The sequence below is a fragment of the Coregonus clupeaformis genome, chromosome 10 (assembly GCF_020615455.1).
Source record: "Coregonus clupeaformis isolate EN_2021a chromosome 10, ASM2061545v1, whole genome shotgun sequence".
In the NCBI taxonomy this organism is placed as follows: domain Eukaryota; kingdom Metazoa; phylum Chordata; class Actinopteri; order Salmoniformes; family Salmonidae; genus Coregonus; species Coregonus clupeaformis.
The window spans coordinates 47,860,644-47,932,732 of NC_059201.1; the positions used below are offsets into that span (position 1 = coordinate 47,860,644).

At 43.1% G+C, this 72,089-nt stretch overlaps 2 protein-coding genes and 2 pseudogenes across 3 annotated transcripts; 1 reads left to right on the forward strand and 3 right to left on the reverse strand.

The window, feature by feature from the left end:
* Positions 1–4,871: 4,871 nt before the first annotated feature.
* On the reverse strand, positions 4,872–16,617 carry LOC121575415 (retinoblastoma-binding protein 5). Of its 2 annotated transcripts, none has more exons than XM_041888511.2 (14): positions 16,274–16,617; positions 15,822–15,847; positions 15,370–15,542; positions 14,862–15,002; positions 14,356–14,518; positions 12,760–12,869; positions 12,451–12,570; positions 12,202–12,355; positions 11,919–11,990; positions 11,505–11,622; positions 11,257–11,326; positions 10,881–11,122; positions 10,571–10,792; positions 4,872–5,529 (listed from the first exon to the last, which is right to left on the reverse strand). In XM_041888511.2, exons 1-14 carry the CDS (start codon positions 16,290–16,292, stop codon positions 5,477–5,479), a joined length of 1,683 nt encoding a protein of 560 aa, XP_041744445.1. In that variant the 5' UTR covers positions 16,293–16,617; the 3' UTR covers positions 4,872–5,476. The 2 variants fall into 2 exon arrangements, with proteins under 2 accessions (XP_041744445.1, XP_041744446.1); XM_041888512.2 differs by having other exon boundaries at positions 10,715–10,792; positions 16,274–16,616.
* Positions 16,618–25,577: 8,960 nt separating this feature from the next.
* LOC121574638 lies at positions 25,578–41,507 on the forward strand (annotated as a pseudogene).
* Positions 40,827–44,709, reverse strand: LOC121575987 (transmembrane protein 263). The gene is made up of 3 exons (XM_041889288.2): positions 44,367–44,709; positions 43,463–43,547; positions 40,827–42,157 (listed from the first exon to the last, which is right to left on the reverse strand). The coding sequence occupies exons 1-3, from the start codon at positions 44,373–44,375 to the stop codon at positions 41,862–41,864; spliced, it is 390 nt and encodes a 129-aa protein (XP_041745222.1). The 5' UTR covers positions 44,376–44,709; the 3' UTR covers positions 40,827–41,861.
* A 2,887-nt stretch (positions 44,710–47,596) lies between these two features.
* On the reverse strand, positions 47,597–57,600 carry LOC121574639 (annotated as a pseudogene).
* Positions 57,601–72,089: the final 14,489 nt, after the last annotated feature.

The following is a 72,089-nucleotide window of genomic DNA, read 5'->3' on the forward strand; positions in this document are numbered from 1 at the left end:
GTGTGAGAGAGGAGCGGTATGTGTGTGTGTGTGTGTGTCTGCACCATGTCTGGCTACCTCATGCTCATGGGGTTTGCGAAACACAATGGAGAGAAATAGTAATGGCGTCTTTTTGTAGCCACTAACTCCACCATGGTTTGTATGACAAAACCTATGAGGTAAATTAATGGCGTTTTTGGAGGGGTTTTGGATAAACGCCGAAAATAATGTCTGTGGTAAACACAGGTTTAGGAGATTTTTATTTTGTATTTATTTAACCTTTATTTAACCAGGTAAGCCAGTTGAGAACAAGTTCTCATTTACAACTGCGACCTGGCCAAGATAAAGCAAAGCAGTGCGGTAAAAACAACAACAACAACACAGAGTTACATATGGAATAAACAAAACGTACAGTCAATAACACAATAGAACATCTATATACAGTGTGTGCAAATGTAGTAAGTTATGTAGGTAAGGCAATAAATAGGCCATAGTGCATAATAATTACAATTATAATTTAGTATAAACACTGGAGTGATAGATGTGCAGAAGATGATGTGCAAATAGAGATACTGGGGTGCAAATGAGCAAAATAAATAACAATATGCGGATGAGGTAGTTGGGTGGGCTAATTACAGATGGGCTGTGTACAGGTGCAGTGATCGGTAAGCTGCTCTGACAACTGATGCTTAAAGATAGTGAGGGAGATAAGTGTCTCCAGCTTCAGAGATTTTTGCAGTTCGTTCCAGTCATTTGCAGCAGAGAACTGGAAGGAATGGCGACCAAAGGAGGTGTTGGCTTTGGGGATGACCAGTGAGATATACCTGCTGGAACGCATACTACGGGTAGGTGTCGCTATGGTGACCAATGAGCTAAGATAAGGCGGGGATTTGCCTAGAAGAGATTTATAGATGACCTGGAGCCAGTGGGTTTGGCGACAAATATGTATGTATGGCCAGCCAACGAGAGCGTACAGGTCACAATGGTGGGTAGTATATGGGGCTTTGGTGACAAAACGGATGGCACTGTGATAGACTACATCCAATTTGCTGAGTAGAGTGTTGGAAGCTATTTTGTAAATGACATCGCCGAAGTCAAGGATCGGTAGGATAGTCAGTTTTACAAGATCTTATACATTTTGTTCTATGAGAATCTTCATCAGCTAACATCACTTTTTGTGAATTTTGAAGAATGTATGTAATAATAAAAGACACATAAATCACATAAAAGCATAATTCGTAAAGGTCATGTAACTGACTGCTATCATCTCATAGAACAAAATGTATAAGATCTCCTAAGCATGTGTTAACCTCAGACCTTATTTTCTGTGTTTATTCCAAAAACCTATTCTTTCTCCATTCATGTTTCCCATAGGGATGGCTGAACGAACCAGAGGTAACTAATTTCCTGGTTTTAAGACTACAGCTAGCGAGCTCTATACAGTTTCATGTAATTTTGTTGATGTTATCTTTGGGTATTTTTTTTATGTAAAAACGCTGACTGGTGACATTGATGAAACTCTTACGTTTGGACTTTTACGCCTCAACTAAAATCGTGACTGAGATTTCTAAAAGCAATACTGCACTGTAAGAGAATATGCCAGAACACAACTCACGGGACATGAGATAAGATGTCGTCCTACACCGATGCCACTACACAGCTAGTGTAGCACTGTGTTGATTGATAACCACCCCACTCAATCAACGTGTTTTTGACACAGAGATCCAGTTTACAGTCTAATAGGGGGATGGTGTTGCAGTGGGAGATGTTTGTACAGTACCTGATGTGATCGTGTTCAACCTACCTGGTACCCTTGATTGCGCAACAACCAACCCAACCCTCTCCACCCTATCATTGGCTTGACGTTTACATTGCCTGTTTCCAGTGATAGATACTGTAGAGTGGATAGATGGAGTTGGCTGATGCTGAGGCTGGCCAGAGGTTAATGGTAAATAGTTATGGTACTGGAGGTCTCTGCAAGTTAGGGGTCAGTTAAGCCCAGAAAAGAGGCTGCTGTTTTTACAGTTAACCCATATAACCTTGACTGTACAGCAAAGGGACTCTGGCCAGTGGAATGATTGTAAAATGATATATTGGTGTTGTTTTTTATCACAAAGCTGTTATGGAAGGTTACGAATAAAATAGTTTATTGTAGTGGTGTAGAGCCCTTCCAGATATAACACTCACAATCCATGTAAACAACAAAAAACTACTTGTTTTTATAATTTGTAAAGAGCTGTGTCTGGCTTTATTTATGGTTTGAAAGGAGTGGACCAGGATTCTGTATATTGTTCTTAGCTGGCTATGTATAGCCATGTTCCTTCTGTATTATTTTATTCTGTACATATTCATTATGGAACGTACGGTACAAGGCTAGGGTACAGGGTGGACAATGGGGTGTCAAGCTCTAGTTGCCGAGGGCCACGATGTCTGTGAAATTCTATTTCTCCCTTGATTGATCACTGAAGTCAGATAGATGGGGGTCAGATGTAAAAAAAAAAAAAAAAAAAAATTAAGAAAAAAAATTATATATATATATATAAAATAAAAAGGCTTATGTCAGGGCTATGCAGCCCTGTTAACGCAAGGTTCACTGTGGTAGGTACTACTCACACTGTCATTGATAACTTAATGAAAGGCGTGATAATAGGTGTGATTTGCATTGTGCATCATCAGCACTCGTCATTAGTGGCACATGGTGCAATGGGATCACACACCTTGAGTGTTTCTCACACACATACAGCAAGAAAGACTGAGAGAGGGAGAGGAAGAGAGAAATGGAAGACAGAGAGGGGGAGAGAGACAGAGGGAGAGGGAAATAAATACTGAGAGAGAGAGCGAGAGAATGGGAGGGAGGGAGGGAGGGAAGGAAGGAGGGAGGGAGAAAGAGAGCGTGATGGATTCCTTGCATGACTCAAACGCCCGGAATAATGGATGAAAAACGTCAGCATTTATTCCCTCCATTCCCCTCTTCCATTTCTCTCTATATATACTGTATGTGAGGATTATCAAGGCTGAAAATAGCCTTCCTTTCCTGTGAGAAGTGAAATCACACAGGAGAGACGCTTGGGGGGGGGGACTTGTGATTTAAAGCTCTGCACACTTCTGGTTCCTCTCCCTACTCCCACTATACTGTTTCCCCACAGACTGGGCGCCAAACATCTCCCACACCTTAGCGTCTGTGCAACTCTCTGGTTCTGCTCGTTTTCACTTTTCAGAAGACTCTTTTTGGATATGGTGATGATGTACATGTGGTTGTAATAAAGAGATTTTAATTAGCTACTAAAACCTGTCCAGTATTTGAATTTTGATTCTACAATGTGATCAGATAAGTACATTTAGCTCCACCTAGCCTTCCATAGAGCCTCCTTACCTATTCCATTCCTTCAGATTTTCCTCCAGCCAGTTTGTAAACCGGTTTTATGGAGTTTTTTTCTACATCCTTGAACATGTGGTCCTCCACTCTGAGCTGTCCTACCTGGACCTAACTGATCTGAAGAAACAAGATGGCTGAACACAACCTGGCCTCCCAGGAATTTGGTTCCACCTGTCAACTTCTTTCCCATCAGTGTGTGCATAACTAAAACGAGACAAGTAGAGGGACCCATTCCACCAAATCAATATGGTCAATGTTGATCCTCTGGGTCCTCTGTAACAGGCTAGCTAATAAACCCGTTTTGATTATTATAACTTGATGGTCAGTCCTCACTCACTATGATGATCTGATATCTGGAAGGATTTACAGTAAATACTTAACACCCTTGGAAATTTAAACAAACCTAAAATAACACTACATTTCACATATAAATGCACTACAGAATACTACAAACACTCTGCTCAAAACCAAAGTAGTACATTCTATGGGCCACCGTAGCATATGATGTCATTCGAGACTCAGACGTTGATCTGAATGTGACTTCCTGGTTTAAATACTTCTATCCTGTCCCTGGTCTGACTCCAAACTCATGTCGTCAGCAGCAGCACCCACCCATCACCACAACGACAACATGCGATACCACGTCTGGCCAATCGTCTAATGAGCTTGGTCTTATATAACCAGTGTGAATGATGAGCCAGTCAGCCATGCTGAGGAGACGCACCTTCTTCTGCCCATACTAATTCCTTTATTACCCTGACAGCCTATGAGGGTGAACAGCTGTCCACAGACACACATAGACAGACAGTCAGACCCATCTGTAATCTTTCCTATAGGCCTATGGTACATTTCCACCCTCAACACTCTGAACATTGGTCCACTCTACCAGATAAGCAGGGACTGGAAAGGTCTAACTGGCCAGTTGGCTGTTATGTGGTGTCTTTTCTCTGCTCTCAATCCATATTTCTCTCAACGTTTGTTTCTTAAAAATAAAAATAAAATAAAAAACACTGTACATTTGCAGGGGGTATAGGGGCATATATTAACTGACTGGATGACCGCAATCATCAGTTCCATACTCTGTATTATTTACCTGTGTGAATCCTCTTGTTCCTAATCGGTTCCTTTACAAAATAAAGGCAAAATGGAACCCAACTGTGCAGAAGCACAAAATGGAATCCAATGACAGGGAAAAGCTCTTCATTATCACAATCTAGCTCTGCCAGGCAGTGAGTGAGGCTGTATCTCACCAGGCACCGTCCTGCTGGGGGATTGGTGTTATAGCAGCGCCATCTTGTGCCACAAACCTGTCATAGCATTCTAACGGTTAGAAAATGGTGCATGACCTGCTTTAGATTGGTGGAGAGGATACTACCATATGTGTTGTAACTGTAGAGACAGGTTCATTGGGTTTGCCTGGGGTGGAATAAGCAGAGCGAGAGATTGTTCTTCCACAGACAATAAACGAATCAAACTAAATAAAAAGTCAGGAGGACTCAATAACACAGTGGTCGAGTCAACAAAAATCTAAATGGTTTAATAACATGTATTAATAAAAAAAAACACAAAAAGACAATATGTCCAGAAACGGAGTTAAAAGCAGACCAGTTGGGACACACTCCATGTAATAACTCCTGTATTGTATCTGTACATCAGTCATCCTACAGAGAAAAAGACAGACAGAGAAGGAGAGAAGAGAGGTGATCCTATACTATTGCAGACTGTTGCTTCCCTCTTCTCTTAGTTTGTTACTCATCCAAAACATGTGAAAATGAGAAAGTGTGAATCTGCCACATTGCAGGAGTTCCCAGTCAGAACTCTCACCTAAAACTTGTGACATCATCAGGTCACATACAGCAGTCTTTGATAGGAGGGAGATAATCCAGGTACCCATAGCAGCACAGAGAGAGGATAGAGAGAGACAGCCGGTTGGGAAAGTCAACAGCCTGAGCGATAGAAGGCTGTGATGTCATAATGAGTCTTTTGGGGTTGTGGTGGGGGGGTGATGTCATAATGACAGTCTTGAGTGATGTCACAAAAAGAGTCTTGATTTTAGGAGTGTAAAAACAGGCCTGTCCTTCCCCCTCCAGAACCACAGGGGGCGATGATGATGGTGCTGGCTCAGTCCAGTCCCCCGATATCATGCTGCTTGTAGGACTGTGAAACCAGGCTCCCTGTTGGAAAGACACCAAGAATATCACACAGAATAGAGAACTCCATGAATAGAATACTTACATGGTTGCCATGGCACCATAAGGAAGCCTAGGCAGAGAGCTCCTATATATCTCTAAATATGTTATTTCAAGAATGTTTTTATACCAACTTTTTGCTTTCCATTACTTCTTGAGTGTTTCTGAGCTATAATATTTGGTGTCAGTTTGGCAAGTCAGTTTGTTTGGCTTGGCTAGCCATTTGAATGATGCACCAGCACCAGCTTTTCCACCTGCCCTGGTTGCATGAACGATGTGGACAACAGTTTGAGGGGTTGAGAGAGGCCCACCTCATAGGGGACTGTTTGCTGACTACTGCCAAGGTGCGGTGGTCTTTCTGGCGCTTATAGCTGCCGAAGCATTACCCAGGTGGGTGCTACACTTTAGTAGCGGACTGTCCAGCCTACCTACAGAGGAGAAATGAACGAGGTACTTGATGAAGAGCTCCGGGCCTGTCTAAGTAACTGACTGACACTGCTCTCTCTGTGCCATCGATTCTCCCTCCGATTAAGCTACTGCCCAGCCTTTCTGAACTGCCTGGCTAAACAACACCTTATCATCTGAAGCTATGAAAGACCATTGCCCAAGACCTTCCAGATCTCTACATTTGTTTTGTTCATTTTTACAGAGTCTTTGAGATTGTCTTTGTAATGAAAAGCGCTATATACAACAAATCTATTATTATAACTCACAACATACCTCGTCTGAGAAACACTGAGATTATGTCCTTGAACACATTAAATGTTGCCCATCTTACCTTCTTCCCAGGTACATAAATCTTTGTGCATCAAGATGAATTTCAAACTTTCCCCAGAGCAGACAGTATTGTCGGTCAACATGAACTAAACACTGAATTCAATACAGAGGCATTTCAGGTATATCATGGCTCTTGGCATAATCATTTTTTAAATAATGCAACTTGAAAAGAGAGGTGGGCGGTGCATTGGAAAGTAAATTGTGATTAAAAATAAGAAATTCCCTTACTGTCCAACAGCATACAGTCAATTTCTCCTTTTAAATCACGATGCATAGCCTGGTGGGTCATTCCATGTCATTTCAGAAAACCATGACACCCACCATCTCAGATTGTTCTGAAAATCATTTCTGTAGCTCGAAACAGATAAGATTACCATTCCTGCAAACTTATTTTGTTGAAATATAATTTGATCTCTGAGAAATTAAGCTAATTGATTGCACCCAAATTAACAATTTTAATTCATAGCATTCACATAATATTCAATAAATATAGTACCTTACATGCGATATGGACCAAACTTTTTTCCAACAATAGCTTGGTTTCCATTGGCGACATATTTTCATGAGAATATTCTAAAATCCACAAAGAAAAAGTGGTGCGTTTCCACCAAACGGACTTGTTGCAGGTAAAAATAATCAGTGTGTGACAACGTAGGTAACACAAAATGTACTTTTATAAGTATAATACAAATCTAAAGTTCACTGTGTTTCCATCGCATTTCAACTGTACCAATAGTTTTGTCACAAAAACTGTTGGGTTAAATAGCAAATGTGCCAACTCTGGTCTCGGCACGTGCGCTCTAGCCAAAAGCTTGCAGGTAGGCTGTGCGTGTAGGCTAGTCTACATGATGAGATTATTACGGATACGAGCGAGAATATTTTTATTTGTCAAAGGCAGTCAAGCATCGATCATCATGTCACCAGAATAAGACCCTCAATATTTATTGGAAAGGAGCATCAAGATCTTCCATGCACTTTCACCATCCTGTGAGTTCATCATAACTTATTTAATCTGTAGTCTAATAAACTGCATGATTTCCCGAGTCGTAGTGGGAGGACCACACACCATAAAATCGCGTGACTCCAAGTTTACTTTGATATGACGGTTATTAAATCAATATTTGCGTATAAAGGCATTTCCACCGCCATTTCTCGCATAATGTCGATTTTTATTTATTTTTAATACGATATGACTTTGCTCGTAAAAACTGGATGGAAACGTGGTAAATGAGTAAAACACGAGGAATCCAAAGAAATAGTCAAATGCCACCCACGGACCCCCACACTAATCCCAATCCAACAACGAATATTCAGTATCAGTTCCCTATGTCTGACAAGTAGTATAGAGCTGCGGATCGGAGTATTGTTTCTTCATCCTATGTAATGTATTCTCAGTGAATTTAGTGGATGTTTTTTTTCTTCCACAGTTCAGAGAAATTAGTCATTGAAGTTGTTAGGTTTATGTCCCATCCTATGTCCTGATAATACCAGGTCTGACCACTAGATAGTGCTGTTTCTGCTATTAGGTTATTTTCTTTTTAAAGACCCCCCACCCCTCATTGTTAAAGGGATAGTTCACCCAATTTACCCTGCTACACTATAGCTATCAGCCATCTGGCATTGCTATCAGCCGTTGAGGAAATGCTTCATTGAAAGCTTCTTCACTGCCCGTGGTGCGCTCGCGTTGCGTCACGTCCAAGGCAGCGTCCAAGCTCAAGAATCGCCAACGTTCAATTCTTGATGGCTGACATGCGTGTTCATTCTATCTTTGAATTGAAATAATGAGAAATAAAGTTGATTTTGGTTGCATATGGCCTTGACTATACACCACTGGTTATTGTACTAAGATTTATGAAGTCAAGAAGCTACTACTACTGCTACTAGCTAGCTACATTGACAAGCTAGGTTCACAACGTAAAACAAAAGCAACTTGTGAAATTAGAGGATGGCACCAATTTAAATGAGTACTTGAGAAAAACTGGACAAAAGCTAATGTACTTAGGTATAATTGATGAATATGGTACAATATTAAGCAAAATAGAATAAAGAAGCTCCTCCCCCTCTGCTCTGTATAGCAGGAAAAACGTTACATTGACATGACACTGATGGTAAAGCAATGCGTATAGCGGAGCTGAAGAGTCAGCAGTCTATGGACAAGGTATGGCAGCAACCAAAGAACCCATGCTTTGGTTCTGTTTACCTGGCCACTGTTTCAAATGCTAATGTTTTAGCATTTGTGGCACAAATCCAATGTAGGTCAATGGTACCTATATTACCATTTTTGCGCTTCATATCCAAATCATCTATAAGTAACAGTATTGAGTTACACAATCCATTTTAGAGACTTCAGGATGATTTAAACATGAAGCGTAAAAATGCTAATATAGGTTCCATTGACTTGCATTAGATGCAAAAAAAAAATTATTTGAAAAAGTGGCCAACAAAACCAATGCATGGGTTGCTGTCATACCTTGTCAATAGACTGCTTACAGGCTAAGGAAGCCAATGTGATTGTGTAATTTGGATGAACTATTCCTTCAACATTGAGGGGGGAATGTTCAAACATGTTTCACCTAGTGGTCAGAATCTGATAATATCTAGATGTAGGATGGGACATAAACCTAACAACTTCAATGACTAATTTCTCTGAACAGGGGGAAAAGAACATCACCAAATTTACTGGGAATACATTACATAAGATGAAGAAACAATACTCAGAGCCGCAGCTCCATACTACTTGTCAGACACAGAGAACTAATACTATATACTCGTTGGTGGGGTGGGATTAGTGTGGGATGTGGGGGGTTCGTGGGTGGCTTTTGACCATTCCTTTGGATTCCTCATGTCTAACTCATTGTTAGCAAAATGTTCGGTCCAAATCGGATGTTATGTAATATAGTTATTGAATATTATATGAATCCTATAAATTAAAAATGGGCAATTTGGATGCAATCAATTAGCTTAATTTCTCAGATTTCAAATTATATTTCAACAAAATAATGCTGCAGGAATGCTAATCTTATCTATTTCTAACAGGGGAAACGATTTCAGAACAATCAGATGGTGGGTGTCGAATTCCTCTTTCTTGCGCTTTTTGAGGTGGAACAGCCCTGGTGTCAAGGTCATGATGGACAGCAATGCATTAGGTGTTTGATCAATCAAAAATGAGTAGATCAGGCCTCCCGAGTGGCGCAGCGGTCTAAGGCACTGCATCGCAGTGCTAGAGGCGCTCGTACAGACCCGGGTTCATTCCCGGGCTGTGCCACAACCGGCCGTGGCCGGGAGTCCCATAGGACGGCGCACAATTGGCCCAGCGTCTTCCGGGTTAGGGGAGGGTTTGGCCGGGGGAGGCTTTACTTGGCTCATCGCGCTCTAGCGACTCCTTGTGGCGGGCCAGGTGCCTGCAGGCTGACCCTGGTCGCCAGTTGAACAGTGTTTCCTCCGACACAGTGCGGCTGGCTTCCGGGTGAAGCTGGCGGGTGTTAAGGAGAGCGATTAGGCAGGTCATGTTTCGGAGGACGCATGAATCCACCTTAGTCTCTCCCAAGCCCGCTGGGAAGTTGCAGCGATGAGACAAGATCGAAATTGGGGAGAAAAAGGGGGTAAAATAAACATGAGTAGACCTTTGAGCACAGCCTATGGCGGCTCAGTTTTGCTCCTCTCTCAGTGTCTTGCATTGTGGTCCGGCTGGATGATTTGAAAGTTGTTAAAAACGAAGCACAGCAAACATCACTAATCTTTAAGCAGACAACTTGATTCCACAATTATACACAACATATACAAACACCCAAACACAGAGACACACACTCAAAGACACAAACCTACAGACACACAAGCCCAGGTGAGAGCGAGGCAGGAGCGGAGCGGAGCTGGAGGGTGAAAGGCTAAGCAGCAAGTAGACAAACCAGCCTCAGGTCAGGAGAGAGCCAGCTAGCCGGCCGGCGGTCATGTTGGAAACCAAACCAACCCAACAACCAGGAAGCTAGAATCAAAACTAACCCTCTCGCCTCACTGCGGGGAGAGTCTCTCTTGATGGGATTTTTTTGTTATTATTCTGGCCCAGAATCAGTTCCCAATCAGCAGTTAGAGGGGGGGTTGTGAGGCTGTGGTGGGCAGGGGTTGGGGGTCGGTTTTGGGGTCAATGTCTGTTTGTGGGGTGGGCCGGGGGAGCAGCGGGCTGGTGAAGCGTCGTAGCTAGCAGGATTAACATGGCTCCCCATGGTGGCGTCATATCATATTGCATGCTTACCTGCTGCAGTCAGGCCCCCCTCCGCTCTGCCCTTCATCCCTCCTCCTCCTCCTCCTCCTGCTCCTCCTCCCGCTACCGCTCCGTCAGGGTAGACCCTGTCCCCCCTGTAGGGTTTGGGCCTGAAGGGAAAGTCTTTCTCTTTACCTTTGGAGCCTTTTGGCCGCCCTGCCGTCTTCTTCTTGGACTTGCTGTCTCCCTTCACCCCAAGTAAGGGGTGCACCTCTTGGATAGGGGGAGAATACACAGGTCAGGGTACTATTTCATGATTAAAAAGTAAAGTGTTCATATTGTGTGTTACTCTGACTCTCACCATCACTAGGCACCCCCTGTAGTTCGATGGTGGTGGTACGAGCCTTCTTTTTGGGCGGAGCTCCCTCTGAGGACGGCTGGCGCTTCTTGTCCCCGCTCCCTGTGTGGGCTGAACCATCTTCTGCGGGGGTGGTCTGGCCGGCTGCATCCGGAGGGGGACCAAATGGATTCTCCTCAGGGTCCTCTACCTCTGGAGCGATGGGCAGGTAGAGCAGGGCCTTGAAGTCCTCCAGCTCCTCATCACTAACACAGGGGGGGAATCAGAGACCACAATCAATATTATCATTGTATTACTATTAGACTTCTATTCAATTGCAATGCCTATAAGGCTGTCCCCATCGAAACACCTGTCTACCTTCATCATCAAACACACTTACCTGCTACAGAATGCTACGATGGGGTCAACAGAGGTCACATCCACCTCCTCATCCTCCGCAGCATCAGCACCTGAGACGCACACACAAATCAGTCCCTGACTAGTCGCAATGCATGGATGTGCCTGTGTGTGTGCGTGGCTGTGTGTGTGTGTGTGTGTGCCTGTGTGTGTGCGTGTGTGTGTGCCTGTGCGTGCCTGTGTGTGTGTGTGTGCGTGCCTGTGTGTGTGTGTGTGTGCATGCACGTCTACCTGTCTGTTCAGGTTCACTTTTATCCTCATCCTCTATGTCAAACTCAGACTCTCTCTCCTCGTACTCCACGTTCTCATCCAGCTCCTTGAAGTCTGGGGCGAACGCACTCCAGTTTTCCTGAACATAGAAACACATAGCGTTGAGTTAATTAACTAACCCATTCCATCAGATTCACAACAATAACATCAATCCTCATCAGAACACATAGTTGTTGTTTATAATTCTGGTAATATGTGGAATCTTGTGGACTCGTGAATGATTCCGCATTCAACATTGCTTCATCGTTGTCTTGCAAAGGCAGTGGAATCACTCTCTGAAATCAAAACCTAGGTAGCCAAATCACAGAAGGTCCAGCACCAAGACCAGTTCCAGGGTGAAGAACTCAGGTAAAACCTGTATTGTGTGTCACTCACCACTTGGTTCTGAGCCCAGATGGACACCACTCCGCTGGAAATGGAGGCGATGATAGGCCGCACAGGGTGCCACTGCAGAGGTCAGGTTCATAGGTCAGGACAAGGTTAGTTCAAAGTTCATCAGCACAATGAGTTACTGTTAATTCTGTGAATCTCCAGTCCAGACAATTCAAAACAGAGGCACCACATCCTCCAGAAATGAGGCAAAAAATAGATAACTCCAGAGAATTAGCTAGTGAGAGGAAGAGGGCTAGAATAAGAAAGGTTTTGGGTGGTTCCTTACGGCCACATCCAGCAGGAGTTCTCCTCTGGTTCCATGGAGGATCTTCACCAGGTTACCGATGCTCTTCTCCCAGATGTACAGAGCATGCTGCCGGGCTGAACCAGCCACAATGTACTCCCCATCCCCAGAGAAACAACACCGCTTCCAGGGAGTCCTACAGAGAGAGGGGAAGGAGAGAAGGAGTGATGAGAGGGAAAGAGAAGAGGAGAGCGATGTATCAACGTGTGCATGTGTGTGGTGTGTGTTCACCTGTTGACCAGGTCCTGTAATTTCTGCATTGGCTCTGGCTCCCCGTCTCTCCCACATGTGAGAATCTCCCTCCCGTCATACACCCTGATGATTCTGTCTGCTGTGTTGATGAGGAAACAACTGGAGGGAGGAGGAGAAGAGAGGACAGAGTGGATCATGATCAGTCATTTGATGGAACTATTAACTATTCTCCATAAGAGGCACACAACAACCTTCTAAGCACCAGAATGATTTTCCACACAAACACAGTCCTATTGCCTTTCAGCCTTCACCAACACACGCTGATTGGTTCCCTCTAAGTCCTCTCACCTGCCCTTGCGTGCAAACTCTATGGACTTGATGGCTGTGGTGTTGCTGGTCCCTGTCGTCACCCGAAACGATGCCACCAGATCCTGTGTGTCCGTGTTCAGCACCAGAATCTGCAGGGTCACATCAGTGAGAACAATCATCACACACTTATATAATACATTTGGAAAGTATTCAGACCCCTTGACTTTTTCCACATTTTGTTACGTTACAGCCTTATTCAAAAATGAATTAAATCTTCTTTTTTTGTATCAATCCACACAAAATACCCCATAATGACAAAGCGAAAACAGGTTAAGAAATGTTTGCAAATGTATTGCAAAAAACAGAAATACCTTATTCACATAAGTATTCAGACCATTTGCTATGAGACTCGAAATTGAGTTCAGGTGCATCCTGTTTCCATTGATCATCCTTGAGATGCTTCTACAACTTGATTGGAGTCCACCTGTGGTCAATCCCATTAATTGGACATGATTTGGAAAGGCACACACCTGTCTATATAAGGTCCCACAGTTGACAGTGCATGTCAGAGCAAAAACGAAGACATGAGGTTGAAGGAATTGTCCATAGAGCTCCGAGACAGGATTGAGTCAAGGCACAGATCTGGGGAAGGGTACCAAAAAATGCTGCAGCATTGAAGGTCCCCAAGAACACAGTGGCCTCCATCATTCTTAAATGGAAGAAGTTTCAAACCACCAAGACTAGAGCTGGACGCCCGGCCAAACTGAGCAATCGGGGGAGCAGGGCCTTGGTCAGGGAGGTGATCAAGAACCTGATGGTCACACTGACAGAGCTCCAGAGTTCGTCTGTGGAGATGGGAGAACCTTCCAGAAGGACAACCATCTCTGCAGCACTCCACTAATCAGGCCTTTATGGTAGAGTGGCCAGACGGAAGTCACTCCTTAGTAAAAGGCACATGAGTTTGCCAAAAGGCCCCTAAAGGACGGCAGGGACTGGGAGACAAAGATGAACGGAGCAAAGTACAGAGATCCTTGATGACAACCTGCTCCAGAGTGCTCAGGACCTCAGACTGGGGTGAAGGTTCACCTTTCAACAGGACAACGACCCTAAGCACACAGCCAAGACAACGCGGGAGTGGCTTTGGGACAAATCTCTGATTGTCCTTGAGAGGCCCAGCCAGAGGCCGGACTTGAACCAGATCAAACATCTCTGGAGTGACCTGAAAATTGCTGTGCAGCGATGCTCCCCATCCAACCTGACAGAGCTTGAGAGGATCTGCAGAGAAGAATGGGAGAAACTCCCCAAATATAGGTGTGCCAAGCTTGTAGCGTCATACCCAAGAAGACTCGAGGCTGTAATCGCTGCCAAAGGTTTCTAAAAACCAGTTTTTGCTTTGTCATTATTGAGTATTGTGTGTAGCTTGATGAGGTGAGGTGAGGTGGGGGGTGGGGGGGGGGGGGGGACAATGTAATCCATTTTAGAATAAGGCTGTAACGTAACAAAATGGGGAAAAAGTCAAGGGGTCTGAATACTTTCGGAATGCACTGTACAACCTACAAAGTCCTAAATAGATAAAGAATATTGCAAATCGTCTGAGGCACAAATAAATAATCCCAGGCCCCAGTGACCTCTGACCTTTCCCTTGGCGTTGCCGGTGTAGATGTACTCCCCCCTTCGGTCGAATGCCGCCACCACGTTCAGGTCAGAGTCGTCATCCACGGGCAGAACCACGTGTTTAGAGTCGGACAGGGTCAGCAGCACCGGAGCTGACTTCATAGGACACACCAGGACCTTGTCACTGAAACACGGGATAGATTGGGATTTAAAGGGGGGGATTTCCATATTTTTCCACACAGATATTCCATTATTCCGTATCAGATACATAGTCATAGGTCTGTGAAGTGGTACCGCAGTTTAAGGGTTGAGGTTAGGAGTGACAATCAATTAGGAAACATAAGAGGCTGAGGTGTAGGCTGAGCTAAGGTCGAGGTATTTATTGAGCTGGGGTATAGATATCCTCCCAGGTGGGTGGGATCGGTGGTACTAACTGTAGTTCAATGGATGAGGTCAGGAGTTATAATGAGTTAGAAAGGATAAGACCAGGCTGCGGTATAGGATGAGTTGGATATAGATAAACTCACAGGTCTCTGGGGTGGTACTGCAGTTTGAGGATGGGCGAGGGGAAACGGAACCTCTGGTCACAGTCTCCCGTCAGGACGTCCCATAGCGACACTATGTTATCTGTAGACGCACTCACCAGCTTGTGACCGTCTCGACTCCAACTGCAGACACACAGGGAAAGGTTTAGGATAGTTAAGATTCAGAACCACACTCAAAACAATTCACCACAATCAACACCTTTTGACAAGGGCTCCAGGCCCAAATGATGGGTTTATGAGTAAATAAAAGAAAAACATTCGAGCATAGTTTGCTGATTCTGAACAGTGTGTGTGCTACAGTGTTGGGGTCAATTCCATTTCAATTGCAATCAATTCATGAGGTAAACCAAATTGCAATTCCAACTCTTCCTAATTGAAAAGCATTGAAGAGAATTGGAATTTCAATGTACTTCCTGAATTGATTGGAATTAACTCCAACCCTGGTGTGCTGGCGTTTTCCCTTTCTTGTGACCGTGGTTTGCTTTCTCACCATAGTGAGCAGACTGGATGAATGTGAGCGCTGATGATCTTGGCGATGCCCCGTGTCAGGAAGTCCCAAATGACGATGCGTCCGTCGTTGCAACCCACCGCCAGAAGTGTGCCCCAGCGGTTAAAGGTGCATGTGAGAGCCATACTGATACAGTCCAGAGTGCCATCTGCCTCCTGTCAATGAGATAGCAACTGTATGTGAAGACACTCACAGACACAGATGTATAAATCAATGTTCTATTCTAAGGACTTGAGTAAGCATTAAGGCATAGCCATCCACTGTCTGTGTGGGAGAGGGGTGTGTGAGAGAGACGTGTTGACAAGTATGAAAGTATGAAAAAAGTACGAAAATGTATGTACTCAATACTGGAAGTCGCTCTGGATAAGAGCGTCTGCTAAATGACTCAAATGTAAAAGACAAGTAACAGGTAGAACAAGATTGGAATGACTTACCTCTGGATAGTTCTGCCCGAACGACTCTATAGAAGAAGAAAAAAGAATGTGGTTAGCATGTGGTTAGGTCTCTAGTACATCTAGACTGATTTAGGTAATATAACAGCTGGAAGATCACACAATCCACAGGCTAGCTAACGTTACGGACTGTTTACATCCTCCGCGTCCAAACGACAGTTCCATACATACGAAGATCGTTCATTTGCTAATGGCTAACGTCTAATAGTAGTAGTTGCCTGCTATGTGCTGTGTGATTTCACCTTGTAGTTAAAACGTACGATTAACACAATATAAATACATATATTTTATTTATCACTACTTATACTCAGACTGCCTTTGTATAGCGTTTGGCGTTCGTTAATTAGCATGCTAGTGCTGCCTAGCTACGATATCCTAGTTTACGTGCGGTCCTGCACCCAATAAATGATTGAAGAATTATAAATGACCCTTACCGAGCAACTCTAAATTCATCGCTGAACAATTCTGATAACACGAATATCAAAATAAACAGTCTTCCAGACGATTTATCCAAAACACAGCCGTTTAGCTATGTAGCTCTGTTGATAACAAGAGCGTGACTGGCGCCTTGCTAACGAAGGACCCCAAACAAAGTGATGTTGAAACTGCCCAAATAAAAATCTATACGGATTTTATTCATTTTATCGTATGTTCAAAGTAAACAATTATATTTTTGATTTTTGTACGTATGATTTCAGATACTTATTCCAAATCTGAATATATAAACGTGTAAGTTAGTTAATTCATAACATCCTCCATCAAGGCCGACACAGTTTCGCTCGTGCCCATGTTTTAGCAGGCAACTGCACTACACATTGATCTCGAAAATCCTACCACCCGTGATCATCCGGGTCTCTCCAATGTAACCAATCACATAATACACGGAAAAACAGGGCGGGGTTTCAGGTTACAGATATTAAGTTATTTCATATAAAATAAAGATTTTCAACCTACAATGAAAAAATAAATGCAACGAAAACTACACAACAAATCATATCTTCTCCACCAAAAGCCTCTAAAAACTATAAAGTCAATAGTATCCAGCTGCAGCGCCTGTCAATAAAACTACCCTCACCGACAGAAGGGGAACCCCAGACATGTCACAGGGGCTATAACTCTGAAGCAGCCATTTACAACATTTCTCACCACCAAACGTACAGTCAATAACACAATAGAAAATCTATATACAGTGTGTGCAAATGTAGTAAATTATGGAGGTAAGGCAATAAATAGGCCATAGTGCAAAATTATTACAATTTAGTATTAACACTGGAGTGATAGATGTGCAGAAGATGATGTCCAAATAGAGATACTGGGGTGCAAATTAGCTAAATAAATAACAATATGGGGATGAGGTAGTTGGGTGGGCTAATTACAGATGGGCTGTGTACAGGTGCAGTGATCGGTAAGCTGCTCTGACAACTGATGCTTAAAGATAGTGAGGGAGATAAGTGTCTCCAGCTTCAGAGATTTTTGTAGTTTGTTCCAGTCATTTGCAGCAGAGAACTGGATGGAATGGCGGCCAAAGGAGGTGTTGGCTTTGGGGGTGACCAGTGAGATATAACTGCTGGAACGCATACTAGGGGTGGGTGTTGCTATGGTGACCAATGAGCTAAGATAAGGCGGGGATTTGCCTAGAAGAGATTTATAGATGACCTGGAGCCAGTGGGTTTGGCGACAAATATGTATGTATGGCCAGCCAACGAGAGCGTACAGGTCACAATGGTGGGTAGTATATGGGGCTTTGGTGACAAAACGGATGGCACTGTGATAGACTACATCCAATTTGCTGAGTAGAGTGTTGGAAGCTATTTTGTAAATGACATCGCCGAAGTCAAGGATCGGTAGGATAGTCAGTTTTACGAGGGCATGTTTAGCAGCATGAGTGAAGGAGGCTTTGTTGCGAAATAGGAAGCTGATTCTAGATTTAACTTTGGATTGGAGATGCTTAATGTGAGTCTGTAAGGAGAGTTTACGGTCTAACCAGACACCTAGGTATTTGTAGTTGTCCACATATTCTAAGTCAGACCTGCCGAGAGTAGTGATTCTAGTTGGGCGGGCGGATGCAAGCAGCGTTCGATTGAAGAGTATGCATTTACTTTTACTAGCATTTAAGAGTAGTTGGAGGCCACGGAAGGAGTTTTGTATGGCATTGAAGCTCGTTTGGAGGTTTGTTAACACAGTGTCCAATGAAGGGCCAGATGTATACAAAATGGTGTCGTCTGCGTAGAGGTGGATCTGAGAGTCACCAACAGCAAGAGCGACATCATTGATATACACAGAGAATAGAGTCGGCCCGAGAATTGAATCCTGTGGCAACCCCATAGAGACTGCCAGAGGTCCAGACAACAGGCCCTCCGATTTGACACATTGAACTCTATCTGAGAAGTAGTTGGTGAACCAGGCGAGGCAGTCATTTGAGAAACCAAGGCTATTTAGTCTGCCAATAAGAATGCGGTGATTGACATAGTCAAAGGCCTTGGCCAGGTGGATGAAGACGGCTGCACAGTACTGTCTTTTATTGATCACGGTTATTTTATCGTTTAGGACCTTGAACGTGGCTGAGGTGGACCCATGACCAGCTCGGAAACCAGATTGCATAGCGGAGAAGGTACGTGGGATTCGAAATGGTCGGTGATCTGTTTGTTAACTTGGCTTTCAAATACTTTCGAAAGGCAGGGCAGGATGGATATAGGTCTGTAACAGTTTGGATCTAGAGTGTCACCCCCTTTGAAGAGGGGATGACCGCGGCAGCTTTCCAATCTCTGGGGATCTCAGACGATACGAAAGAGAGGTTGAACAGGCTAGTAATAGGGGTTGCAACAATTTCTGCGGCTAATTTTAGAAAGAGGGTCCAGATTGTCTAGCCCAGCTGATTTGTAGGGGTCCAGATTTTGCAGCTCTTTCAGGACATCAGCTATCTGAATTTGGGTGAAGGAGAAGCGGGGGGCGGGCATGGGCAAGTTGCAGCGGAGGGTGCAGAGCTGGTGGCCGGGGTAGGGGTAGCCAGGTGGAAAGCATGGCCAGCCGTAGCAAAATGCTTATTGAAATTCTCGATTATCGTAGATTTATCGGTGGTGACAGTGTTTCCTAGCCTCAGTGCAGTGGGTAGCTGGGAGGAGGTGCTCTTATTCTCTATGGACTTTACAGTGTCCCAAAACATTTTGGAGTTAGTGCTACAGGATTCAAATTTCTGTTTGAAAAACCTAGCCTTTGCTTTCCTAACTGATTGTGTATATTGGTTAACGCAGTAGGCCTGTTAGCAAAGGAAATTAGAAAAGGACGAAATGAAAGGAGGCTAGGAGAGGAATCAGAAAAGGAAAGGGAGCGAGGAAAGAAAAGGAGTTCACATGTATGTGGTAGGGATTACCACAGCCAGTAGAGAGGAAAGGAAGCGAAGCTAGGAAATGAGGAACGGAAAATAGGAAAGAAGGAAAGGGAGCAAGGAAAGGAATCTAGGAAATAAAATAAAATCACATGTATGTGATAGAGATTAACCACGGCCAGTAGATAGTATTGGTTTTAGTGACAGGCTAGTTTTAATCACAGACTATTCTGCGAGGCTGCAGCTAGATGCATCTAAAAAAAAAGCACTCTCGATCGTTCCATGCCGCAAAAACGTGAGTACAGGCCTACTGCGTTAACCAATTGGATTTCTAGCTTTTTTGTTGCTTGTTGGGGCGTGTCGCTGGGAGCATAGACGTTTCGAACTAGACGGTAAAGGCATTGTGCTTTGAAACAGACATCATATCTATGAACTATATTTCTATATCATGTGTTGTTCACTGGAACATTGGCCATGCGCAGTAGCTAGAAGAGTTATAAACAGTCTTGTTCTAGCACTGGTAGAACTAATTGTACCCGACAAGAAAACCCAGACAGCTTGATTTACACTTTGAGAGACCACCCGTGGAATTAAACGACCCTGTCAACGGTAATGACATAAGAGACATCCTTGACAACACATTACAGGTAAGAGATGGAGATTGTTGCTTATCATAATGTAGGTCTCTCTTCTTCCATGTAAGGTAGGGGCACATATATTATACTTACATAAGGTAAATGTAACTGGCCTGATTCTGAGGCTGTGCATTGGCAAATCCTGACCTTAGAATTATACTGAGATAATTGGCTTTAAAATTCAGAACTCTCATTGGTTTGAATGGTGTGAGCAATTATATATATATTTTTTAATGAATTGGTGTATGTAAAGTAGGCTACTATGTACAGAACAAGGCTGCCAATAACTGAAATTGGCAAAGATGCAGATAGAACCTTATAATTCCAAGCTATCAAAATAACAAAGTTGTCTGACCATTGATACGGTATAACATTTGTATGTATGTGTGTCTGAGCTTTCTGAACAATTTTGTGCAGTTATGCAATGTATATCATGTTGATGATGCTTGTGGTCTAACAGTTTTGATGTTATGGTGACCAAATCGACCTACAGTTGAAGTCGGAAGTTTACATACATTTAGGTTGGAGTCATTAAAACTCGTTTTTCAACCACTACACAAATTTCTTGTTAACAAACTATAGTTTTGGCAAGTCGGTTAGGACATCTACTTTGTGCATGACACAAGTAATTTTTCCAACAATTGTTTACAGACAGATTATTTCACTTATAATTCACTGTATCACAATTCCAGTGGGTCAGAAGTTGACTGTGCCTTTAAACAGCTTGGAAATTCCAGAAAATGATGTCATGGCTTTAAAAGCTTCTGATAGGCTAATTGACATCATTTGAGTCAATTGGAGGTGTACCTGTGGATGTATTTCAAGGCCTACCTTCAAACTCAGTGCCCCTTTGCTTGACATCATGGGAAAATCCAAAGAAATCAGCCAAGACCTCAGAAACAAAATTGTAGACCTCCACAAGTCTGGTTCATCCTTGGGAGCAATTTCCAAATGCCTGAAGGTACCACGTTCATCTGTACAAACAATAGTACGCAAGTATAAACACCATGGGACCACGCAGCCGTCATACCGCTCAGGAAGGAGACGCGTTCTGTCTCCTAGAGATGAACTTACTTTTGTGCGAATCAATCCCAGAACAACAGCAAATGACCTTGTGAAGCTGCTGGAGGAAACAGGTACAAAAGTATATATATCTACAGTAAAACGAGTCCTATATCGACATAACCTGAAACCCGCTCAGCAAGGAAAAAGCCACTGCTCCAAAACCGCCATAAAAAAGCCAGCCTATGGTTTGCAACTGCACATGGGGACAAAGATCGTACTTTTTGGAGAAATGTCCTCTGGTCTGATAAAACAAAAATAGAACTGTTTGGCCATAATGACCATCGTTATGTTTGGAGTAAAAAGGGGGGAGCTTGCAAGCCGAAGAACACCATCCCAACCGTGAAGCACGGGGGTGGCAGCATCATGCTGTGGGGGTGCTTTGCGGCAGGAGGGACTGGTGCACTTCACAAAATATATGGCATCATGAGGAAGGAAAATAATGTGGATATATTGAAGCAACACCTCAAGACATCGGTCAGGAAGTTAAAGCTTGGTTGCAAATGTGTCTTCCAAATGGACAATGACCCCAAGCATACTTCCAAATTTGTGGAAAAATGGCTTAAGGACAACAAAGTCAAGGTAATGGAGTGGCCATCACAAAGCCCTGACCTCAATCCTATAGAAAATGTGTGGTCCAAACTGAAAAAGCGTCTGCGAGCAAGGAGGCCTTCAAACCTGACTCCGTTACATCAGCTCTGTCAGGAGGAATGGGCCAAAATTCACCCAACTTATTGTGGAAGCTTGTGGAAGGCTACCCGAAATGTTTGACCCAAGTTAAACAATTTTAAAGGCAATGCTACCAAATACTAATTGAGTGTATGTAAACTTCTGACCCACTGGGAATGTGATGAAAGAAATAAAAGCTGAAATAAATAATTCTGTCTACTATTATTCTGACATTTCACATTCTTAAAATAAAGTGGTGATCCTAACTGACCTAAAACAGGGAATTTAAATGTATTTGGCTAAGGTGTATGTAAACATCCGACTTCAACTGTACATTGTGTCATAAGTTTGCCTTCCACAAGCTGTACTGTCTGAGTATGATAGAACTTTATTCAAAAGTTGAGAAACTAAGTGTATTGACTATTTTTGGAAGTTGATAAAAAATATAATGGCGATATTTATTTATATTGCTTTCATGTATTATATTTTTCTGATTTGTCCGCAAATTGCTTTTGATGAGATCATAATTTTTTTGTTAGAAAAAGGCAAATAATTTGTTTTCATAAGTCAAACTAATTGTGAGACGAGAGATTTGAAGCAGTGCTTTGCTTGGTTTAGGCTAGTTGTACTGTGTCAATCCCATTTGACTATCAGCTCTATACAGAAATACGATAATCAATTTAGAAAATAATTAAAGGGAAATTGGCATTTTATAACTTGTTTCAAAGAATTCTAAAAAATTAATAACGGAAAAGTGGTGCGTGCATATGTATTCACCCCCTTTGCTATGATTCCCCTAAATAACATCTGGTGCAACCAATTACCTTCAGAAGTCACATAATTAGTTAGATTGCACACAGGTGGACTTTATTTACAGTGGGGGAAAAAAGTATTTAGTCAGCCACCAATTGTGCAAGTTCTCCCACTTAAAAAGATGAGAGAGGCCTGTAATTTTCATCATAGGTACACATCAACTATGACAGACAAAATTAGATTTTTTTTCTCCAGAAAATCACATTGTAGGATTTTTTATTAATTTATTTGCAAATTATGGTGGAAAATAAGTATTTGGTCAATAACAAAAGTTTCTCAATACTTTGTTATATACCCTTTGTTGGCAATGACACAGGTCAAACGTTTTCTGTAAGTCTTCACAAGGTTTTCACACACTGTTGCTGGTATTTTGGCCCATTCCTCCATGCAGATCTCCTCTAGAGCAGTGATGTTTTGGGGCTGTCGCTGGGCAACACAGACTTTCAACTCCCTCCAAAGATTTTCTATGGGGTTGAGATCTGGAGACTGGCTAGGCCACTCCAGGACCTTGAAATGCTTCTTACGAAGCCACTCCTTCGTTGCCCGGGCGGTGTGTTTGGGATCATTGTCATGCTGAAAGACCCAGCCACGTTTCATCTTCAATGCCCTTGCTGATCGAAGGAAGTTTTCACTCAAAATCTCACGATACATGGCCCCATTCATTATTTCCTTTACACAGATCAGTCGTCCTGGTCCCTTTGCAGAAAAACAGCCCCAAAGCATGATGTTTCCACCCCCATGCTTCACAGTAGGTATGGTGTTCTTTGGATGCAACTCAGCATTCTTTGTCCTCCAAACACGACAAGTTGAGTTTTTACCAAAAAGTTATATTTTGGTTTCATCTGACCATATGACATTCTCCCAATCCTCTTCTGGATCATCCAAATGCACTCTAGCAAACTTCAGACGGGCCTGGACATGTACTGGCTTAAGCAGGGGGACACGTCTGGCACTGCAGGATTTGAGTCCCTGGCGGCGTAGTGTGTTACTGATGGTAGGCTTTGTTACTTTGGTCCCAGCTCTCTGCAGGTCATTCACTAGGTCCCCCCGTGTGGTTCTGGGATTTTTGCTCACCGTTCTTGTGATCATTTTGACCCCACGGGATGAGATCTTGCGTGGAGCCCCAGATCGAGGGAGATTATCAGTGGTCTTGTATGTCTTCCATTTCCTAATAATTGCTCCCACAGTTGATTTCTTCAAACCAAGCTGCTTACCTATTGCAGATTCAGTCTTCCCAGCCTGGTGCAGGTCTACAATTTTGTTTCTGGTGTCCTTTGACAGCTCTTTGGTCTTGGCCATAGTGGAGTTTGGAGTGTGACTGTTTGAGGTTGTGGACAGGTGTCTTTTATACTGATAACAAGTTCAAACAGGTGCCATTAATACAGGTAACAGGTGGAGGACAGAGGAGCCTCTTAAAGAAGAAGTTACAGGTCTGTGAGAGCCATAAATCTTGCTTGTTTGTAGGTGACCAAATACTTATTTTCCACCATAATTTGCAAATAAATTCATTAAAAATCCTACAATGTGATTTTCTGGATTTTTTTCTTCTCAATTTGTCTGTCATAGTTGACGTGTACCTATGATGAAAATTACAGGCCTCTCTCATCTTTTTAAGTGGGAGAACTTGCACAATTGGTGGCTGACTAAATACTTTTTTCCCCCACTATAAGTATCACATGATCTCAGTATATATACACCTGTTCTGAAAGACCCCAGAGTCTGCAACACCACTAAGCAAGGGGCACCACCAAGCAAGCGGCAACATGAAGACAAAGGAGCTCTCCAAACAGGTCAGGGACAAAGTTGTGGAGAAGTACAGATCAGGGTTGGGTTCTAAAAAAATATCAAAAACTTTGAACATCCCACGGAGCACCATTAAATCCATTATAATTTTTTTAAAAGAATATGGCACCACAACAAACCTGCCAAGAGAGGGCCGCCCACCAAAACTCACGTACCAGGCAAGGAGGGCATTAATCAGAGAGTCAACAAAGAGACCAAAGATAACCCTGAAGGAGCTGCAACGCTCCACAGCGGAGATTGGAGTATCTCTCCATAGGACCACTTTAAGCCGTACACTCCACAGAGCTGGGCTTTATGGAAGAGTGGCCAGAAAAAAAAACATTGCTTAAAGAAAAAAATAAGCAAACACGTTTGGTGATTCCCCAAACATATGGAAGAAGGTACTCTGGTCAGATGATACTAAATTTGAGCTTTTTGGCCATCAAGGAAAACGCTATGTCTGGCGCAAACCCAACACCTCTCATCACCCCAAGAACACCATCCCCACAGTGAAGCATGGTGGTGGCAGCATCATGCTGTGGGGATGTTTTTCATCGGCAGGGACTGGGAAACTGGTCAGAATTGAAGGAATGATGGATGGCGCTAAATACAGGGAAATTCTTGAGGGAAACCTGTTTCAGTCTTCCAGAGATTTGAGACTGGGACGGAGGTTCACCTTCCAGCAGGACAATGACCCTAAGCATACTGCTAAAGCAACACTTGAGTCGTTTAAAGGGAAACATTTATATGTCTTGGAATGGCCTAGTCAAAGCCCAGACCTCAATCCAATTGAGAATCTGTGGTATGACTTAAAGATTGCTGTACACCAGCGGAACCCATCCAACTTGAAGGAGCTGGAGCAGTTTTGCCTTGAAGAATGGGCAAAAATCCCAGTGGCTAGATGTGCCAAGCTTATAGAGACATACCCCAAGAGACTTGCAGCTGTAATTGCTGCAAAAGGTGGCTCTACAAAGTATTGACTTTGGGGGGGTGAATAGTAATGCACGCTCAAGTTTTCTGTTTTTTTGTCTTATTTCTTGTTTATTTCACAAGAAAAAATATTTTGCATCTTCAAAGTGGTAGGCATGTTGTGTAAATCAAATGATACAAACCCCCCAAAAATCATTTTTATTTCCAGGTTGTAAGGCAACAAAATAGGAAAAATACCAAGGGGGGTGAATACTTTCGCAAGCCACTGTAATTTTCCAACTGAACATGTAAATGTACATTTGCATTCCAATAAGCATTACATTGTGAACAATGCATTTTTGAATTGTGTAATATGAATATTATGATTCTAACTTCCAGTGTATTTAATAATAATTCTCTGCTAAATCTCTTTAAAGTCTTTAACTCTTTAAATGTTTTAAATGTGACCCATTCTCTAAAGTACATACTGTGCTTCAAAACATTTAAAATTTCCTGTCTTTTTTCCAGGCTCTGTTTTCGAACATGGCCAAGAACTCCATCCACTGGTTCCGGAAGGGACTGCGTCTCCATGACAACCTGGCCCTGCTGGAGGCCCTGCGTGATTCAGACACGGTGCACTGTGTCTACTTCCTGGACCCCTTGTTCGCTGGCTCCTCCAACCTGGGGGTCAACAAGGTGGAGGTGAGGAACAACCGTATCTATTCATCCATCAACCAACCAGTCAATACGATTCTATTGTCCCTGTAGATTGAAATGCATTGTGCATGCTCGGAATGCTGATGTGTTATTAACATACATACAATTCTATGGTTATTACAGTGTTGTTATAGTGTTATTACAGAGTGGGTGTTGTAGGCTGGGTTGGACTCTGGTCCATTGGAATTCAAGAAGTAAATTGAAAGTCTAATTCAAGATTTGTAAAAATCTTTATTGAAAATCAATGACACTGAATTGGCCCAGACCCAGGTGTTCTAGTGGTTATGGTTTTGTGGTGGTTCTCAGAACAGCTCCCATCACACAGTTGCCACTATCTGACCTTGCTAAAGAGGATGGTAGTATGGATTGATCAGATGTGCCAGTGGAAAGCCTGGATCTTGACATCACCAGGTAGTAGTTTGGACCAGCAGAGTACGGATTGCAGCAGTAGGCCTATATTGTAATTATGTCTGCTTTCAAGATGAAATTAGTGACTTCTGTATGTAGCTAATGTATTATGGTAGGTTATGAAAGTTTGTGGATCCTATGTTTGAGTATTCTCTGGGTATCTACTAGGCTATTCTCTTTTAAACATCAGTTGTTGGCAAGCATGTGAAATAGTGTAGGGGTGCTTATTCCTTGGTCCTCTTAACTTAGAGGAGGAATACTAATGGGATGAATAGCAGGCAAAAGCAACAGCTTCTCTTTTCCAGTCACAGTTAAGAGAGTATTATTAGTGTAATAGACACAGAAAAGATTTCCCTCCCAAGTATTTACTATTGCTTCGGCCAGACAAATGTTATTTTCACTTTCTGTACAATTTAATTAATCCCCTCTGGGGCATTTTGTCTGGCATCTTTCAAAAACCAAAGAGTGTAGAGCCAAGGCCTGTAAAATGGTGTCGTTCAGGCAGGGAGCCGGTTTAGTGTGCCGAAAGAGAGTTCCGTTTCCTGAGTCAGTGGTTGCTATTGGGATGACCTACTTTACAGCAGGCTGTGCTGTGGCAGAGCGGCCTAGCTGGATCTCTAACTGCTCAAGCAGTAGGAGGCGGTAGTGGCCCTCAGATCTGCAACTGGATTAGCCATCTTTTCAACTGTAACACCTATGCTTTTTGCCCTTTTTTATTTGAATGTTATTTTTTAAGGAAAAGTGCTAGTGTGAAGCAACAGACGGATATAGCAGGCCTATCGGGTTATCTTGTCTCTCTCCACAGTGTGTTTATCATTGTCTTCAAAGGTGTTCAGGTGTTTACTCAAAACACTAGACAAACACACCATGTACCCCCTGCTGCTCTCCTCTCAGGGGGCTGTTCTTAAGTTTAGAAGAAGGATCACAGCATTTTCTGATGACTACATTCAGTCAGTCAGTCAGTCAGTCACCTGGGATACTATGCTGGGATGCTGCTAACTCAACCATGTAACCATGGCACAGTTTCATCCCAAATATTACATCTGCAACAATGAGGACTGAATCTGTGCCTCAATGACATTTCTTACTGCATAAATGCTAGAAAGGGGATGTAAATGCAAAAAGGCAAATGTGAGCTTCAGACAGTTTGTGTGAAATAATAGTTGTTGAAACCTGCATTATACATGCAGTGATGTAACAATTATAATATGATCATTACATCACCATCATAACATAACTTATGGACATATGATCAAAGGGCGTCGGTCTGCTTCTTGGAAAGTGATTCAGAGTTGATGTATTTATATCCTGATCCAACAAACATGTTCTTATTAATTTACTTATAATGTATTATTTAGTGGGACTTATTAGGGTTTTATCCAATCAAACATGGTGTCAGGTCTAAGTTGTAAACATGAGTCTCTTCACACTCTGAGAATGCCCATAAAGCAGTGTCCTCTCCAGCATGGCCATAAAGTTATAGTCGTCGTCCCTCCTGTGTTTCAGGTTCCTGCTGCAGTGTCTGGAAGATCTAGACGCAAGCCTTCGGAAGCTCAACTCTCGTCTGTTTGTGATCCAAGGCCAGCCAGCCAACATCTTCCCCTGACTCTTTAAGGTGAGACCCCATCACCCCTTTCCCCTCCACCTCACCCCTACCCTCTCCCCAGCCTCCCTCACCCCCTCACCCCCAGGGACAGCAAATATCCACCATACTAAATCAGTGTTTGCTGACCATTTTAAAGTCAATCAGTATATCTTGTATTAACCCCAGTGTGTGTCTGCTGTGTCCTGACCTGTCCTCTCAGGACTGGAACATCTCCCGGCTGACATTTGAGTGTGACTCTGAGCCGTTCAGTAAGGAGAGGGATGCAGCCATTAAGAAGCTGGCCACAGAGGCTGGAGTAGAGGTCGTCAGCAGGACCTCACACACTCTACGACCTGGACAAGTGAGTAGGACACCCGGATGACATCCTCCTCTTCTCTCTGTAGGATCATAGAGCTGAATGGGGGTCTTCCTCCTCTCACCTTCAAGCATTTCCAGACGTTGGTGGGCTCCATGCCGCCCCCCAATGCCCCAGTAGAGGCTCTGTCCCAGGCCAGCATGGGTCGATGTGTCACCCCCGTCTCAGACAACCACAGGGACAAGTACGGAGTACCCCTATTGGAGGAGCTGGGTAAGACACCGACTCTTACTTATTGCAGGGTACTATCACATAAGATTGCTCCTATTTTGCTCATGTTTACATTCTCCTCTCTCTTCTACCCTCAGGTGAAGACGAACGGCAGCCCCCCCATCTCTCTGCTGTGGCGTGAGTTCTTCTACACGGCCGCCACTAACAACCCCCGCTTCGACAAAATGGAGGGGAACCACATCTGTATCCGCATCCCCTGGGACCGTAACGCAGAGGCGCTGGCCAAATGGGACGAAGCCAAGACGGGCTTCCCCTGGATCGACGCCATCATGACTCAGCTGAGGCAGGAAGGCTGGATCCACCACTTGGCCAGACACGCTGTGACCAGAGGAGACCTGTGGATCAGCTGGGAGGATGGGAAGAATCAGCTGGGAAGAATCAGAAGAGATACATTGATAGATTAATTTGTATTTTAAAAATAATTACTAAAGGATTTCACCCCAAATACAGTATAAATGTGTGAACGGTGTTAGAGTTATAATGTAGTGTCAACCCACTAACAGAGGGGGTGAGTTAGAAACTGCTGAGACAAACATTCCAGGAGGAAGGAGACTTAGAAGTATTTAAACATTCTGTACTGTGGAAATATACAGACCGCCTAAAGGTGGGCGGAGCAAAGTGCCTTTGTGTGAAGTGGTATAAAAGCTGTATATGTGTTTGGGCGGCAGAGCTCTCCATGATTAAATAATACAGATCATTCTTGCTGGTTGTGGACCTTTGTTTAATTCATGATTAAAACCAGAGCCTTACACCCTCTGGGAATTATTCAGAGCATTAAGTTTAATTAGAGAGATAAATTCTCATGACATACATATTATGTGTGAATGACTGTTGTTGTTCTGTGTGTGTCTGTCAGGTGTTTGAGGAGCTGCTACTGGATGCAGACTGGAGTGTGAACGAAGGCAGCTGGTTGTGTCATTCCTGCAGTTCCTTCTTCCAGCAGTTCTTCCACTGCTACTGCCCTGTGGGCTTCGGACGAAAAATAGATCCCGAAGGAGACTTCATTAGGTTGGTATATCTACACGCACGCACACACACCCACACACACAAGACGCACATACACACACACACACACACACATACACACACACACACACAGTATCTTCTTTATCAAGTCATACATTAGCAAGGCTGTTCTGTCTGACTACTGTCTGTATGTTGTGCTGAACCAGCTCCTCTGGCAGTTGTGACGAGGCACTGAGTTTTAATTGCTCCCTCTGCTTGCAGACGCTACTTACCTGTCCTGAAAGACTTGCCAGACAAGTACATCTACGACCCTTGGAACGCCCCCATAGAGGTGCAGCGTGCGGCCAAGTGTGTGGTCGGGGTGGACTACCCCAAACCCATGGTGAACCATGCAGAGGCCAGCCGACTCAACATAGAGAGGCAAATCTACCAGCAGCTGTCCAGATACAGAGGACTCAGTAAGTATTTTTCTCCCTCCCTTGCTTTGTATTGAACTCTCTCTCACTCTCTCTCTCTCATTTCTTTTTCACTCTCTTCCTATCACCTGCCCACTCTCTCTCTTTCTCTCGCTCTCTTTCACTCTCTGAATCTCTCTTGCTTTCTGTCTGTCTCGCTATCGCTCTCTTTCTCACACCTGGTCATTCATTATAACTCGTGTCTCTCTCCTAATAGGCTTACTAGCAGCTGTGCCAACCAGTCCCATTGAGGATCTGAATGCGGTGGCATCGCCCTCTACTGGTAGAAAATACAGTGTGCTCAGCGGCCATCATGGTGAGCAAGGCTCATAGCAAGGCTCATTTGCCTAAACCTCCTTAGATACTATTCATACATTATCCCAAATATTATCACACCACGACTGCAAAGTGAGCACACTCCTCTACCTTCCTCTGAACCTCCCCTCTCCCTCTCTTCTCCTCTATCCAGGCCGTAGTAGAGAAAACAGAAGTGTAATAGTGAACGGTGAGAAGCTGCCGGGACTCAGTGGAGTGAGACCACTACCTGGACCAACATACACTCACAGTAAGTCTAGATACAGTATATAATATCTGACTGGACACAGACTGGTCACTTACAGTGTTATGTAGAGGAGGAAATTCTTATGGGCCTATTTCAGTTTGCCTCTTGGTCACTGCAGGCTGTGGAATGGCGCACAGAGAGCAGGCACGATCGTCCAATCAGCAACTCTGTCGGACAGGATGTGCCCATGAGTTTGCTGTGCCTCAGTATCCAGGTCGTCTGGCCCGGGACGGGGCTGGGAAGAGGGGGCGGGAGTCGGAACAGGAAGTGGGTAACGACTTTCCGGCCCCCGCCTTCAAGGTGCAGCGACACCACAACCACGTAAGTCAGGGGTCAATGTGTGTGTTTACGTTCTGTTTTCTAAAGTCTATGTTATGTACCTGGGGGGATGTCACAAAGAATGATCGATAAGTTACAAAATAGTCTGAAATATTCATATTTCTGAGTTCATAAAGATAGAACTTTAGGAGCATAGTAAAACAGACTCAATATTATCAGTTTATCAGTGATCCACCTTTGTGATACTATAAACCCCTCTGGGATTTACAGTTGAAGTCGGAAGTTTACATACACTTAGGTTGGAGTCATTAAAACTTGTTTTTCAACCACTCCACAAATTTCTTGTTAACAAACTATAGTTTTGGCAAGTCGGTTAGGACATCTACTTTGTGCATGACATAAGTAATTTTTCCAACAATTGTTTACAGACAGATTATTTCACTTATAATTCACTGTATCACAATTCCAGTGGGTCAGAAGTTTACATACACTAAGTTGACTGTGCCTTTAAACAGCTTTGAAAATTCCAGAAAATGATGTCATGGCTTTAGAAGCTTCTGATAGGCTAATTGACATAATTTGAGTCAATTGGAGGTGTACCTGTGGATGTATTTCAAGGCCTACCTTCAAACTCAGTGCCTCTTTGCTTGACATCATGGGAAAATCAAAAGAAATCAGCCAAGTCCTCAGAAAAAAGTCTGGTTCATCCTTGGGAGAAATGTCCAAATGCCTGAAGGTACCACGTTCATCTGTACAAACAATAGTATGCAAGTATAAACACCATGGGACCATGCAGCCGTCATACCGCTCAGGAAGTAGACGCGTTCTGTCTCCTAGAGATGAACTTACTTTGGTGCAAAAAGTGCAAATCAATCCCAGAACAACAGCAAAGGACCTTGTGAAGATGCTGGAGGAAACAGGTACAAAAGTATCTATACAGTGAGGGAAAAAAGTATTTGATCCCCTGCTGATTTTGTACGTTTGCCCACTGACAAAGAAATGATCAGTCTATAATTTTAATGGTAGGTTTATTTGAACAGTGAGAGACAGAATAACAACAAAAAAATCCAGAAAAACGCATGTCAAAAATGTTATTAATAGATTTACATTTTAATGAGGGAAATAAGTATTTGACCCCTCTGCAAAACATTACTTAGTACTTGGTGGCAAAACCCTTGTTGGTAATCACAGAGGTCAGACGTTTCTTGTAGTTGGCCACCTGGTTTGCACACATCTCAGGAGGGATTTTGTCCCACTCCTCTTTGCAGATCTTCTCCAAGTCATTAAGGTTTCGAGGCTGACGTTTGGCAACTCGAACCTTCAGCTCCCTCCACAGATTTTCTATGGGATTAAGGTCTGGAGACTGGCTAGGCCACTCCAGGACGTTAATGTGCTTCTTCTTGAGCCACTCCTTTGTTGCCTTGGCCGTGTGTTTTGGGTCATTGTCATGCTGGAATACCCATCCACGACCCATTTTCAATGCCCTGGCTGAGGGAAGGAGGTTCTCACCCAAGATTTGACGGTACATGACCCCGTCCATTGTCCCTTTGATGCGGTGAAGTTGTCCTGTCCCCTTAGCAGAAAAACACCCCCAAAGCATAATGTTTCCACTTCCATGTTTGATGGTGGGGATGGTGTTCTTGGGGTCATAGGCAGCATTCCTCCTCCTCTAAACACGGCGAGTTGAGTTGATGCCAAAGAGCTCCATTTTGGTCTCATCTGACCATAATATTTTCACCCAGTTCTCCTCTGAATCATTCAGATGTTCATTGGCAAACTTCAGACGGGCATGTATATGTGCTTTCTTGAGCAGGGGGACCTTGCGGGCGCTGCGGGATTTCAGTCTTTCACGGTGTAGTGTGTTACCAATTGTTTTCTTGGTGACTATGGTCCCAGCTGCCTTGAGATCATTGACAAGATCCTCCCGTGTAGTTCTCCGGCTGATTCCTCACCGTTCTCATGATCATTGCAACTCCACGAGGTGAGGTCTTGCATGGAGCCCCAGGCCGAGGGAGATTGACAGTTCTTTTGTGTTTCTTCCTCCTTCCCTCAGCCAGGGCATTGAAAATCGCACCAACTGTTGTCACCTTCTCACCAAGTTGCTTGGCGATGGTCTTGTAGCCCATTCCAGCCTTGTGTAGGTCTACAATCTTGTCCCTGACATCCTTGGAGAGCTCTTTGGTCTTGGCCATGGTGGAGAGTTTGGAATCTGATTGATTGATTGCTTCTGTGGACAGGTGTCTTTTATACAGGTAACAAGCTGAGATTAGGAGCACTCCCTTTAAGAGTGTGCTCCTAATCTCAGCTCGTTACCTGTATAAAAGACACCTGGGAGCCAGAAATCTTTCTGATTGAGAGGGGGTCTCTCACTGTTCAAATAAACCTACCATTAAAATTATAGACTGATCATTTCTTTGTCAGTGGGCAAACGTACAAAATCAGCAGGGGATCAAATACTTTTTTCCCTCACTGTATCCACAGTAAAACGAGTCCTATATCGACATAACCTGAAAGGCCGCTCAGCAAGGAAGAAGCCACTGCTCCAAAACCGCCATAAAAAAGCCAGCCTACGGTTTGCAACTGCACATGGGGACAAAGATCGTACTTTTTAGAGAAATGTCCTCTGGTCTGATGAAACAAAAATAGAACTGTTTGGCCGTAATGACCATCATTATGTTTGGAGGAAAAAGGGGGCGCTTGCAAGCCGAAGAACACCATCCCAATCGTGAAGCACGGGGGTGGCAGCATCATGCTGTGGGGGTGCTTTGCTGCAGGAGGGACTGGTGCACTTCACAAAATATATGGCATCATGAGGAAGGAAAATTATGTGGATATATTGAAGCAACAAATCTCAAGACATCAGTCAGGAAGTTAAAGCTTGGTCACAAATGGGTCTTCCAAATGGACAATGACCCCAAGCATACTTCCAAAGTTGTGGCAAAATGGCTTAAGGACAACAAAGTCAAGGTATTGGAGTGGCCATCACAAAGCCCTAACCTCAATCCTATAGAAATGTGTGGGCAGAACTGAAAAAGCGTGTGCGAGCAAGGAGGCCTACAAACCTGACTCAGTTACACCAGCTCTGTCAGGAGGAATGGGCCAAAATTCACCCAACTTATTGTGGGAAGCTTGTGGAAGGCTACCCGAAACGTTTGACCCAAGTTAAACAATTTAAAGGCAATGCTACCAAATACTAATTGAGTGTATGTAAACTTCTGACCCACTGGGAATGTGATGAAAGAAATAAAAGCTGAAATAAATCATTCTCTCTACTATTATTCTGACATTTCACATTTTTAAAATAAAGTGGTGATCCTAACTGACCTAAGACAGGGAATTTTTACTAGGATTAAATGTCAGGAATTGTGAAAGACTGAGTTTAAATGTATTTGGCTAAAGTCCCTGAGACGTCTTAGTTTTGAGATTTGCGATCTCAAAGATTTACTATTTCAATTAGACAAAATGGTCAAATCAGTTTGGGTTTATCGTAATATAATCTTGGGAGCATATTATGACCCTAAATTCCCCACCCTAAATTCCCCACCTGGGTTGAACATGAGATACAGTCTATAATATGTTATGATGTAAATTATGTACAGTGGGGAAAAAAGTATTTAGTCAGCCACCAATTGTGCAAGTTCTCCCACTTAAAAAGATGAGAGAGGCCTGTAATTTTCATCATAGGTACACGTCAACTATGACAGACAAAATGAGAAAAAAAATTCTAGAAAATCGCATTGTAGGATTTTTTATGAATTTATTTGCAAATTATGGTGGAAAATAAGTATTTGGTCAATAACAAAAGTTTCTCAATACTTTTATATACCCTTTGTTGGCAATGACACAGGTCAAACATTTTCTGTAAGTCTTCTCAAGGTTTTCACACACTGTTGCTGGTATTTTGGCCCATTCCTCCATGCAGATCTCCTCTAGAGCAGTGATGTTTTGGGGCTGTCGCTGGGCAACACGGACTTTCAACTCCCTCCAAAGATTTTCTATGGGGTTGAGATCTGGAGACTGGCTAGGCCACTCCAGGACCTTGAAATGCTTCTTACGAAGCCACTCCTTCGTTGCCCGGGCGGTGTGTTTGGGATCATTGTCATGCTGAAAGACCCAGCCACGTTTCATCTTCAATGCCCTTGCTGATGGAAGGAGGTTTTCACTCAAAATCTCACGATACATGGCCCCATTCATTCTTTCCTTTACACGGATCAGTCGTCCTGGTCCCTTTGCAGAAAAACAGCCCCAAAGCATGATGTTTCCACCCCCATGCTTCACAGTAGGTATGGTGTTCTTTGGATGCAACTCAGCATTCTTTGTCCTCCAAACACGACGAGTTGAGTTTTTACCAAAAAGTTATATTTTGGTTTCATCTGACCATATGACATTCTCCCAATCCTTTTCTGGATCATCCAAATGCACTTGGGCAAACTTCTTTTTTTGTTTGTTTCTGGTGTCCTTTGACAACTCTTTGGTCTTGGCCATAGTGGAGTTTGGAGTGTGACTGTTTGAGGTTGTGGACAGGTGTCTTTTATACTGATAACAAGTTCAAACAGGTGCCATTAATACAGGTAACGAGTGGAGGACAGAGGAGCCTCTTAAAGAAGAAGTTACAGGTCTGTGAGAGCCAGAAATCTTGCTTGTTTGTAGGTGACCAAATACTTATTTTCCACCATAATTTGCAAATAAATTCATAAAAAATCCTACAATGTGATTTTCTGGAGAAAAAAATATATAAATTTGTCTGTCATAGTTGACGTGTCCCTATGATGAAAATTACAGGCCTCTCTCATCTTTTTAAGTGGAAGAACTTGCACAATTGGTGGCTGACTAAATACTTTTTTCCCCCACTGTAAATATGTCAGTTAGACTGTGGACTGTACATATTATTTACTGTGCTGTACTGTATGTGTGTGACACATAGCCAGATAGCCTGAAGACAAACTCCATAAAACCATTTCACAGGAGACCTGATATTTAGGTCTGGACTACTCATGACCTTTACGGTTTACCTTTGACCTCTAACCCTGAGGATCACATCAAGCTGATTGGTCAAATCAAATCAGCTGCTCTCTGTATAGAAAGTGTGTGTATTGGCCTCAGCAGTTCATCATGTGGTTTTTCCATCATGTTTCTAAAATAGAGGGTGAAGAATGATATTCTGGGTGGAGGATGTGTACTGCCTGGACAAGAAATCAGTGTTACTGCTGGTGGTAAACAAGTGGCCTACTGTATTAGACATACAGTAGTAATGTTCCATCTATCATGGCCTCTGCTGGGGACACTGCCATTGGGAGTTCTTCCCAGATTCACTAGCTTCTGAAAGATGTAGTACCATTACATTGCTTTATACTGTCTTCCATGTTGTAATGAACCAACTGTAAGTCACTCTGGAGAAGAGCGTCTGCTAAATGAGTAAAATGTCAAATGTAAATGTAATGTCAACTTTCTCAAATGTAATATCATCAGTGACCGGCAAGCAGAAAGTCAATCTTCAGTTTCAAAAAGCTAGCAGGAAGTCAATCTTCGGTTTCAAAACGCTAGTGTGTTTCATGTTGACTGGTATCATGTAGGTTATATGTTTTCATAAATCTGCTTCTTTTTATACAGATAGTTTTTTGTTTCCCTCTGTGGCTGTACATTATTGCTTTTGTAATAATTTTTTTAAAGAATTGCCAAAAAATTGCCTTCGCTTTAAATTTCATATAGATATACAGTGGGGAAAAAAAGTATTTAGTCAGCCACCAATTGTGCAAGTTCTCCCACTTAAAAAGATGAGAGAGGCCTGTACTTTTCATCATAGGTACACGTCAACTATGACAGACAAATTGAGATAATTGAGATCCAGAAAATCACATTGTAGGATTTTTAATGAATTTATTTGCAAATTATGGTGGAAAATAAGTATTTGGTCACCTACAAACAAGCAAGATTTCTGGCTCTCACAGAACTGTAACTTCTTCTTTAAGAGGCTCCTCTGTCCTCCACTCGTTACCTGTATTAATGGCACCTGTTTGAACTTGTTATCAGTATAAAAGACACCTGTCCACAACCTCAAACAGTCACACTCCAAACTCCACTATGGCCAAGACCAAAGAGCTGTCAAAGGACACCAGAAACAAAATTGTAGACCTGCACCAGGCTGGGAAGACTGAATCTGCAATAGGTAAGCAGCTTGGTTTTAAGAAATTAACTGTGGGAACAATTATTAGGAAATGGAAGACATACAAGACCACTGATAATCTCCCTCGATCTGGGGCTCCACGCAATATCTCACCCCGTGGGGTCAAAATGATCACAAGAACGGTGAGCAGAAATCCCAGAACCACACGGGGGGACCTAGTGAATGACCTGCAGAGAGCTGGGACCAAAGTAACAAAGCCTACCATCAGTAACACACTACGCCGCCAGGGACTCAGTGCCAGACGTGTCCCCCTGCTTAAGCCAGTACATGTCCAGGCCCGTCTGAAGTTTGCTAGAGTGCATTTGGATGATCCAGAAGAGGATTGGGAGAATGTCATATGGTCAGATGAAACCAAAGTAGAACTTTTTGGTAAAAACTCAACTCGTCGTGTTTGGAGGACAAAGAATGCTGAGTTGCATCCAAAGAACACCATAGCTACTGTGAAGCATGGGGGTGGAAACATCATGCTTTGGGGCTGTTTTTCTGCAAAGGGACCAGGACGACTGATCCGTGTAAAGGAAAGAATGAATGGGGCCATGTATCGTGAGATTTTGAGTGAAAACCTCCTTCCATCAGCAAGGGCATTGAAGATGAAACGTGGCTGGGTCTTTCAGCATGACAATGATCCCAAACACACCGCCCGGGCAACAAAGGAGTGGCTTCGTAAGAAACATTTCAAGGTCCTGGAGTGGCCTAGCCAGTCTCCAGATCTCAACCCCATAGAAAATCTTTGGAGGGAGTTGAAAGTCCGTGTTGCCCATTGACAGCCCCAAAACATCACTGCTCTAGAGGAGATCTGCATGGAGGAATGGGCCAAAATACCAGCAACAGTGTGTGAAAACCTTGTGAAGACTTACAGAAAACGTTTGACCTGTGTCATTGCCAACAAAGGGTATATAACAAAGTATTGAGAAACTTTAGTTATTGACCAAATACTTATTTTGCACCATAATTTGCAAATAAATTCATAAAAAATCCTACAATGTGATTTTCTGGAGAAAAAAAATTCTCATTTTGTCTGTCATAGTTGACGTGTACCTATGATGAAAATTACAGGCCTCTCTCATCTTTTTAAGTGGGAGAACTTGCACAATTGGTGGCTGACTAAATACTTTTTTTCCCCACTGTACATAGATTTTTTAATAACTTAATAATTGATATACAGTGCCTTGCAAAAGTACATTTTTACATTTTAGTCATTTAGCAGACGCTCTTATCCAGAGCCACTTACAGTTAGTGAGTGCATACATTATTTTTTTCATACTGGCCCCCCGTGGGAAACGAACCCACAAACCCTGCTCTACCAACATCCCTGCCGGCCATTCCCTCCCCTACCCTGGACGACGCTGGGCCAATTGTGCGCCGCCCCATGGGTCTCCCGGTCACGGCCGGCTACGACAGAGCCTGGATACAAACCAGGATCTCTTGTGGCACAGCTAGCACTGCGATGCAGTGCCTTAGACCACTACGCCACTCGGGAGTACAAAGTATCCATCCCCCTTGGCGTCTTTCCTATTTTGTTGCATTACAACCTGTAATTTAAATTGATTTTTATTTGCATTTCATGTAATGGACACACACAAAATAGTCCAAATTGGTGAAGTGGAATGAAGAAAATTACTTGTTTCAAAAGATTCTAAATAATAAATAACGGAAAAGTGGTGCGTGCATATGTATTCACCCCCTTTGCTATGAAGCCCCTAAATAAGATCTGGTGCAAACAATTACCTTCAGAAGTCACATAATTAGTTAAATAAAGTCCACCTGTGTGCAATCTGTCACATGATTTCAGTATATATACACCTGTCCTGTAAGGCCCCAGAGTCTGCAACACTACTAAGCAAGGGGCACCACCAAGCAAGCAGCACCATGAAGACCAAGGAGCTCTCCAAACAGGTCAGGGACAAAGTTGTGGAGAAGTACAGATCAGGGTTTGGTTATAAAAAAATATCCAAAACTTTGAACATCCCACAGATACCATTAAATCCATTTTTAAAAAATGGAAAGAATATGGCACCACAACAAACCTGACAAGAGGGCCCCCCACCAAAACTCACGTACCAGGCAAGGAGGGCATTAATCAGAGAGTCAACAAAGAGACCAAAGATAACCCTGAAGGAGTTGCAAAGCTCCACAGTGGAGATTGGAGTATCTGTCCATAGGACCACTTTAAGCCGTACACTCCACAGAGCTAGGCTTTACGGAAGAGTGGCCAGAAAAAAGCCATTGCTTAAAGAAGAAAATAAGCAAACACGTTTGGTGTTCGCCAAAAGGCATGTGGGAGACTCCCCAAACATATGGAAGAAGGTACGCTGGTCAGATGAGACTAAAATTGAGCTTTTTGGCCATAAAGGAAAATGCTATGTCTGGCGCAAACCCAACACGTCTCATCACCCCAAGAACACCATCCCCACAGTGAAGCATGGTGGTGGCAGCATCATGCTGTGGGGATGTTTTTCATCGGCAGGGACTGGGAAACTGGTCAGAATTGAAGGAATGATGGATGGCGCTAAATACAGGGAAATTCTTGAGAGAAACCTGTTTTTCTTCCAGAGATTTGAGACTGGGACGGAGGTTCACCTTCCAGCAGGACAAAGACCCTAAGCATACTGCTTAAGCGACACTCAAGTGGTTTAAGGGGAAACATTTAAATGTCTTGGAATGGCCTAGTCAAAGCCCAGACCTCAATCCAATTGAGAATCTGTGGTATGACTTAAAGATTGCTGTACACCAGTGGAACCCATCCAACTTGAAGGAGCTGGAGCAGTTTTGCCTTGAAAGATGCCAGTGGCTAGATGTGCCAAGCTTATAGAGACATACCCTAAGAGACTTGCAGCTGTAATTGCTGCAAAAGGTGGCGCTACAAAGTATTGACTTTGGGGGGGTGAATAGTTATGCACACTCAAGTTCTGTTTTTTTGTCTTATTTGTTTCACAAGAAAAAATATTTTGCATCTCGGCTATGTAAACTATTCTATTTCAACTGAAATTAAATAGTTGAAACACACTGACATTTTAATGTGAGCGGGCAAGTGTCTATAAACATCCCTCCCTGAGACAGATAAGCTACAACATTTGACTTGTTTAAATACACTTAACACAAGTACTGTATTTCTCCTTTTGGTACATGGAGTGTTTCAAAGTAGGTCATTGGAGAGCAGAAAAAATAACAATGTCAAGAGAGAGGATTCAATAGCTTGTCTGGCTGGTTGCCAGTAAGGCCTAGATTCAATACGGATTGCAGAAGATCTGCGTTTTAGCACGATTGACATTCAAAAGGTAATTTCCGATTGATACGACATGCAGCTTTTAACGCGGAACCATTGCCTTTAAAAAGGTGCATAGCAGAAAACAGGTGATCGGATTGAATGTAGCCCTTAGTTTCAGCAGTAGACTAGTCAACCTGTTGTGTTGTCCATAGTGATATAATAATATAATATATAATATGCCATTTAGCAGACGCTTTTATCCAAAGCGACTTAGTCATGCGTGCATAATTGTTTTTTTTTTTTTTTGTGTATGGGTGGTCCCGGGGATCGAACCCACTACCTTGGCGTTACAAGCGCCGTGCTCTACCAGCTGAGCTACAGAGGACCACAGTTTGGCACGAAGGCTAATAATAGGACTCCATATTGATCCAAACACTCAGACCCTTGAGGATCAGCAACACTCAAGAGCCCTTCAACATGGTAAGAGACATAACACAAACACAGAAACAGAGTATGCTGCCATTGGAGAAATGCAGTCCCAATGGACTTCGAGTCTAGTAATGTGGTACTTTCTCCAACTATCCATTTGGCTTCACCACTTAATGCCTGGGTACACCCCAGGCCTCATTTAGACATAAGCAAACAGTTGCAGAACGTTTAGCAATGGAAAACATTCTGCAACGAAAACAAGTTTCTATTGGACAAATTCAGGTAGGTCCCTCCCCATTTCATTGCGTTTTCTTCCTAGTGAATACACCCCTGGTAGCACTGACTTGAGACTACAAGGTACATCCCAAATTGTGAACGAGACAGAGGCACAATAAAGTCAAACTTCCCACAATACTTTATTATGTTGGAAAGTACAAAAGTACAAGCATACGAGACATTCATATCAGCATTCTCTACCAACAACAGCAAAGTCATGGCAGAATACAGACAAACCCAAACTGTTGCATTGAAATGCTGAGTTTCCATAGAAATGTTATTAAACGGCCAAAACAGACAGACAGAAACTAGCCCTCATCAATAAATATATATTTTATTTTGTGTCAAATTTATGACGTCTCCATTTCATATGCATCTATTGAATTACCATGATTAAAGTGATCATATCGTTTTGTCACCACATCAACCTAACAAGGCTATTGTCTCTCAGAATCACACCACCTCCAACTCTTATTTAGTAAAATGCTATCAAACTTTTCAGAAGTCCCAAAAAGTTATATCTTCAACACATGTTCATACGGTTCATTGTCGCATTTTGAAACAAGCTATGTTCTGTGTTAGGAGAGCGGTCACAAAAGAAGCTCATACAAAAATTCCAGCACATCATTATAAACCACAAACCAGGCTTTAAATGGTGGAAGAGAAGAACCCAACCAAGCATGTCTGTCTGTCTCCCTCTCTATACAACTACTTTATGTTGTCTTAAGGCTTCAGGGGGCCATGTAGGTTTGGATGAAGACCCCCTGTACACACTGCACAGTGAATTTGTGTTTTGAGGGGGAATGGAGGACGGTAAGGGGGAGCAGAGAGCGGGACGTATGTGACCACTGGCCTGAATAAACAGTAATCTCCCTCCTCAACACTAACAAAAACATAGAAAAGAAACGGACCAAAAACAAAACCGGGAAAGAAGGGGGAGGCTACTGAAGGCACTACTGAACAAGTTTCCCAGGTACAACTTAGTGAATGTGATGTACAAACAAACAAATAAAAAACGAACGAAAAATATCCACTTTGAACTTTGAAGACATGGCGACTAGCTTCGTCTCAACTCTCATCACTTCCTCTTCTGGCTCAGTCAGGGGGGGAGGGGCGATGCATCATGTTGTGTGTCCATCATCATCTCCTCCTCACTCTGCCTTGTCCTTTGTCTTGGATTTGAACGGAACTTTGCCGGCTACCGTGGAACCCACTGATGACACACCCCCGGCAACCGATGACACGCCCCCGGCTACCCCTTTCACCAGGCTGACGCTCATTGAGGGGACGGAGGTAACTGCTGATTTTGTGTACTCCAGACTCTTCCCGCCGAGCCAGGCGACTCCTCCTACTGTGGCTCCCACCAAAGTTTTACTGGCGCTGAACAGGCCACCCCCGACCCGCCAGATCATGCCCGGCTGGGTCACAGGGTGCTCCTTCCCTTCACCTTTAGAAAGAACACATGCAAAACACCTCAGTACAGAAATATACATACATACCAGATAGAGACATAACAGATAGCAAAAGACTAGATAGCGAAAGACCAGAGAGTGAGGAACACGCGTCATGTTTGTGTGACAGACCACCAGCAGTGTGAGAGAGACCAGCTTGGATATAGACCTACACCTACACACAATGAATCATATGATTAAACAATAGTAATGCATGTCAATACCTTGAGGTATTCTACTTAGTAACCACATTTCCATCCACAGTTTTTATCTGCAATAAGTCAGTTTGGTGGAAACACCACTGGTGAGAAAATGCAAATATTGTAAAATATGCATAATGAAAATATGCACATTATGCATATTTTAGAATATTCGCATGTAAATCTGTGGCCAATTGGACTGAAACCAAGCGACTGAGAAACTCTCTCCACAAGACTGACAAAGTACAACCCTAGCCCTTGATCATGACTCGCAGTTCCATTACACATAAGAGTCATTGGACGAAGGAGTCTTCTGTACGAATAAGTTTTGTTAAGAGCCCCGACGCTCAGTCTGAACATTAATACGCTTTGCTTGCGGTACGGTTTCAAAAGCACAAGGACCTTATCTTTCATATCAGCAAGAAATACTTTTCTAAAAGCTAAAAGGTTAAATTGATACACACCCTGATAGGGTTAGTGTTCCCCACATGGTCATATCTTGTTTACGGAAGACAAGAGGCGACCACCTGAGCTATCTAGCATGCTCCGAACATCTGTGTGTGTACGTGTAACTCCGGAAGTGTAGTTTTGTCAGATTAATGTGAAAAACTGCTACAGTACATTTACATTTAAGTAATTTAGCAGACGCGCTTATCCAGAGCGACTTACAAATTGGTGTATATTTTTTATTTGAAGGATTCTCTCTCGCTGATGAAAGATAAGGGCCATATGGTTTCGAAAACCTTATTGCAAGCGATGATTGACGTTTCTAAAATGTTAAAAAACAGCTTCGGAATTGTAGTACACAGGAGGTCTTTGTGGGCGAAGCTAATGACTGAAAACTGTAGGGAGAAGGCAGAATGCCGCCTTGAGAGCTAAGTACAACCCTTACCCTATCACAAACAAACATCTTCCCTTAATACATCTCTACAGTTTCTTAAAATAGCAACACAATCCTTTACCCTGAATTGCACCTTATCCCAGATGGTTCAAGAGTACCTTGACAAACTGGCGCTTTAAATATGCCCACCAAGAGAGATGGCTACAGCACAGAGAGATATTGAGCAATGCAGTGGGCACTGTTGATGATGCGTTATTTACCTGCTGTGGGCTCGCTTTCAGTAGACTCAGGTTCTTCTCCCACGAGACAACCTTCAGGCTGGGGCTCTGGGGTGGCGTTCACGTTCTAACAGAACAAAAACAATATAGATTAGGCTAGAATGCATATGATTTAATAAGCAAGTTCATTCAAGTAGCATATCTTACAAGCTGTTAAACTACCACTAACACTATAAGCCTGTTGGCAAAGTCAAAACAGTATAATCAAACTAATTTAGAAATGTATTTCTGAATAGAACGACCGGTGCAAATTCTGAGCAGCCAGCCATGAAAAAAGTGTTCCAGGCATAAGTAGGTTAAATAACAGCATATTATTAGTAAGGCTATGATTTGGGATTTCTTGCACAACACGTTCAATTTGACAGGCCCGTCAAGCACAACCAACGTTCAAAACCAGTTCTTGTTGATGTTCAAAGTTCTTGCTCGTTGTAAAACCATACGACAATCATTGTTTGCTTCGTGTTTACTTAAATTCCCTTTTGTTAATCAACGAAAAATTTCAAAAAGATGACAAAGCTAAGGCTACAGGCTTTTAAATGGGTCTTAGAAAGTCATCCCGTTGTGAAAGCTCTAATTATCTGGTTACGTAGGCTGCGCAGGGAGAATAACACTTACGAAATGAGAACGAAAGCGAAATGTAATACATCGTCAATAATTTGGGCTATAGATTTAGTTTAATATTTTTTCATTAACCTACTGTTTGCTTGAAAGGACGCACTGTGCATCACTCAGTCTGGATCTAATCAATTCCATGCGTTATTTCGTTCGTGCGCAATTGTTTTATCATACCCCAATTGATATGCAGTAGCCTATCACTTTACTTATCGTAAGCACATAAATGCATTGTGAAAATTAAATCGATACAAAAGGCCAGACAAATCCTTACCTTCACCATGTTTCCAATATTTTCTGATGGCCGCTTGTAGAAGAGAATGCTACGTCTTTTTAAAAAACGCACCTGAGACGAATAATTGGTGCGCTCGTTTGTTTTCCTGAAAATCTTATCGCAATTTCCAGGCTGTGCCTTTTTACTTTTGTCCAAACTCCTCTATTCAAAGCTATACTTTAATAGCGTGCTGCCCTGTATTTCAACGCACGTAAAATCGTACTTTCGCAGTTTCAAAACTTTTCCTTAAGAAAGTATAGGATGTATCTTGTTGGTTCTGCCGACGTGGCGCCTCAACTACTGCACTCGTTTTCTCCGGATCTTGCGTCACCTCAAACAGACTGCCGCTCTCTTTATTTTATTCATGAGTACTACAGGGCAGACGGAATACATATTTTTCAGGCTTCACTTAAAGACAACATGTTATGTAATGCGGCCAACTTTTGAGTGGCCTTTTGGACTATAGCGGTCAAAAAGATCATGACATATGATTAATTCACAAGGATCAGTACATATTTTATCTTTTGGTAATACATTAATTCACCCAAATAACACAAAAGATGAGTCATTTATTAGGTTTATTTATTCAGTATTTGTCCATGTTAAAGATGTACAAAAAAACATGTTACACCATACCAACGTTATAATAGTGAGTGTTGGTTGCCATGCCAACGGCGATAAGGTTGTTCTGAATAGACAGGCAGCTGCACCACTGCCAGCCCAGAGAAAAACATCTCTCCACTACTGAATGGTCTCCTGTGATGGCAGTGATTCACATGCCATATAGACTGTAATGAAGAAGACTGTGGCTCTTCCAATAATAGATGTGAGGTCTGGCTGTCACACCTGCAGCCTACTTCTCTCTGTCACGTCCTAGATTCAAGCCCCTTGACGTCCTGCCTTACCGAGGCATGTGGAGCAGATAAAGTATGACGGTTGAATGAACATGTCTGCGTTCTTTGTCTTAAGAGTTTTCAGTTCTGCAATGTTTATGCCTCGGCTTCAGAGCCTTCCACAACAAGATGCAACAAAACAGGTGCACGTGAAATTCAATGCAACAGTCTGTGTCCCAGTCTCTGTACCTAAGACCACTAGGCTACCAATGAAGTGCAAAGAAATGCGGGTGTACGCACAATCATGATAATTGCACTTTTAGCTAGCTTCTTCCATGATGTAGCTAATATGTCACTCCTGGTCTTGAGTGTCAGAGACACTGTGTGTGTGGACACTGACAGTGAAATGGACTATCTGACAACTCTGTGATTGTAAGGACAGCATCTCTGTGCAGAGGCTTGGGAATACATACAGCCACTCCAACAGGAGACTCTTCTTATCTCCCCAGACCACACTTCGTCAGTTCCCAGCCTTTGTACCCAACATGGTTCCTCTGCATGTTGCCTCTCTTGGCTTTCAGAGGCAGTAGAGCAGGTCTTGGAAGAAAGCAGCCACAGTTGATGCTTTGTTGATGCTTCCTACCAGAGATTGTCCTGAAGACATACTGATGGGAATAAGACTACTCTGCATGGAAAAGCTGGCCACTGCTTTCAGATCAGATGTTAAAGGTGGGAGAGGAGGCCATTGATACAGTTCCTTGCAAAAGTATTCATCCCCCTTGGCCAGGTCTCTGACCTCCTCCCTATAGGCTTTCTTATCGTTGTCGGCGATCAGGCCTACCACTGTTGTGTCGTCGGCAAACTTAATGCTGGTGTTGGAGTCGTGCCTGGCCCTGCAGTCATGGGTGAACAGGGGGGGCTACCGACCCGTAGCACTCACGTCTGTAGCCATGAAGTGCTTTGAAAGGCTGGTCATGACTCACATCAACACCAATATCCCAGAAACCCTAGACCCACCCTGAGGGGCCCCTGTGTTGAGGATCAGCGTGGCAGATGTGTTGTTACCTACCCTTACCACCTGGGGGCGGCCCGTCAGGAAGTCCAGGATCCAGTTGCAGAGGGAGGTGTTTAGTCCCAGGGTCCTTAGCTTAGTGATGAGCTTTGAGGGCACTATGGTGTTGAACGCTGAGCTGTAGTCAATGAATGGCATTCTCACGTAGGTGTTCCTCTTGTCCAGGTGGGAAAGGGCAGTGTGGAGTACAATAGAGATTGCGTCATCTGTGGATCTGTTGGGGTGGTATGCAAATTGGAGTGGGTCTAGGGTTTCTGGGATATTGGTGTTGATGTGAGTCATGACCAGCCTTTCAAAGCACTTCATGGCTACAGACGTGAGTGCTACGGGTCGGTAGTCATTTAGGCAGGTTATCTTAGTGTTCTTGGGCACAGGGACTATGGTGGTCTGCTTGAAACATGTTGGTATTACAGACTCAGTCAGGGACATGTTGAAAATGACATTGAAGACACTTGCCAGTTGGTCAGCGCATGCTCGGAGTACACGTCCTGGTAATCCGTCTGGCCCCACGGCCTTGTGAATGTTGACCTGCTTAAAAGTCTTACTCACATCGGCTACGGAGAGTGTGATCACATAGTCATCCGGAACAGCTGATGCTCACATGCATGCTTCAGTGTTGCTTGCCTCGAAGCGACCATAGAAGTGATTTAGCTGGTCTAGTAGGCTTGTGTCACTGGGCAGCTCGCGGCTGTGCTTCCCTTTGTAGCCCTGCCACATCCGACGAGCGTCGGAGCCGGTGTAGTACGATTCAATCTTAGTCCTGTATTGACTCTTTGCCTGTTTGATGGTTCGTCGGAGGGCATAGCGGGATTTCTTATAAGCGTCCGGGTTAGAGTCCCGCTCTTTCAAAGATGTCTGTAGAAAGAATGGGGTGCCAGCTATGACATGACACCTTGAGTTTGAAAATATCTATTTTGCTCATTGAACTACAGTAGGTGAAGTGGATGTACACCCGGTAACGGAATTACGGTAACAGAATTACATCTTGGGGTCCCTGATCTGAACTACACAGAAATGCATCATTATGGATATGAATATAATTATTGTAATGTATCGTGAATAGATACACAAAAGGTAGAAATATGCAATATCCTTATTTTAATGAGCTCCGTTCCCAAACAAGAGCACATTTCGTTGGTCCGGACCAGACCAAATCTGAACCAATCATAGACGTCTATGTTTCACAAGTTTGGACATCACAGTACAAACACATTGTTAGGATGGAAAATGGTTGAAAAATGTATATATGCCTTAATTTCTCAAAAATATAGACTCTCCAATTTGACATGCTCCTATGAATTTCACGTTGGTGCTCATGGGTCCTTTTAGATGGAAATACCCAGTACTAGCAGCAGTCTGAAAAAGGGGACTAGTAGCTTTAGCAGTAGTGATGGTAGTAGAAAAGTACAGAAGCAGCGTTGTACCAATGATGCAGCCAGCCTGCAGCAGCACCTCCTCTGGGGCCATCCAGGGCTCATAGACTTAGAGGGGAAATACTTCCTGAAGACACACAAAGAGAGAGACATGAATCACAAGGCTGAAATATAAATCTGGGGTTTGAGACAGTGTGTGTGTGTGTGTGTGTGTTCGAGAGCCCTACCTGAGATATTCTCCTTCGGGGTCTGTGCGTCGCCCGAGGCGTACAGGGCAGAAGATGCGTGTGGACTGGTGGAAGAAGGCACTGGCAGACAGCCACATCCAGTTCCCTGCATTTAAACTGTAGTCTGCATCCAACAGGTGCCCCTCAAACACCTGACACACACAGAGGGCACAGGACGATGCAGAGAGAAGCACAGTCATCTACTGGAGTACACCAACAACTGGAGACGCCTTGCAAAGTGACAGATTTTAGAGCCAGCAGCCATGTTGCCCCGCTTTTCCTCGTTTTTGGTACCTTGATGCCCTCCTCCCTGTTGATCCACAGGTTTCCCACCCCTCCCCTCCCTACCTTCATGCCTCCCTCCCTACCTTCATGCCCTCCCCCCAGCTGACCCACAGGTCTCCTCTCCTCCACCTCTCCCTCCCTCCCTCCATCCCTCCCCTTCTCCATCTCTCTTTACCTTCATGCCCTCCTCCCAGTTGATCCACAGGTCTCCTCTGGTCAGAAAGCAGGCCACAGCGTGTCTGGCCAGGTGGTGGATCCAGCCCTCCTGCCTCAGCTGGGTCATGATGGCGTCGATCCAGGGTAAGCCTGTCTGTTCCTGAGGGAGGGTGACGGGGACAAGGACAGGGGTGTCATTGACAGTCACACATGTTGTCTGAATGTTCATTTATCTGAGTTAGTGCTTCTTTTAGTGCAATTTAGTTAGCTCTTAGGACAGCTGCTAGTGCTCAAATTACATTGACACTTTGGGACAAATATTTTTTTCCAAGTTGGGTCATACGTCCTCCACTTCCGTAGCTCCTCCTGCTTGTCATACCAGCCAATCTAAAGGCATATAGAGTTGCCCTCCTTCTTGATAAAGTTGGCCGTTGCCGAAGCGACGGTGTAGAAGAACTCCCTCCACAGCACCTGGCCCTGCAGAGAGACGGGAGGCAGGGAGTGGTTCTTCGACTAGAGGGGGGAGAGAGGGAAGGAGGGAGGTAGGCGAGGTTGAGAGTGGGGGAGAAAGGGACGTAGAGAGGGAAAGAAGGAGAGGAGGAGGTAAGGGAGAAAGTGGGAGAGTGATGAGGACAGAGAGCATACTGAACAATAAACCCAACATCAACAATATGATGGCTTCTGGTTGCACTTCCTGGCTACTAACTATAATTTCAACATCAGGGTCTTCTGGTGAACACAACTTACCTGTGCATAGATCTTGGAGAGCTTGTGGTAGAATGCCCATACAGACAGACAACCCAAACTGAGGTAGGGACTGAGACCTGTGGTGCTGGGTAGCAGGGAGTTGGGGATGGTGCATGGCTTGGAGAAGTTAGCCACCCAACCCTGTAGGGAGGGACAACATGAGTCAGTTAGAGTGCAGAATGCAACAAAACACCAGGGATTCTCTGGTAAAACAACTAAGAGACAGAAAAGTGATTACATTTTTGCATGGGTAAAAACGAATTAATCTATTGATAATGCATCCACTGGTGTCGGGCTACTTCGGAGTGTATTTACATGATTAAAGGGATAGTGCAACATTTACTGCCCTGAGTCAAATGAACTCATGAATACCCATTTTATGTCTCCGTGTGCAGTTTGAAGAAAGTAGTTTCTGGAGCCATTGCTAACTAGCGTTAGCAGAATGCCTGGAAGTCTATAGGAACAGCTAGCATGCTTGCCAAAATTGCCAAAATGTTGCACTATCCCTAGCTGTTATAAAGTACCTGGCTCTCAATGTGTCTCTGTAGCAGTGGAGGCTGCTGAGGGGAGGACAGCTCATAATAATGTCTGGAACGGAGCGAATGGAATGGCATCTAACCATGTATTTGATGTATTTGATACCATTCCACCTATTCTGCTCCAGCCATTACCACGAACCCATCCTCCCCAGTTAAGGTGCCACCAACCTCCTGTGCTCTGTAGCCTCATCAAGGCATGGCTCTCTCCTCCAGGCCACAGCACCTCTGACTGCCCCTCAATGCCCAGATCCTCCACAGAGGGAGCCCTGTACTCCCCTTCACTGTACTCCTCAGCTGCCGGGGAAGGGCACGTCCTGCAAGGGAAACATAAATATAACATTATCACAATACAACAGGGAAGGACACTTCCTACAATAAAAGGGAAACATCCATATAATGTTACCCAAGTACAAATAGAAAGAATGTTGGGCAGCGGTGAGTGTTATTGTATCTTTTTCTGTTCTGCCCCCTTTTCCTCTTTTCAAACATCTGTTTTTAGTACAACCTGGAGGACACGACTGCAGTGTCACAATATTTCTTTGTTTTCCTCCAGCCTATCATAAATGTCTAGTTTATTCCCCCTCTCCCTGGACGACAAACCCTTCATGTTCATGTTCAAGCCCTCTCCATGTTCCAAGGCTTCATTTCCAGCCACTAACAACAGCCAGTAGGTCTAAAATGGGCTTCGAGACAGTCTCAAGGCTTTAAACCCTATTCGCTTTCATACTGTACAGAGAACAGTGGCACCTGTTCACATCACAGGAGAACAGCCTGTATGTCTCCCTAGAACACTGGTCCCAGATCACATCAAACAGCCGAACAGCAGGGAGTATGGTTTTGCTGTGCTTTTGATGGCCTAGTGCCTCAAATATCAAGCACACATGCACACACAAAACAAAACACAGAGATCATTGCTTTGAAGTTTGAACAGCTGGCATTTATTGTAGATTAGAGCACTAATGGAACAAACAGAGTGCTCCCAATGAAGCACACACAAACAAAGGCACCGGCAGGGTCAACCTCAAGTTATTTCTCAGTCAACTATCTCTTTAGAACATATGGACACACACACACACCTATACTACACACACCCATTCCTTCCTTGGCGGGCGAGTTTACCCAACACAAGCAGTCTGGCAGCAGAGAGAGGCATCTGTTCCCTCAGTGACTCAATGACACACATACACACACGGAAATAACAACAGAAGCTGTGCCCAATCAACACTACCTAATAATGCCGTAATTAGCATACAATTAGCACAGGGAGAGAGGTTTTAATTCTCTATTATGGCAAATAGTTTATTGGATTAAATTGTCCTACTTAGATCCAAATATTGGTTGATTATACTAGAGGCTGACTAATTAACTGGCACACATTGTGTTCACAGGAAAGGCCTGGGTTTTGATGAATAAACAAGTTGTGGGTGTGTCGAGGATTGGCCCCTTCACTAACCAATCAGAACGTGCTCCATGGCTAAATATGTGGTTGCTTCTTTTATGTATTGCGTTGTCATCAACTCTAATTAGAATGTTAGTTCGTTAAATAGCCTGACCCATATTTTCTAAATATTTTTGAACATGTTTGCAGTCCACATTGTTCTAATTGCATGGCTTCAATATGGAAATACATTGTTAAACATAGGCTATAGCATTCACACTGATTTAGGGGCTAGGTCTTCTGTAAATTGCAGTATGGATATGCCAAACATAATCAATAAGAAATATTAAATTCACTAGGCTATTGATAAGGCATAAAAAGACAGTGTATAATTCGAGTCAAATTCTAATAAAAACTAAAAAACAACTTGTTTAAAATAGGCAAGGTATAAATACAGTTACAGGCGTCATAATTGCTCCCTGTGGCGTATAATACAAACAAGGCAACTTAGACTATGGAGGGTTTTAAGCACATCCAAACTTTTCACAGGAGCTGGATAAAGATTCAATATCAAAAGAAAGGGGGAATGTCCACTCACCATTATATAATCATCCTGGAACCATCTTACAGATCATATTTGCACTTCTCCAGAAATAGCTGTTTTTTAAACTAACAACAATATTTCTAAATAGGATCAGGTCAGAACTTGATCTTAACTTGATCGCTCCTTTGTCGCGGATCATTTTCCTGCTGCATCAGGAAATTCAAATGAGCCTCGAGTCTTAAATCTCTGAAAATGAGCAGTTCTCTTTCTCTCCATACGGTGGCAGACGAGTCATTGGGATCAGGGCTTGCTACCAAAATAATTTTCTCTCTTACTCGCTCAAACGCTAGGCCTAGGTCCTATTACTGCAACATTCAAATGTACAAAAATGTATCTGAAATGCAACCATACACATTAACAACCGTTGTTTTATATAGCTTAAAAACACAAGTTAGATATTGGTCTAGGCTACGACATACAAGTGTCAAATGTATCCTAAGGTCAAAATTGAGTTCAATTATGGCCTAGGGTGGTCTAGCGGTGAAGGCCACCATGTCAGTGTGGGTTTGATTCCGGCACATGCCCTTCTGGCACAAATAACTCAACCCCTGATTGACTTGATTTATTTACACATTTAAAATATGGACAGTCTAGGGATATTTAACCCCCGGTCTTGATAAGAAATGACCATACCAGACACTTTTGGATAACATAAATAGGAAACAAATTAAATACCAACAATAGGCTACACCAACAGCTTCTATTCATACAAAGTGTTGGGTAAATTGCCACAGTAGATTTGCCATGGTAAACGAGGAAACACTTAATTTATTTTGTACAGAATGCTTAGCATATAAAGTGGGGAGAACAAGTATTTGATACACTGCCGATTTTGCAGGTTTTCCTACTTACAAAGCATGTAGAGGTCTGTAATTTTTATCATAGGTACATTTCAACTGTGAGAGATGGAATCTAAAACAAAAATCCAGAAAATCACATTGTATGATTTTTAAGTAATTAAATTGCATTTTATTGCATGACATAAGTATTTGATACATCAGAAAAGCAGAACGTAATATTTGGTACAGAAACCTTTTTTTGCAATTACAGAGATCATACGTTTCCTGTAGGTCTTGACCAGGTTTGCACACACTGCAGCAGGGATTTTGGCCCACTCCTCCATACAGACCTTCTCCAGATCCTTCAGGTTTCGGGGCAATACAGACTTTCAGCTCCCTCCAAAGATGTTCTATTGGGTTCAGGTCTGGAGATTGGCTAGGCCACTCCAGGACCATGAGATGCTTCTTACGGAGCCACTCCTTAGTTGCCCTGGCTGTGTGTTTTGGGTCGTTGTCATGCTGGAAGACCCAGCCACGATCCATCTTCAATGCTCTTACTGAGGGAAGGAGGTTGTTGGCCAAGATCTCGCGATACATGGCCCCATCCATCCTCCCCTCAATACGGTGCAGTCGTCCTGTCCCCTTTGCAGAAAAGCATCCCCAAAGAATGATGTTTCCACCTCCATGCTTCACGGTTGGGATGGTGTTCTTGGGGTTGTACTCATCCTTCTTCTTCCTCCAAACACGGCGAGTGGAGTTTAGACCAAAAAGCTCTATTTTTGTCTCATCAGACCACATGACCTTCTCCCATTCCTCCTCTGGATCATCCAGATGGTCATTGGCAAACTTCAGACGGGCCTGGACATGCGCTGGCTTGAGCAGGGGGACCTTGCGTGCGCTGCAGGATTTTAATCCATGACGGCGTAGTGTGTTTCTAATGGTTTTCTTTGAAACTGTGGTCCCAGCTCTCTTCAGGTCATTGACCAGGTCCTGCCGTGTAGCTCTGGGCTGATCCCTCACCTTCCTCATGATCATTGATGCCCCACGAGGTGAGATCTTGCATGGAGCCCCAGACCGAGGGTGATTGACCGTCATCTTGAACTTCTTCAATTTTCTAATAATTGCGCCAACAGTTGTTGCCTTCTCACCAAGCTGCTTGCCTATTGTCCTGTAGCCCATCCCAGCCTTGTGCAGGTCTACAATTCTATCCCTGATGTCCTTACACAGCTCTCTGGTCTTGGCCATTGTGGAGAGGTTGGAGTCTGTTTGATTGAGTGTGTGGACAGGTGTCTTTTATACAGGTAACGAGTTCAAACAGGTGCAGTTAATACAGGTAATGAGTGGAGAACAGGAGGGCTTCTTAAAGAAAAACGAACAGGTCTGTGAGAGCCGGAATTCTTACTGGTTGGTAGGTGATCAAATACTTATGTCATGCAATAAAATGCAAATTAATTATTTAAAAATCATACAATATGATTTTCTGGATTTTTGTTTTAGATTCCGTCTCTCACAGTTGAAGTGTACCTATGATAAAAAATTACAGACCTCTACATGCTTTGTAAGTAGGAAAACCTGCAAAATCGGCAGTGTATCAAATACTTGTTCTCCCCACTGTAGATAAATTGCCCTTATTCTTTTCAAAAAGGACTTAGTTGTTCCGATTACAATACTAACCAGAGGGCGAACATATCTTGAAAGACTTTGGTTGCAAGCAGGACTAACGTTAAGGTAAAACTGACATCATCTTTCAGGGAGCGGTAATGAGGTGACCAATAATGGTTGCAATTCAGATCAGCTGTGCGGGTGAATTTAGTGCATATTGATGGTTTAACGATCAGCTGGCCATAATCTAGTGCCATTGATGGTTGCAATAGGCCCCTTGTTATTTGATTATATTCCAATAGGCTACATTCTGTAGGCTTTCCGTTAGCCTATCCATTGTTACATAATGAAAGGTGTGAAAAATGATAATAGGCTAGCCTACTGTTTGTGTTTCCCAGGCTGAGTTGATGAGCTGATTTGGGCCATCAGTTGACTGACAGATGTAGGCCTACTGTAGTACGATAAACTTTCCTTCAGTGTGGATGCTCGCCCACGTTTTATAGTTAGGCTATGTATAATTTGTCAATATAGTTATGGTCTTTGGTGTGGATTGAAAGCCTGTATTGTGTGGCTTTAATATTTAATTTCGTAAAGCTGTCAAGACATTTATGCACTTGAGCCTATCCAAAGACGATTTTGTTGAGCTGAGACACTTTTCTTTGATGTGTAAATTATTAGACTATTAGTTTCACTTCTTGGAAACATTTAAATAAATGCAATTAACTTGTGGGCCTAATGTAGGCTTAGGCTGGTCAGTGAAATCGGCCAGCACTCATGATGCTCGAAGCCAGAGCGCGCTGTTTAGACCACTGCGTTACGGCAGTTCACAATGCTCTAGCAAGGACTAAGAATACTATGAATACCTGTCACGGATTCTGCCGAGGCTGCTCCTCCACCTTGCTCGGGCAGGCTTCGGCGTTCGTCGTCCCCGGAGTACTAGCTACTGCCGATCGATGTTTCGGTGTTTGTCTTGTTTTGTCTTGAGTAGTTACACCTGTTGTCTATTATGTTTGATTGTATATCCTATAATTACCCTTGTCTCACGTTTGGTATTTGTGTGTTATTGTTTTGTGTCTAGGCGGTATCGGCATCGCTTTTGTCTTTAGGTGTATGGTGTTTTTCCCTCCTGGTTCTGAGGTTTTGTTTTGTTCTTTACATTTAGTAAAGTACGTCTGCTAGTATCTCTGTGTCCTGCGCTTGACTTCACTCACCGCATACCCGTCGCTCCTGACAATACCGATGACCCAAACCATAGCCCTAACCTTAAGCACTCAACACATAATAAAAAATACTGGATTTTCCCTAATGAAAAATACATCTACCCCTGCAAATATGACAATTTATTATAATCTAAATAAGAATTCACATGAGATGCGCTGTAGCACTACATAAGGTAGCCTACAATGTAGGTACGGTACTGCATTGTATACAAACATCGCTTCCAGCTGCCCCCCTGGCAGCAATACTAAATATTTCTTATGATATAGAAATCCTCCTGCTGCAGGATTATTTTCCTCCTGCGACGAAAGGGGTCAAATTAAGATCGGACATCTGTAGGCCTAAGGGCTCTTCGGCAGGAGGCATGGATGTTTGTCTTATCCATTGAATATAGTTTATTGAATATTATAAACTGGGTGGTTCGAGCCCTAAATGTTAATTGGCTGAAAGCTGTGGTATATCAGAGGTATACATTTCTTTTTACAGCTCTAATTATGTTGGTAACCAGTTTATAGTAGCAATAAGGCACCTCTGGGTTTTTTTGGTATATTGCCAATATACCATGGCTAAGGGCTGTATCCAGGCACTCTGTGTTGCATCGTGCGTAGAACAACCCTAAGCTGTGGTACATTGGCCAAATAGGCCTAGTTATAACAAACATGTAGCCAATCCCCCCAAAAAAATATTGGCTTTAACATGGAAACATTTGTCAACACACATGGTCGAGCCATGGACGATTGGACATTGCCCAAACGTTATAATAAGAATAGCCTACCATCGCCGTTGATATGGCCTGTTAGTGACTTTGCCATGTGAAAGGTAAACAAACAAAGATTAAAATAGTCTAGGCTACAAGCAGATTCAGCACCATGGACAGCCATCGGAATTCCCTTGATTTATTTGACAGATAGGTCCAACAGATAAAAGTGGAATATGCAATTTTTTAACAAAATGATAAAGGAAAAACAATAAGCAGTCTGTTGTAATAACTTGATGTTCCGAAACAGACTTCCTAAAGTCACTGACACCTTTCATTCAATGGCTATTGCACATAGGCCTAATGAAGCACAACTTTTCAAATAAGCTGCATGGACACATAGTTTTTTCTAAAATAATGTCCAATATAAAACTGGAATGTTTGTTGACTGTTTTGCTGCTCGTGATATTTTAATAAAACATTGGTTATAGGCTACTGATTAGACTACTGTGTGCCGCTGCTGGCAAAAATCGATGCCATAACCAATTGCGTTACTGCCAACACCAGCTTTTGATGAATCTTAAATATCACCAGTAGCGCTGCTTGAAATTGGCAGATTGGCTCACAGTTTTAAGGACACATCCCACCTCAGCGGAAGCGAGCTGATATAAAACAGGTAAATTCCGAACCCTGGCGCCAAGGTTGAAAAATAGCCGAGCGCTAGCTTTTACAAGTCGAAATTGCCAAAGAGCACGCGTTTGACATTAGCACAGCCTTAATAGCAGCCTAAAATAGAGCCCTCAATTTGAGCAGGAGTAATGTACTGTACTCACTGGAAGTCCTGAGCTGTGATCTCCCTGGCAGGTTTGTCTGGCTCCCCCAGGTTGGACATGGCTACCTGGCCATGATGCGGTGCTGCTGGTCCAGCTGGGTGTAGTGAGGCTCTATCTCAGTGTCCATGCTGAGCTGGGTGATGCCCCACTGGGCCACCAGACGCATCACTGTCCCCTGGTAGGGCCCCTGGAGCACATACAGCCTGGAGCCCAGGGCCTGGAGGCTACGGTGGAGGTCTTCCAGACACTGCAGGGCCAAGTAGAAGAACACATCAATGTGATTTCAAACCAATCTGTGAGGACCGAACACTCATTTTACAGTTCTGTTGGTGCATCTTGTTGCTATTACAGTTTCTATGGACCAACTAGTCCCTTTCATAACATATTGAGTTTCTTCCAGAAAAAAAAAAAAAGTATGGACAAAGGACAATTCCAAACAATCAATTCATAGGTTATTACAGTCTAATTACCATCTAACCATATAATTTCTTAAATACCTGGTAATATTTAGCCTGGGTACCAGTCTGTTTTGCCATCATTCTACTTCTTGCCTCTCCTGTCAAGCTAAACATCTTTGGCATATGACACAGAGTACAAGGAGTGTAACATTAGCTAAACAGACTGGTACCCAGGCTAGGTAACGTCTGTATGTGCTATTATAAACCCTTCATCAGCATACCCTAGTTAGCCCACTGATCTGCAGGAGGAATCTCCAGCGCAGGGCCCAGTGCGCGTGTCCAGGATGAACAGGTGGATGATTTGGTGTTGGCTCAAGGTGTTGGCTGGATGGATCTGGCTGGCTTCATATGCAAACACACAACAGTGTGTGTAGGCTCAGCGACAAGCAAGCTCTTGATTAATATCTGTAGGAGAGGAGGTTGAGGAAAATAGTTCAATACTAGCACTTTATTTTCAAGTTCTGAATAAAAAGCCAAGTGTATCAGAATAGATAAGGATATGAGACCAACAGACTTTAGAGGTTACAGTGGCAAAGAAAAAATGCTGTATTATTATAAGTGAATAAAGGGAACATTTTTGGCAGATCAAAGAGATGGGACATGACTGTTAAGTGAATTATTTAACAAACTATTTTAGTGTCTCTGTGCGTCTCCCAAAAGGTTGTAAGTCTTTTGGGATTTAAGTAACGGCCAGAGTCCCGGTCTGCATAGTCAGAGATATTTATTCATTGAGAATTCTGCCATCACAATTTCAGAGTCCATCTTTTATACTCATACGTCATACAAAAAGAAATCCCTTCCCTCTGTAGGCGGGCTGTAGTTTTCCACTCTAAAACTGCTCTACTGACCTTCAGTTCACACACACACACATATACACACATGCATACACACATACATACACACACACATATCCTACTCCCTGCTTTACTCAGTTATTGCCGTTCTCACAATATTCTGCACCATGTTTTCATAACAGTTTCTCCCCTCCCTAAATTGGGAGGCCTCTTTATCTTAGTTTCTCAGTTGTCTTTGTTGTCTGGCCTAACTCTTACTCACATTGCTAAATAGTGTCTCAATGCCATAGCCTTTACTGGTCCTACACTCACACATTTCTAACACATTATACACAGTTTCAGGGTGTAATAATTAGTCATTAATAATTAATCTATCAATTCCACCCTTTGACTAAATATTACACACATACAAAATATATGTTGTTATAGAAATGAATCACACTCATTGAAGTATATAAGTTGGTTTGCATATTAAAACATTACAGGTTCATCAGGGTTACCCCATGATTAAAAGCATAACGTTACTTTTTAGCAATGGTAACTAGTACATCATACTTAAAATGAGACTTTAATACACAAAAGATCATTACAATAACTTTTAAACTACAGATTTATAGTTCTAGGAAAACATCCAGTCTCAAATTATCTGGATCGTGCGTCGTCCTCCACCAAGCCTGGTAGGTCATATCCTTCAGTCGGAGTCCGGGATTGGGCCGTATCTCACCATCTGTTGGGAAACCGCCTTGCTCACCAACCCTCAGACACAGGGAATAAGACAACATCCACAAAGAACAAGTATACCCATAGAAGCTATAACTTCACCCAGAATAGTTACAACAATAGTTTTCCATTTACCAAATATGTTATCAAACTAACCGTTTATGGAGCTATCAATACCAGAGTTCTCAGCCAGTTCGTTTGCCAGCGTGGTGAGTCCCTGAAGCGCTTTGGTCACGGACCCGTCCGGTGCTGTATTGTTGGGGATGAAAGTACAGCACATAGATCCAAACAGAACACAAACTCCGCCCCGCTCAGCCAAAAGCATATCTAAAGCTATTCTATTCTGCCATGTCATTAAGCTAGTTGCCGCTGTCTGCTCAGCTAATCCCTTTATTGCATCACGAGTGTAGTTTATAAATCTTTATAATTTATCCAATCTACGTTTTTATTAATTGTTGACCACCAGAAAATACTTGATTCAAACCCAGCTGCGATCTGATTCCTAGCTTTGAATTGTTCTGGAACCCCTCGAGGTACTCCTATCCCATCAATATATATATCCTTTCATCAAAGGATCCCGGGAGGAGGTCCTACTTTCTACGTGACAACTCACCAGTCTCTGACACGTTTGATTGTTTGCGTATGTAGGTGAGTTCACAATCAGTTATCACCACACAACCATCAGATGTCAGCACGGGCCTGGTTTTGGTTCCTAAAATCCTCTGGCTGCAACAAAGAGGATAGATTAGTCATGGTCTCTTTTAGTTGTGATATTCTCTGTGTGGGAGCAGGAGCTAAGATGCCTTACCCTGTATCCTATCTTATTAGTCCTAGAAAAACAATAAGACTCCCCTGTGACTTCAAACGGAGGCAACCCAGGTCGGGATGACTTTGTTATCGGGGGATACAGATAGTGCAAGTTACTACAAGACTCTTTCACCACATTCCCAGGTGGCTTGCATGGAACCTGACAGAGAGTTAAAGCCTGTCAAGGGGAACGGAGTAGTTGTTAACCTTGGTTTGGCTGTCCTACAGGCATAACAGTCCTCTTTAGACCGTAGGTTTACTCTATAGGGTGCCCCAGTTGAAGAAGATATCTCACTTGTCAGGTCTGTAATCTGTTTTAGCATAATTCAGACTTTCAGACAGTACCTACCCTCATATGGGTCGCACTGCCATTTCTGATAATTCCCTACTTTCACAATACTACACCTGTCCCTAAACTGTGTATGGAGATTGACATATCCCCCCCGCTTGGTATAAGCAACTACATAATCCTAGGATGTACATGGTGACATACATATGGTGATGTCCTTCCCTAAAGTCCCTAGTATTTCCCCTTTCCCTACGTCTAGCTGTCTCCTATGCCTTTTCAACTTGTGTTAGGTTAACTACCACTTCTGGCTGAAACAGGAGGGTCCGTGTGTGTTAGGAATATGGCCCCCACAATCAGACAGCTACCTACCGTCGGGAGACCTGTGAATCCCCACCCTCGCCCTGAGAACATGTCAGACGCCAGAGGCCAACCCATTGCTTCACCTTCTATCGAACTCACACAGGGATGATCAGACAGGGTAAGGGAATCTTCGTTAAGGAGCCAACCCCCGAGCCCTAGTGGTGATCGGTTCTTTCTCCTAACTCTGTGTTTGTTCGTCAGGTGTAGCTGGGTTTACCTTTTTGCAGTGAGTGACATGCACCCAGATGGATCTCTCAGCTATTCTGCTGGCAAAGGCAGTACTTGGTAGGGCCCTTCCCGCCAGGCCTGCTTCAGTCTCCTGGTTAGATAGAGTGGGTCACCTTCTCCTTTAGTTCACCTGTGGGGCACAAAACCTCTGACATACAGGTGTGGTTAATAAACTATCATCTCACGTGTTCTGCTAGGGTGCTCTCTAGTTCTATGTCTGCCTGTCTGGTCCTGCCAACTGTGGCATTCTGTAAGGTCTTCCAAACACTTTCTCAAAGGGGGATAACCCATCTTTATCTGGGGTTACTCTAAATTTCTTCCCTTCACTCCGTGATAACTCTATAAAATCCATTTCCAATTGCTGGAAAGGGTACTTAGCCGGAGGATACTCACCCTGAGGTGCCCTTTGTCTGCCCTGGTGATTATTTTGAGCACAGATAACACGTCTTGAACATTTTTTATTTTATATATATATTTTTTTATAATGAGTAATCCCATATGCCACAAAGTGTTGTCTAATTTTTTTATAATGAGTAATCCCATATGCCACAAAGTGTTGTCTAATCTGTTCTACCATCCATCCCTCCTTTTGACACATGTCACTGCCCATGTGTCAATATTATCACCTACCTAACAATCACTTAGGTAATATTGGTAATTTATCATCCAATTGCCATCCCTTATTTTTATTTATTGGTAAAATAAACTATCTTAAAGTCCTCCTCTCATGCCTTTAGAATTTACCAGTGTGGATGATTAATTAACACCAGAAAGTTAAAAAAAGAGTTCAGAGGCAATTGAAATTCCATCCCATAGTATACCAAACATTACCATTATTCTAAATATTTAATAAATGTTACTTATCCCAAGTGTTCATTAATCCTCATGACATTCATTCTCATAAGAAATCATATATACCCCAAACTTAGCCAAAACCTAAAAACTCCGTAAAATTCACTGTGTGCTCCTCTAAGACCTATCACCCTTGACCTGCTGAAAACCCCCCAAAATTGAAACAACAAGGCTTTATAAACATCATACTAGGTGTGTTGTTTTTATTTGAAAACCCCAATTAAAAAACAACAACCAAACAGCCAGGTCATTAGGACTCCTGATTTCTCTCTTCCCCTTCTGCCTACAGTTTCTTAACTGGTGCCCTTTCCTTGCACAGTAACTACACGGTTCCTCACATTCTCTAGCAAAATGTCCCATTTTGTCACAATTGTAACACTTCCACTCACTCCTGTCTCCACTATTACTATTTCCTTCTTGTCTGTCTTTGCTACCGTAACCTCTCTTCTCTCCTAGGTATTGACTAATAGTCTCACTGTCTCTAATTCAACACAAAACCCCATCATCCAATGTTCTCCCAGCAGAACTGAAAAAAAAAAACAGACTGTGATTTCCAGGACACTGCACCTTTGTTTCTGGCCTCACTATCTCCCCGGGAATTGGCCCTCCCTCAAGGTCCCTCCCAATCTGCTCTTGGTAAACTGCAAACCTTGTATTGCTTCTGGTTTCATAGGGTATTGCTTCTGATATGGCCTATGATTAGATTTGGGTATCACCTGTACTGGAATTACCCCTTTTATTAATCCTACGTCTGCTGGACCCCGGGACCACAAATGCTCTGGAACTTCTTTTAAGTCTGACTCCTGTTGCTCTGTCAACAGGTATTCCTCTCCTCAGCATCTGCTATTCTCATCTAAATGTACTATCTGTGGATGGGCTGTGTTGATCGCCACTCACAATATTGACCCAATCAGTGATCCTCTTACCCTTGGATACCCACTGGCCCATGTCTTTCCAGTCCTCTGCTGGCTCCTTTGCTAGGGACACATGTGGGCTCCATATTTCCCTGAACAGTCTCTGACTTTGGGGCCCTAGTTCCACCTCCACTACTGCGTGGGTGTTGTCATAGTGAAACCATTTCAAGGCTATAGTCCTTTCTGTGGTTTTAAATAATGCTTGCTCATAGATTGCATCTGGACCTGGGTGTTTGTTATACCAGAGAGTACAGTGTAGGTCATCGGGGGACATTTTAGTGGGCCCTGGTACTACATCATCAGCAAGTTCCATCAAGGTTCGGGGAATATCAGTTATTCCCCCCTAAACAAATCTTGCCTATACCAATAACATGGCTCCCCTTCCCCACAGACCACCATATTGTCTCTGACTATGTGTACTTTCATTCCCCTCTCAGCGGAAATGACAGCCACATTCAATTTAGTCATTACATCAAGTCCTAGTAAATTTACCCGACACAGCTTAGATATCAGGATGGGTATGGTTGCCTCTCATCCTGATTGGTCATGTTTTAGGGTTATTGGGGCTGATAACCTTTCAATAAATTGATGACCAGAGGCAGATCGCACTATGATTTTCTCCCCATCAATCCTGACTCCATCTGGCTTGTCTGTTGCACAGGTTGCTGTCCTGCAGGCTCCCGTATCACAAAGGAATTTAATTTTCATACCCATTACTGTCAATGTCAAATAAGGTTTCTGTTCCTGTTGAAGTGCTAAGTCAATAGTAGCCAATTCAAACACCTCACAATTTGGATCAAAGGGTTCCTTAGTCTTCCCCCCACTAGAGTCTACTATTTCTCCCTCAAGGACTAGTCACGCCTTATCTTCCTCTTCCTCACGCTCAAAGCTGGGGGATGGACTTCTCTCTCTCTCTTCTCTCTTTTCTCTCTTTTCTCTCCTGTCTGACTTTCTCTACCCTTGTCCTGTACTCCTCTACCTCTGGCTCTTCCTCACCTTCATCTTCCCTTCCTCCTCCAGCCCCTTCTTCCTCATAGGGAGGTGGGGCCGGTGGGGGGGCAACATTATTCCCCTGCACTCTCCTTCTCCTCCCTACGTATTCATCATCTGGATTTTCTCTCCATGCCTGGTCTGCCAAGTTTGGATATAACCTTTCTGCCCTCTGCTCTGGGGGAGGCACGGAGACCTCAACATTCACTTCTCTTTCCCTCTCACTCACTTCTCTTTTCTTCCTGCCTTCTTTCTTGGCTCTGTCCTGTCTGTTATTCTGCTCATGATGGATTGCATGTCTCTCTGAGGCTATTACACAATTCAGTTATTTTCCCAACATACTCTCCGTGATCGGCCCATGGCAAAAGTGTCCTCTGGGCATCCCCTGAAACCCACTGCCCTCTAACGGCAGCCCAAACCTTACTATTCCTGTTTTGGGGTGGGTCATTCCTTCTACCGCTCTGGCCACGTCCTCTGTGTTCATGGCCTGTCTGCTAAATGGCATATTATTATTATTACTGTATACATCTAAGGTTGCTGGGGCCCCTTTCATTCCCCGCCAATAGATTAGGTAAGGCTATCAGTGGGTACTGGCCCCCTCCTACTCTCTCTCTCTCTCACTGCTTATTTCTCCTTTACACACCTTATGTATCTGTTTAAGCATGGATTCGAGTTTATCTGCGTCTAGACGTCCCTCAAAACCATACCTCTCCCTCCACCTGGTTACATAATGGAGATTTCTTCTATCCCTGGATTCCATTTTAATTACATCAAGTATTTCACGTCCCCAGTAAATTCTGGGACCTCTTGTGAGGATTTGCCCCCCCATGGTTGGTACTGTTAAAAATCCCTTAGCCACCTCTTCTATATAACAAGTCAATTTAACAAGTAATTCAAAATAGCTTCACACAACAACACCTTGAATCACCCCTTCCTGTATATGTAATCTTGACTAGTCCCCCAGAATTATCTCATACTTTTACAGAGGGATTGATCCCCACAATGTAATCTTGATAATTCCTGACAGTCTCATACAACAGGAATGGGTTCTCCCTCCTCTATACAACCACCTGGAACCACCCCTCCCTGTATATGTAGTCTTGACTAGTCCCCCAGAATTATCTCATACTTTTACAGAGGGATTGATCCCCACAATGTAATCTTGATAATTCCTGACAGTCTCATACAACAGGAATGGATTCTCCCTCCTCTATACAACCATCTGGAATTATTCATGTGACTTTTGAGCAAACATTAGGTCTCACACGTATACAACCTTACATGATTATTGGTGTTGTATCGGTAAACTGGAGTTTATAAGGCTCCAGAACGGATAGAGTTCTATTTCTCACACATGCTACTTTAATTCCTTCTGGTGTACTTTTTGTATTTGTTTAACCCAGATTATTTGTTGACTGTTCAATAATCTCTTACAGGTTACATCCCATAGGTGTACTTTTAATAGTTCCTTCTATTTCAACACCGGGTAGTTTCTTTTGGTAATGGCCTATTACCGTGAATCATTACGGACCCACCACCAGGTTGACTAGTCCCCCAGAATTATCTCCTACTCTACGGATGAGTCTATCCTCACAATGTAATCTTGATAATTCCTGACAGTCAACCCCACATTTCACTTAAAATGGCTACGCATTGATCAATTTGCTACTTTTCAATATTTTAGCAAGTCCTCAAATCAATTTCACCAAGTTAATGAATAAAGACTACTGACCTTATCCTTGCAGCCGAGATTCAATGTAGGTTTGGATTCCGTCACCGTCTCTGTCATTAATCAGGTGTCCTCTGGCCTGTTTTAACCCTTAATGTCAAAGGGCAGGACTTTCTATTTACGAATGTATCATTCGCCCGTCGACGGTTTTCAGAGTTACCTGGAATGACAGAAACAGGGTATTGGAGTCCGGCTCAGAAGGACCAAGCTGTTAAGTGAATTATTTAACAAACTATTTTAGTGTCTCTGTGCGTCTCCCAAAAGGTTGTAAATCTTTTGGGGATTTAAGTAACGACCAGAGTCCCGGTCTGCATAGTCAGAGATATTTATCCATTGAGAATTCTGCCATCACAATTTCAGAGTCCATCTTTTATACTCATACGTCATACAAAAAGAAATCCCTTCCCTCTGTAGGCGGGCTGTAGTTTTCCACTCTAAAACTGCTCTACTGACCTTCAGTTCACACACACACACATATACACACATGCATACACACATACATACACACACACATATCCTACTCCCTGCTTTACTCAGTTATTGCCGTTCTCACAATATTCTGCACCATGTTTTCATAACAGTTTCTCCCCTCCCTAAATTGGGAGGCCTCTTTATCTTAGTTTCTCAGTTGTCTTTGTTGTGTGGCCTAACTCTTACTCACATTGCTAAATAGTGGCTCAATGCCATAGCCTTTACTGGTCCTACACTCACACATTTCTAACACATTATACACAGTTTCAGGGTGTAATAATTAGTCATTAATAATTAATCTATCAATGACAATGACTAGTGCTCCAGAAAGAGAACAATTTCTTATTCTACAGTGCCTTCAGAAAGTAGTCACACCAGTTACTTTTTCCACATTTTGTTGTGTTACAAAGTGGTATTAAAATTGATTTAATTGTATTTTATTGTCAACCATCTACACACAATACTCTGTAATGCCAAAATGGAAGAAAAATTTGAACATTTGTAAAAGACAAATGCATTGTAGAATAATAGTGAAGACATCAAAACTACAGTGGCTTGTGAAAGTATTGACCCCCCTTGGCATTTTTCCTATTTTGTTGCCTTACAACCTGGAATTAAAAATGGATTTTTGGGGGGTTTGTATCATTTGATTTACACAACATGCCTACCACTTTGAAGATGCAAAATATTTTTTATTGTGAAACAAACAAGAAATAAGACAACACAAAACAGAAAACTTGAGCGTGCATACAGTGAGGGAAAAAAAGTATTTGATCCCCTGCTGATTTTGTACGTTTGCCCACTGACAAAGAAATTATCAGTCTATAATTTTAATGGTAGGTTTATTTGAACAGTGAGAGACAGAATAACAACAACAAAATCCAGAAAAATGCATGTCAACAATGTTATGAATTGATTTGCATTTTAATGAGGGAAATAAGCCTTCAACTCCCTCCACAGATTTTCTATGGGATTAATGTCTGGAGACTGGCTAGGCCACTCCAGGACCTTAATGTGCTTCTTTTTGAGCCACTCCTTTGTTGCCTTGGCCGTGTGTTTTGGGTCATTGTCATGCTGGAATACCCATCCACGACCCATTTTCAATGCCCTGGCTGAGGGAAGGAGGTTCTCACCCAAGATTTGAAGGTACATGGCCCTGTCCACTTTGATGCGGTGAAGTTGTCCTGTCCCCTTAGCAGAAAAACACCCCTAAAGCATAATGTTTCCACCTCCATGTTTGACGGTGGGGATGGTGTTCTTGGGGTCATAGACAGCATTCCTCCTCCTCCAAACACGGCGAGTTGAGTTGATGCCAAAGAGCTCGATTTTGGTCTCATCTGACCACAACACTTTCACCCAGTTCTCCTCTGAATCATTCAGATGTTCATTGGCAAACTTCAGACGGGCCTGTATATGTGCTTTCTTGAGCAGGGGGACCTTGCGGGCGCTGCAGAATTTCAGTCCTTCACGGCGTAGTGTGTTATCAATTGTTTTCTTGGTGACTATGGTCCCAGCTGCCTTGAGATCATTGACAAGATCCTCCCGTGTAGTTCTGGGCTGATTCCTCACCGTTCTCATGATCATTGCAGCTCCACGAGGTGAGATCTTGCATGGAGCCCCAGGCCGAGGGAGATTGACAGTTCTTTTGTGTTTCTTCCATTTGCGAATAATCGCACCAACTGTTGTCACCTTCTCACCAAGCTGCTTGGCGATGGTCTTGTAGCCCATTCCAGCCTTGTGTAGGTCTACAATCTTGTCCCTGACATCCTTGGAGAGCTCTTTGGTCTTGGCCATGGTGGAGAGTTTGGAATCTGATTGATTGATTGCTTCTGTGGACAGGTGTCTTTTATACAGGTAACAAGCTGAGATTAGGAGCACTCCCTTTAAGAGTGTGCTCCTAATCTCAGCTCGTTACCTGTATAAAAGACACCTGGGAGCCAGAAATCTTTCTGATTGAGAGGGGGTCAAATACTTATTTCCCTCATTAAAATGCAAATCAATTTATAACATTTTTTACATGCGTTTTTCTGGATTTTGTTGTTGTTATTCTGTCTCTCACTGTTCAAATAAACCTACCATTAAAATTATAGACAAATCATTTCTTTGTCAGTGGGCAAACATACAAAATCAGCAGGGGATCAAATACTTTTTCCCCTCACTGTAACTATTATTTTTTTCATTTCACTTCACCAGTTTGGACTATTTTGTGTATGTCCATTACATGAAATCCAAATAAAAATCCATTTAAATTACAGGTTGTAATGCAACAAAATAGGAAAAACGCCAAAGGGATGAATACTTTTGCAAGGCACTGTATGAAATAACACATATGGAATCATGTAGTAACCAAAAAAGTGTTAAACAAATCCAAATATATTTGAGATGCTTCAAAGTAGCCACCCTTTGCCTTGATGACAGCTTTGCACACTCTTGGCATTCTCTCAACCAATTTCATGAGGTAGTCACCTGGAATGCATTTCAATTAACAGGTGTGCCTTATGCATTTGAGGCAATCAGTTGTGTTGTGACAAGGTAGGGTTGGTATACAGAAGATAGCCCTATTTGGTATAATACCAAATCCATATTATGGCAAGAACAGCTCAAATATGCAAAGAGAAATGACAGTCCATCATTACTTTAAGACATGAAGGTCAGTCAATCCGGAACATTTCAAGAACTTTGAAAGTTTCTTCAAGTGCAGTCGCAAAAACCACCAAGACCCAGAGTTACCTCTGCTGCAGAGGATAAGTTCATTAGAGTTACCAGCCTCAGAAGTCTGCAATTAACTGCACCTGAGATTGCAGCCCAAATAAATGCTTCACAGAGTTCAAGTAACAGACACATCTCAACATCAACTGTTCAGAGGAGACTGCGTGAATCAGGCCTTAATGGTCGAATTGCCGCAAAGAAACCACTACTAAAGGACACCAATAAGAAGAAGAGACTTGCTTGGGCCAAGAAACACGACCTATGGACATTAGACCGGTAGTAATCCGTCCTTTGGTCTGATGAGTCCAAATTTGAGATTTTTGGTTCCAACCGGCGTGTCTTTGTGAGACGCAGAGTAGGGGAACCTATGATCTCCGCATGTGTGGATCCCACCGTGAAGCATGGAGGAGGAGGTGTAATGGTGTGGGGGTGCTTTGCTGGTGACACTGTCAGTGATTTATTTAGAATTCAAGGCACACTTAACCAACATGGCTACCACAGCATTCTGCAGCGATACGCCATCCCATCTGGTTTGGGCTTAGTGGGACTATCATTTGTTTTCCAAAACACACCTCCAGGCTGTGTAAGGGCTATTTGATCAAGAAGGAGAGTGATGGAGCGCTGCATCAGATGACCTGGCCTCCACAATCACCCGACCTCAACCCAATTGAGATGGTTTGGGATGAGTTGGACCGCAGAGTGAAGGAAAAACAGCCAACAAGTGCTGAGCATATGTGGGGACTAATGATTGACTGTCATTTGTCTTTGCTTATTTGAGCTTTTCTTGCCATAATATGGACATGGTCTTTTACCAAGTAGGGCTATCTTCTGTATACCACCCCTACCTTGTCACAACACAACTGATTGGCTCAAACGCATTAAGAAGGAAAGAAATTCCACAAATTAACTTTTAACAAGGCACACCTGTTAATTGAAATGCATTCCAGGTGACTACCTCATGAAGCTGGTTGAGAGAATGCCAAGAGTGGGCAAACCTGTCATCAAGGCAAAGGGTGGCTACTTTAAAGAATCTCAAATATAAAATATATTTTAATTTGTTTAACACTTTTTTGGTTACTACATGATTCAACTTTCACTGGGAACGTTACAGGTTAGTTTATACATAACGCTGCCATAGATGTTTCAACTAATCTGCTGGCGATACTGTCTGTTCTCGATTCGGGGAAAAAGGTATCTTATAAATGTCTGTGTCCAGTTGGAGGTGGTTCTACAAAAAACAGACAACTCAGAAATATATTAAATCCATCTACTGATTATAACAGTTCAACTATGTATAGTACCTGGGCTAACAGAATAGGAGTTGTTAGGTGTACCTAGACAAATTCAGTTTCTATTCAAAGCCAGCTTTGTTAACCACGTATAGCTTGCTGAGGTCATTAACGCAAATAAACTTTGAATACAATTTTGCCATTTCAAATCACTTGTGTGAATGATGTATTGTTTCCTGTTCCAATGGCACTTCAGAGATATCTCATCCCGATGTTCGTGGTGACCCGTCACTCAGGGCAGGTGGGGCAGGTGAGGGATGTTTGAGCTCCACCTGTTTACATTTACATTTTAGTCATTTAGCAGACACTCTTATCCAGAGCGACTTACAGTTAGTGAGTGCATACAATTTTTTTCATACTGGCCCCCCGTGGGAATCGAACCCACAACCCTGGCGTTGCAAACGCCATGCTCTACCAACTGAGCAAAGGGTGGCTACTTTGAATAATCTTTTGGTTACTACATGATTCCATATGTGTTATTTCATAGTTTTGTTGTCTTCACTATTATTCTACAATGTAGAAAATAGTGAAAATAAAGAAAAACCCTGGAATGAGTAGGTGTCCAAACTTTTGACTGGTACTGTATATATATATATATATATATATATATATATACAAATAGTGCATTTGGAAAGTATTCAGACCCCTTGACTTTTTCAAAATTTTGTTACGTTACAGCCTTATTCTAACATGGATTAAGTTATTTTCTTCCCCATCAATCTACAAACAATACTCCATAATGACAAAGTTAAAACAGGTTTAGACATTTTTGCTAATGTATTCAAAATAAAAAAAACTGAAATACCTTATTTTCATAAGTATTCAGACCCTTTGCTATAAGACTCGAAATTAAGCTCAGGTGCATCCTGTTTCCATTGATCATCATTGAGATGTTTCTACAACTTCATTGCAGTCCACCTGTGGTAAATTCAATTGATTGGACATGATTTGTAAAGGCACACACCTGTCTATATAAGGTCCCACAGTTGAGCAACAACCAGGACATGAGGTCGAAGGAATTGTCCATAGAGCTCCGAGACAGGATTGTGTCGAGGCACAGATCTGGGGAAGGGTACCAAAACATTTCTGCAGCATTGAAGGTCCCCAAGAACAAAGTGGCCTCCGTCATTCTTAAATGGAAGAAGCTTGGAACCACCAAGACTCTTCCTAGAGCTGGCCGCCCGGCCAAACTGAGCAATCGGGGGAGAAGGGCCTTGGTCAGGGAGGTGATCAAGAAACCAATGGTCACTCTAACAGAGCTCCAGAGTTCCTCTGTGGAGATGGGAGAACCTTCTAGAAGGACAACCATCTCTGCAGCACTCCACCAATCAGGCCTTTATGGTAGAGTGGCCAGACGGAAGTCACTCCTCAGTAAAAGGCACATGACAGCCCGCTTGTAGTTTGCCAAAAGGAACCTAAAGGACTCTCAGACCATGAGAAACAAAACTCTCTGGTCTGATGAAACCAAGATTGAACACTTTGGCCTGAATGCCAAGCGTCAAGTCTGGAGGAAACCTGGCACCATCCCTACGGTGAAGCGTGGTGGTGGCAACATCATGTTGTGGGGATGTTTTTCAGCGGCAGAGACTGGGAGACTAGTCAGGATCGAGGGAAAGATGAACGGAGCAAAGTACAGAGAGATCCTTTCTCCAGAGCGCTCAGGACCTCAGACTGGGGCGAAGGTTCACCTTCCAACAGGACAATGACCCTAAGCACACAGCCAAGACAATGCAGGAGTGGCTTCGGGACAAGTTTCTGAATGTCCTTGAGTGGCCCAGCCAGAGCCCGGACTTGAATTCGATCAAACATCTCTGGAGAGACCTGAAAATAGCTGTGCAGCTATGCTCCCCATCCAACCTGACAGAGCTTGAAAGGATCTGCAGAGAAGAATGGGAGAAACTCCCCAAATACAGGTGTGCCAAGCTTGTAGCGTCATACCCAAGAAGACTCGAGGCTGTAATCGCTGCCAAAGGTGCTTCAACAAAGTACTGAGTAAAGGGTCTGAATACTTATGTAAATGTGATATTTCAGTTTTCAATTTGTAATAAATTTGCAAGAATTTCTAAAAACCCGTTTTTTACTTTGTCATCATGGGGTATTCTGTGTAGATTGATGAAGGATTTTTATTTATTTAATCAATTTTAGAATAAGGCTGTAACGTAACAAAATGTGGAAAAACGGAAGGGGTCTGAATACTTTCTGAATGCACTGTATATATACACCTATTTATTGTGTCTGTTCCTGTTTTGCATGTTATTTTGGCATTAATATGTGTCACATCTCAGTTTGAGTATTGAGTTAATAAAACTGCATACAAACTGGTCTCTTTTTTGCTTTCTTGAGTAAGGCAGCTCCAAAATGCAGGTGTTTCAGCCAAGCTCAGTGCTTTCAGTGGTGGGGCAGCCAGCGGAAAATACAGTGCGTAGGGGTTGGTAATATTCTCTAGTTGCGCTGTGATTTGCTCAGTGTTCTGTCACTCATGGGGACACTACGTCACCGCAAAATCTACAGGGAGAGCTAGAAAGTTCAGGCCCCCTTGAGTGCTGCCATAGATTTACATTAGAAGTGCCCATCCAAGAAGGCTCAAGGTCATTGGCCACAGATAAAATTATGTCAAATGACGTTATATCTACCGTAGCTTTGATTGGACTGATCATGTCAACATCATACTTTCAAAATCTTAGCTAGCAAGCTAGACAAGCAGTCATCATCATGAATCACATCGACAATCTACTGGCAAATCCTTTTCAATCCTTGTCATATGAAGAGA

What these genes read in the sequence shown, in the direction of transcription:
- LOC121575415 (XM_041888511.2), bottom strand. An exon ending in ATCGTAGCATTCTGTAGCAG is followed by an intron (nt 11,123 to 11,256) that starts GTAAGTGTGTTT and finishes CCCCTGTGTTAG; the next exon opens with TGATGAGGAGCTGGAGGACT. An exon ending in ACAGGGGGTGCCTAGTGATG is followed by an intron (nt 10,793 to 10,880) that starts GTGAGAGTCAGA and finishes CCCCTATCCAAG; the next exon opens with AGGTGCACCCCTTACTTGGG.
- LOC121575987 (XM_041889288.2), bottom strand. An exon ending in TGAAAGCGAGCCCACAGCAG is followed by an intron (nt 42,158 to 43,462) that starts GTAAATAACGCA and finishes TTCTTTCTAAAG; the next exon opens with GTGAAGGGAAGGAGCACCCT.